This window comes from Rana temporaria, chromosome 7 (assembly GCF_905171775.1).
Source record: "Rana temporaria chromosome 7, aRanTem1.1, whole genome shotgun sequence".
In the NCBI taxonomy this organism is placed as follows: Eukaryota; Metazoa; Chordata; class Amphibia; order Anura; family Ranidae; genus Rana; species Rana temporaria.
In genome coordinates, this window is record NC_053495.1 from 210,448,201 (window position 1) to 210,520,289 (window position 72,089).

Genomic DNA, 72,089 nt, shown 5'->3' on the forward strand with positions numbered 1-72,089 from the left:
TCAGTGAGAAGAATGTCCCTTACATTGGTGATCAGTGAGAAGAATGTCCCTTACATTGGTGATCAGTGAGAAGAATGTTCCTTACATTGGTGATCAGTGGGAAGAATGTCCCTTACATTGGTGATCAGTGAGAAGAATGTCCCTTACATTGGTGATCAGTGAGAAGAATGTCCCTTACATTGGTGATCAGTGAGAAGAATGTCCCTTACATTGGTGATCGGTGGGAAGAATGTCCCTTACATTGGTGATCAGTGAGAAGAATGTTCCTTACATTGGTGATCAGTGAGAAGAATGTCCCTTACATTGGTGATCAGTGAGAAGAATGTCCCTTACATTGGTGATCAGTGGGAATAATGTCCTTTACATTGGTGGTCAGCTTCGGGTGACATTGAACGCCGTTCTCCTCCCTCTCGTATCACACATCGCACACTGGAGGAGTCTGGGCAGGTAAAGTGTACCGGTCACATAACAGAAGACGATCGTCTCACACACACACACACACACACACACACACACAACCCTGAACGTCTCCATTCCAAGTTCAGAGGAGCGCCGGCAGCCCAGTCATTGCCGCTCGGTGAAGGACACGGCCAGTGGAAAACTACAGACCGGCTGCACCAAAACGATACCAAGAAAAAACGTCCGACTCGGCAATATTTACTACAGAATGAGAGAGAAGAGATAACAGGGGGGGGTGCAGAGCGAGGACAAGAAGGGAAATTATAATCTCATCGGCCATTTATAAAACACACCGCCGATAAGACGTGTTATCAATAATCCCCACATGGCAGTATAAACACCGAGCTCCGGGACACACAGGTCACTGCGCATGCAAAAAACGGGCAGTTTCTGGCTTGAATTGGCCCTTAAAAAGCGGAACCCTCCAGCCTGGCTACTGCCGCTGGTCAGTGGGTCATTTTGGGGGGGCGAAAGCCGTACCAACAACCCCCCCCCCCCCACTGGTCGGTTGGGTGGATCTGGTGCACTTACACCCCCCCCCCCCCATCTATGGTGGGCAGCGCTCCTCCCAGGCTTCCTTTGCTCGTGGACACAGCATGGGGGGGCGGCGGAGGCCGTGGACACAGCGTGGGGGGGGGTGGCGGCGACCGTAGACACAGCGTGGGTGGCGGCGACCGTAGACACAGCGTGGGGGGGGGGGGCGCCCGTGGACAGTGTGGGGGGGGCGGCGGCGGCCGTGGACACAGCGTGGGGGGGGCGGCGGGCGCCATGGACACAGCGTGGGGGGGGGCGGCGGGCGCCATGGACACAGCGTGGGGGGGGCGGCGGGCGCCATGGACACAGCGTGGGGGGGGCGGCGGGCGCCATGGACACAGCGTGGGGGGGGCGGCGGGCGCCATGGACACAGCGTGGGGGGGGCGGCGGGCGCCATGGACACAGCGTGGGGGGGGCGGCGGGCGCCATGGACACAGCGTGGGGGGGGCGGCGGGCGCCATGGACACAGCGTGGGGGGGCGGCGGGCGCCATGGACAGCGTGGGGGGGCGGCGGGCGCCATGGACACAGCGTGGGGGGGGGGGCGGCGGCCATGGACAAAGCATGGGGGGGCGGCGGCCATGGATAAAGCAGGGGGGGGGGGCGGCCATGGATAAAGCATGGGGGGGGGCGGCAGCCATGGATAAAGCGTGGGGGGGGGCGGCAGCCATGGATAAAGTGTGGGGGGGGGGCGGCAGCCATGGATAAAGCGTGGGGGGGGCGGCAGCCATGGATAAAGCATGGGGGGGGGCGTGGATAGAGGGGGTGAAGCTCCGGGGCCCCTAATGAACGGACCACCACTGCTGCCCGGTCAGTGGGTAATTTTGGGGGGGCGAAAGCCGTACCAACAACCCCCCCCCCCCACTGGTCGGTTGGGTGGATCTGGTGCACTTACACCCCCCCCCCATCTATGGTGGGCAGCGCTCCTCCCAGGCTTCCTTTGCTCGTGGACACAGCATGGGGGGGCGGCGGAGGCCGTGGACACAGCGTGGGGGGGCGGCGGAGGCCGTGGACACAGCGTGGGGGGGGTGGCGGCGACCGTAGACACAGCGTGGGTGGCGGCGACCGTAGACACAGCGTGGGGGGGGGGCGGCCGTGGACAGTGTGGGGGGGCGGCGGTGGCCGTGGACACAGCGTGGGGGGGGGGCGGCGGGCGCCATGGACACAGCGTGGGGGGGGCGGCGGGCGCCATGGACACAGCGTGGGGGGGGCGGCGGGCGCCATGGACACAGCGTGGGGGGGGGGGCGGCGGGCGCCATGGACACAGCGGGGGGGGGGGGCGGCGGCCATGGATAAAGCATGGGGGGGCGGCGGCCATGGATAAAGCATGGGGGGGCGGCGGCCATGGATAAAGCATGGGGGGGCGGCGGCCATGGATAAAGCATGGGGGGGCGGCGGCCATGGATAAAGCATGGGGGGGCGGCGGCCATGGATAAAGCATGGGGGGGCGGCGGCCATGGATAAAGCATGGGGGGGGGCGGCGGCCATGGATAAAGCATGGGGGGGGCGGCAGCCATGGATAAAGCATGGGGGGGGCGGCAGCCATGGATAAAGCATGGGGGGGGGCGGCAGCCATGGATAAAGCATGGGGGGGGCGGCAGCCATGGATAAAGCATGGGGGGGGGCGGCAACCATGGATAAAGCGTGGGGGGGGCGGCAGCCATGGATAAAGCGTGGGGGGGGGGCGGCAGCCATGGATAAAGCGTGGGGGGGGGCGTGGATAGAGGGGGTGAAGCTCCGGGGCCCCTAATGAACGGACCACCACTGCTGCCCGGCGCTTCCATCATCTCCCGGTCCTTCATCCAGGTTTGCACGCCGTTTAAATGGCCAGGCCCCGATGACGTCACTCTCATGCTTGCACACGGCAGTCATCATGGCGGCACTCATCGCACATCCAGCGTGCTTGGAATGCAAAGCGTCACTGTGTAAGCATCTCCTATATATCATCTTCTAAACACCACAGGGTCAGTAGACATTCAGCGCACCTAGGGGTAAAACTTCCAACAAGCTGACCCCCGGGGGGTACAAATTGTAAATCAGAGTTTATTGCGGCTTTCAGAAAGGAGCCTGGAAAGCATCGCACCTGTGATCAGCGGACGGCGGTGCGATGCACAACCTCCGGCAAACATTCTGCAGCTGCTGGTCTGTCCCTCGCTTAGAGAAGTCTCAATGGATTACAGGTGAAGAGACGTCACCACGCTTGTGCGATATAAAGGACGCGGATGTGTGTGGCTCTGCTCAAATTTTAAATCTGACACGAGCCAATAGGAAGAAGAACCACGACAGGAGGGGGAGGGGGGGGGGGGTCTGCTGACTGATCACACTTCATATTACATGGTAAATATTGGTGTAACACGGAGCGGACCTTTAATGTGAAATACATGTGCGTACAGAGCCATTAAAAAAAAACAAAAAAAAACACAAACACCACCCTGGCAGTAGAGGGTGCCAAGTGTAAGCTCTGCTCTCATCACATGACCTGGAAAGGGGTCCATACGTGGCAGAACCAGCTGAAACCCTTTATTGCCAGAAGCAACAATAGCGGTGCCGCTCCCTCCGCGCACAGGCCCACGGCAACCACACTCCCTCCATGCACAGGCCCACGGCAACCACACTCCCTCCGCAACACAGGCCCACGGCAACCACACTCCCTCCGCAACACAGGCCCACGGCAACCACACTCCCTCCGCACACAGGCCCACGGCAACCACACTCCCTCCGCACACAGGCCCACGGCAACCACACTCCCTCCGCAACACAGGCCCACGGCAACCACACTCCCTCCGCGCACAGGCCCACGGCAACCACACTCCCTCCGCACACAGGCCCACGGCAACCACACTCCCTCCGCGCACAGGCCCACGGCAACCACACTCCCTCCGCACACAGGCCCACGGCAACCACACTCCCTCCGCACACAGGCCCACGGCAACCACACTCCCTCCGCACACAGGCCCACGGCAACCACACTCCCTCCGCACACAGGCCCACGGCAACCACACTCCCTCCGCACACAGGCCCACGGCAACCACACTCCCTCCGCACACAGGCCCACGGCAACCACACTCCCTCCGCACACAGGCCCACGGCAACCACACTCCCTCCGCACACAGGCCCACGGCAACCACACTCCCTCCGCACACAGGCCCACGGCAACCACACTCCCTCCGCACACAGGCCCACGGCAACCACACTCCCTCCGCACACAGGCCCACGGCAACCACACTCCCTCCGCACACAGGCCCACGGCAACCACACTCCCTCCGCACACAGGCCCACGGCAACCTACCACACTCTCTCCATGCACAGGCCCACGGCAACCACACTCCTTCCACACAGGCCACCGGCAACCAACCACACTGCCGCCACACAAGGACACAGCAACCAACTACACTCCCTCCGCACACAGGCCCACGGCAACCACACTTTCTCCGCACACAGGCCCACGGCAACCAACCACACTTTCTCCGCACACAGGCACACGGCAACCAACCACACTGCCGCCACACAGGCACACGGCAACCAACCACACTGCCGCCACACGGCAACCAACCACACTGCCGCCACACGGCAACCAACCACACTGCCGCCACACGGCAACCAACCACACTGCCTCTGCACACAGACCCACGGCAACCAACCACACTGCCTCTGCACACAGACCCACTGCAAACAACCACACTGCCTCTGCACAGGCCCATGGCAACCACACTTTCTCCACGCACAGGCCCACGGCAACCACACTCCCTGTGCAACCTACCACACTCCCTCCATGCACAGGCCCACGGCAACCACACTCCCTGTGCAACCTACCACACTCCCTCCATGCACAGGCCCACAGCAACCACACTTTCTCCGCGCACAGGCCCACGGCAACCTACCACATTCCCTCCATGCACAGGCCCACGGCAACCACACTCCTTACATGCACAGGCCCACGGCAACCAACCACAACTCCGCACACAGGCCCACAGCAACCACACTCCCTCCATGCACAGACCTGCGGCAACTTACCACACTCCCCTCCGCGCACAGGCTCACGGCAACCAACCACAACTCCGCTCACGGCAACCAACCACACTGCTGCAGTACAGGCCCACGGCAACCAACCACACACCCCTCCGCACACAGGCCCACGGCAACAACAATCCCTCCACACAGGCACATTGGCCCATGTATGCCAAAAAGGCTGACCAGAACCCCTGGTCTCCAATGATGAGACCCCCCAGGATACCGTCCATGGGTCAGTGACAGTGGGTGACGCAATCACTTCCAGGCCATCACCAGGCACTCATTTCTCTTTTCTAGAGGGAACGATTGGCTCACATTCACCGACAAGAACAGAATTTCTGCATTTCCTGTCTTCTCCCTGCAGCCGCTCTGATCGATGGAAACCAGCGCTCTGCGTTCTTCCTTCCTCCATTGAGGCTCGTGTACCGAGGAGTAACGCTCTGCATTCTTCCTTCCTCCATCCGTCATAGAGTCTTGTGTCTACCGAGGAGCAACGCTCTGCATTCTTCTTTCCTCCATCGAGGCTTGTGTCTACCGAGGAGCAACGCTCTGCATTCTTCTTTCCTCCATCCATCATAAAGTCTTGTGTTTACACGAGTATCAGTCGCGATCCCAGGCATTTACACGAGTATCAGTCGCGATCCCAGGCATTTACACAAGTATCAGTCGCGATCCCAGGCATTTACACAAGTCTCAGTCGCGATCCCAGGCATTTACACGAGTATCAGTCGCGATCCCAGGCATTTACACGAGTATCAGTCGCGATCCCAGGCATTTACACGAGTATCAGTCCCGATCCCAGGCATTTACACGGGTCTCAGTCCCGATCCCAGGCATTTACACGAGTATCAGTCCCGATCCCAGGCATTTACACGAGTCTCAGTCGCGATCCCAGGCATTTACACGAGTCTCAGTCGCGATCCCAGGCATTTACACGAGTCTCAGTTGCGATCCCAGGCATTTACACGAGTATTAGTCCCGATCCCAGGCATTTACACGAGTATCAGTCCCGATCCCAGGCATTTACACGAGTATCAGTATTGATCCCAGGCATTTACACGGGTATCAGTCACGATCCCAGGCATTTACACGGGTATCAGTCACGATCCCAGGCATTTACACGGGTCTCAGTCCCGATCCCAGGCATTTACACGAGTCTCAGTCCCGATCCCAGGCATTTACACGAGTCTCAGTCCCGATCCCAGGCATTTACACGAGTCTCAGTCCCGATCCCAGGCATTTACACGAGTCTCAGTCCCGATCCCAGGCATTTACACGAGTCTCAGTCCCGATCCCAGGCATTTACACGAGTCTCAGTCCCGATCCCAGGCATTTACACGAGTCTCAGTCCCGATCCCAGGCATTTACACGAGTCTCAGTCCCGATCCCAGGCATTTACACGAGTCTCAGTCCCGATCCCAGGCATTTACACGAGTATCAGTCCCGATCCCAGGCATTTACACGAGTCTCAGTCGCGATCCCAGGCATTTACACGAGTCTCAGTCGCGATCCCAGGCATTTACACGAGTCTCAGTTGCGATCCCAGGCATTTACACGAGTATTAGTCCCGATCCCAGGCATTTACACGAGTATCAGTCCCGATCCCAGGCATTTACACGAGTATCAGTATTGATCCCAGGCATTTACACGGGTATCAGTCACGATCCCAGGCATTTACACGGGTATCAGTCACGATCCCAGGCATTTACACGGGTCTCAGTCCCGATCCCAGGCATTTACACGAGTCTCAGTCCCGATCCCAGGCATTTACACGAGTCTCAGTCCCGATCCCAGGCATTTACACGAGTCTCAGTCCCGATCCCAGGCATTTACACGAGTCTCAGTCCCGATCCCAGGCATTTACACGAGTCTCAGTCCCGATCCCAGGCATTTACACGAGTCTCAGTCCCGATCCCAGGCATTTACACGAGTCTCAGTCCCGATCCCAGGCATTTACACGAGTCTCAGTCCCGATCCCAGGCATTTACACGAGTCTCAGTCCCGATCCCAGCCATTTACATGAGTATCAGTACCGGTACCAGGCATTTACACGAGTATCGGGACTCGTACAAATGCTCCAATACCCATTGTATCAGACCAGGCGTCCTCAAGCTCAGCAGGGGGGGGCGGGGAGCCTCATAGGCGATCGAAACGGCGGCGGAAGACATGGCACCGATCTCACTAAATCTTTCATTTATCTAGCAAAAAAATAAAAACCCAGCGATGATTAACCACTTCCGTTCCGGGCACGTAAAACCCCCCCCCCCCAGACCAATTTTCAGCGCTCTCACTCTTTGAATGACAATTACGCGGTCATGTGACACTGTACCCAAGATATTTTTATCATTTTTTCCCACAAATAGAGCTTTCTTGTGTGGCATTTGATCACCTCTGCGGTTTTTATTTAAAAAAAACGAAAAAAAAAAAAAAATACAAAACCGTTTTATATTTTGTTATAATTTTGCAAACGGATAATTTTTAATTGATGTATGCCGGTAAGGCACCGCTGGAGGGCACCAGTAGGACACCGCTGGAGGGCACCGGTAAGGCACCGCTGGAGGGCACCAGTAGGACACCGCTGGAGGGCACCAGTAGGACACCGCTGGAGGGCACCAGTAGGACACCGCTGGAGGGCACCAGTAGGACACCGCTGGAGGGCACCAGTAGGACACCGCTGGAGGGCACCAGTAGGACACCGCTGGAGGGCACCGGTAAGGCACCGCTGGAGGGCACCAGTAGGACACCGCTGGAGGGCACCAGTAGGACACCGCTGGAGGGCACCAGTAGGACACCGCTGGAGGGCACCAGTAGGACACCGCTGGAGGGCACCAGTAGGACACCGCTGGAGGGCACCAGTAGGACACCGCTGGAGGGCACCAGTAGGACACCGCTGGAGGGCACCAGTAGGACACCGCTGGAGGGCACCGATAAGGCGGAACCAGTGGGCACCGATAAGGCGGAACCAGTGGGCACCGATAAGGCGGAACCAGTGGGCACCGATAAGGCGGAACCAGTGATCAGCACTGGTAGGCGTCACTGATATGCAGCACTGTTAGGTGGCACCACTGGTGGGCATTGATAGGTGGCACCGTTTTGCACTGGTGGGCACTGGCAGGTGGCACTGGTGAGGCGGATGTGCCTCTTCCCCTTCGGGGACCGATGTCCCTTGCACAAAAGCCGCTGATCGATTACCGAGCTTTCGTTTACATCACGTGATCAGCCGTCGTTGGCTGACAGCTGATCACGTGACAAAGGGCCGGGACCGGTCCCTTACTCGGATCTGCGATCACCCGAGTCTCAGTGACTTGGTGATCACAACACGCACCCTGCGGGGAGCGGGCGAGGTGGAGGACGTCCATCGACGGCCCCCCGGCAAAGTAGATCCGCGCTGTAGCAGTCTTTCGGCTGTATAGTGGATGGGAAGAGGTTAAATAACACCAAAAGAAAAGCTCCGTCTGTCTCACAAAAAGAAAACAATGATACAAATATGTCACATGTGTAGAGTGTTACATGACTGAGTAATTGTCATTCAAAGAGCGACAGCGCTGAAAGCTGAATATTGGCCTGGGCAGGAAGGGGGTGAAAGTGTACAATATTGAAGGGGTTAACAAACAAAACATAGCGGCACCTCTGTAAAGATACACATCAGGGCTACATGAGGGGAGGGGTTTTGTCATTGTAAATAAAGCTTTGTTATAAATAATTGGTTCCTAACTTTTTTTTTTTTTTTAGTTGGCTCTTGGATTCAAAACATATTTGTAAAGCTCTAAGAACGCACAGCAAATCACATGATGTGACGCACGTCCGCGGAACGCAGACACGCGACTGCAGCCTTAAACAGGAAGTGCGTCACTGGCGGGATCTGCAGGTGAAAATAAAAGGAAAGAAGAAAACGAATGCAGCCGTCACCTAGGAGGATTGTAAGCTGCAGTGTGAGGCGATTTGCAGACGTGTGCGGCGGCGGCGGAGAGGACGGCACAGAGGACTCCGGGGACCAATCAGGAGCGTCACCATCTCCTGCAATGTGCGCAGACGGCAGGAAGATGGCAGCCGCTCGGCGCGGTTTCCTCCCGAGGATTTATTATCAGAAAAAAAGGTCACATGGGAGGCTGCGCTCTCCTCCCCGCTCGTCTCTCTGGCGGTTCCTCCAGAACAGAACGTCTCCCCGTCAAGTAAACAATTGGCCACAAAAACCTTCAGATTCCACAACACGACCTTCAAGTGAACCGCAAACCAAGATGGATCTCTGCGGAGGAGGAGGGGACCGCGCCAATCCCAGAGGCTCCGCTCAGGTCAGCGTGTCCCCAAAGTCGCACAACTTCGATCGGACTTCACATGCTCTAGAGCAGGAGGGTCTCAGGACCCACCAAAGCCCCTTTCACACGGGTGCGACTTGTCCTGCGACTCTATATTGGCCCGAGGGGGGGAGATCAGGGGACAGGGGAGCCGGGGAAAGATCGGTGGACAGAGCCGGGGGAGAACGGGGGACAGAGCCGAGGGAAGGCCCGAGGGGGGAGATCGGGGACAGGGGGAGCCGGGGGAAGGACTGAGGGAGGAGATCGGGGACAGGGGAGCCGGGGAAAGGCCCCGAGGGGAGATCGGGGGACAGAGCCGGGGGGGGGGGGGGGGGAGGGGGGAGATCGGGGGACAGAGCCGAGGGAAGGCCCAGAGGGGAGATCGGGGACAGGGGGAGCCGGGAAAGGCCCGAGGGGGGAAGATCGGGGGACAGGGGGAGCCGGGGAAGGCCCGAGGGGGGAAGATCGGGGGACAGGGGGAGCCGGGGAAGGCCCAAGGGGGGAAGATCGGGGGACAGGGGGAGCCGGGGAAGGCCCGAGGAGGGAAGATCGGGGACAGGGGAGATTGAGGGACAGAGCTGTGGGGAAGGCGAGGGCGGGGACAGAGCAGAGGGAAGGCCCGAGGGGGGAAGATCAGGGACAGGGGGAGCCGGGGAAGGCCCGAGGGGGGGAGATCGGGGGACAGAGCTGGGGAAAGGGGGAGATCGGGGACAGGCCTCCAGCTGTTGCAGAACTACAAGTCCCATGAGGCATTGCAAGACTCTGACAGCCACAAGCATGACACCCAGAGGCAGAGGCATGATGGGACTTGTAGTTTTGCAACAGCTGGAGGTCCGCTAATTGCATATCCCTGGTCTAGACCAAAGTAGTGCCGGCACCTGTTCAAAGTCGCTGCAACTTTATTCCACTTAGCCGTCCGCAATAACCTGCGGGGGGAGGGGGGGTCTGCTGTCGGAAAAGCGGCGTACCGGTACATCGCAGCACACTTCCGGGTTTAGGAGGGCGTGTGCATCTCGTTCGGCTCCTGCTGCGATTGTACCCGGCGGGAGTCTGTCAGTAAGTCCCGGCCAATGATTCATGACCGGGACCCGCCGTGTCCAATCACAGCCCGGAGCTCAGCGTTGGTACAGAGGGAGCGATCCGTCAGTTTCTCATCCCTGCAAAGCCGGGATAAGAAACAAAGATCTTTAGTAATAGCAGTGCATGCCTCACACAGTTAACCCTCTGAGCGCCCCCTAGATGTGAACCCCTTCCCAGCCAGTGTCAGTCGTACAGCGACAGTATATAGTATGACCACTGGTGATGTCAGTGGCAGTCAGTCCGTTCCCACTCAATGTCAGTTAGTGTCAGATTGTCCGCCACACTACGGCCCCAATCACACGTCATGCAACTTTGGACCCCAAAGGAGGGGGAAGGGTCGGGCAGTAACTCCAATCCCTTGATCGGGGATCAGGGAATGAAGAACGATTCGGGGGACTGAACGATCAAAAACAAACACAGAATTGGAAGACATTGGAGCGTTTTAAGTTTCTTCGAGAAGCTGCCGACGGAAGCTGAGCAACGCTCAAGACAGACCAGCGGGAAGTCAGGTTACCTGATACAGACGGCGTGTGTGTGTGAGCTACAACATGTTCAGCTTCAGCCTTTATAGACCGGCAGCTCTCGTTCTTCTCACCCCCGGGGACCCCGCAATGTGGGCCACTTCCTGTTCTAGGGTGACAACGCTCTGTTACTGTCTCCCAATTGTGTCTCTGTGTTGTCACCCAGTCACACTGGCTTCTAACAGAGACTACAAGGGGCCGAGTAAACACATAATAGACCCAACATGTCACCCTGCGAGAGACGCCCTCCCTGGACTCGGCACTCACCACCACATTTCTTACAATTGTCACAGGCAGAGATACCGAGTCACACCGACACCCGGCAGAAGGGTGATGGGAAGATCCCAATGGGAAACTCCTCTTCCCTGACACAGTTAAAGCATCTGCTGGCACCTTTGTCTACTCGCACATCTGGCCCCCTGGTCATGGTCTCCGGAAGGGACAGGGGGAGATCGGGGATGAGGGAGCCGGGAAAGGGGGAGGGGAGATCGGGGACGGGCCCGAGGGCTAGATCTGGGAAGGGGGGGTGAGATCGGGGACGGGGGCCCGAGGGCGAAAAATCGGGGACGGGCCCCCCCCCCCCTCGAGGGCGAAAATCGGGGACGGGGGCCCCCCCGAGGGGGAGATCGGGGACGGGGGCCCCCCGAGGGGGAGATCGGGGACGTGGCTGCCAGGGAAGGCGAGGGGGGGGATCGGGGGACAGAGACGGAGGAAGGCGAGGGGGGGGATCGGGGGACATCGGGGCCGAGAGGACATCGGGGACAGGGGGAGCCGGGGAAGGGGCTGCCAGGTAAGGCGAGAGGGAGATCGGGGGACAGGGGGAGCCGGGGAAGGGGCTGCCAGGTAAGGCGAGAGGGAGATCGGGGGACAGGGGGGCGAGCTGGGGAAGGCAAGAGGGAGATTGGGGGACAGAGCCGGGGGGGGGGGGGGGGGGGGGGAGGGAGGGGACAAAGCCAAGAGGAGATCGGGGACAGGGGGGAGCCGGGGAAGGCGAGAGGGAGATTGGGGGACAGAGCCGGGGGGGGAAGGGAGGGGACAAAGCCAAGAGGAGATCGGGGACAGGGGGGAGCCGGGGAAGGCGAGAGGGAGATTGGGGGACAGAGCCGGGGGGGGGAAGGGAGGGGACAAAGCCAAGAGGAGATCGGGGACAGGGGGGAGCCGGGGAAGGCAAGAGGGAGATCGGGGGACAGAGCCGAGGGAAAGCGAGGGGACGGGGACCGAGAGCAGATCAGGGACAGGGGGGAGCCGGGGGAAGGCAAGAGGGAGATCGGGGGACAGAGCAGGGGGAAAGTGAGGGTACGGGGCCGAGAGGGGGACGGGGCCGAGAGGGGGACGGGAAAGATCGGGGACAGAGCCGGGGGAAGGCAAGAGGGAGATCGGGGGACAGAGCAGGGGGAAAGTGAGGGTACGGGGCCGAGAGGGGGACGGGAAAGATCGGGGACAGAGCCGGGGGAAGGCAAGAGGGAGATCGGGGGACAGAGCAGGGGGAAAGTGAGGGTACGGGGCCGAGAGGGGGACGGGGCCGAGAGGGGGACGGGGAAGATCGGGGACAGAGCCGGGGGAAATCGGGGGACAGGGCCGGGGGAAAGTGAGGGGACAGGGGGGAACTGGGGAAGGCAAGACGGAGATCGGGACACAGATCCGGGGGAAATCGGGGACGGGGCAGAGAGGAAATCGGGGACGGGGCAGAGAGGGGGACGGGGCAGAGAGGAAATCGGGGATGGGGCAGAGAGGAAATCGGGGACGGGGCAGAGAGGAAATCGGGGACGGGGCAGAGAGGAAATCGGGGACGGGGCAGAGAGGAAATCGGGGACGGGGCAGAGAGGAAATCGGGGACGATCGGGGACAGAGACGGGGGAAGGCCAGGGGAAGGCCAGGGGGAGATCGGGGACAGGGCCGGAGGAAGGCCAGGGGGAGATCGGGGGACAGGGCCGGGGGAAAGTGAGGGGACAGGGGGGAGCTGGGGAAGGCAAGAGGAAGATCGGGACACAGATCCGGGGGAAAGCGAGGGGACGGGGCAGAGAGGAAATCGGGGACGGGGCAGAGAGGAAATCGGGGACGGGGCAGAGAGGAAATCGGGGACGGGGCAGAGAGGAAATCGGGGACGGGGCAGAGAGGAAATCGGGGACGGGGCAGAGAGGAAATCGGGGACGGGGCAGAGAGGGGGACGGGGGAGAGAGGGGGACGGGGCAGAGAGGAAATCGGGGACGGGGCAGAGAGGAAACCGGGGACGGGGCAGAGAGGAAACCGGGGACGGGGCAGAGAGGAAACCGGGGACGGGGCAGAGAGGAAACCGGGGACGGGGCAGAGAGGAAACCGGGGACGGGGCAGAGAGGAAATCGGGGACGGGGCAGAGAGGAAACCGGGGACGGGGCAGAGAGGAAATCGGGGACGATCGGGGACAGAGCCGGGGGAGATCGGGGGACAGGGCCAGGGGAAGGCCAGGGGGAGATCGGGGGACAGGGCCGGGGGAAAGTGAGGGGACAGGGGGGAGCTGGGGAAGGCAAGAGGAAGATCGGGACACAGATCCGGGGGAAAGCGAGGGGACGGGGCAGAGAGGAAATCGGGGACGGGGCAGAGAGGAAATCGGGGACGATCGGGGACAGAGCCGGGGGAGATCGGGGGACAGGGCCAGGGGGAGATCGGGGGACAGGGCCGGAGGAAGGCGAGGGGGAGATCTGCAGGGATCGGCGCAGCAGATGGGTCGGTATTACACGGTCGGCAATCATTCAGGAACAGATGTCGTATTACAGACTTCACATCCCACCGAGAGAACAATTCATATGTGAGGAATCATACACAGAAGATTGCGAGCTCTGGGGACGAGGACACAACACAATTGGGAAACAGAAATAAAAATAGGGGAGATAAAAGTCCCCATATTACTGATATACAGGGATGGAGTGCAGACACCGCACAGGAGGGGGGGGGGGGTACATATGGAGACGGACACAGGAGCTGACAATCTATTGGGAGGCAGGCTGTTACTGACCCAGAGACAAGGGCGGAAATGTCAGCTCTTGGGGTGAGGGGAAATAGTGAGGTGACGGTGCTCTGGGCTCAGACACGCATCTGGAGGGGCTTCCACAATCTCTCCTCACCTATGGGGCCACCTACACCCAGATACAGGGAGTTCCTGCACTCTGATCACCTGTGAGGGGGTCCTGCGGTCACCTGGGGGGGGTCCTGCAATCACCCATGTGGGGGGGGGGGGGGTCCTGCACTCTGCAATCACCTATGTGGGGGGGTCCTGCGCTCTGCAATCACCTATGTGGGGGTGGGGGGTCCTGCGATCACCTATGTAGGGGGGGTCGTGCGCTCTGCGATTACCTATGTGGTGGGGGGTCCTGCGTTCACCTATGTGGGGGGGGGTCCTGCGCTCTGCGATCACCTATGTGGGGGGAGTCCTGTGCTCTGCGATCACCTATGTGGGGGGGGGGGGGGTCCTGCGCTCTGCGATCACCTATGTGGGGGGGTCCTGCGCTCTGCGCTCACCTATGTGGGGGGGGGGGGGTCCTGCGCTCTGCGATCACCTATGTGTCGGGGTCCTGCGCTCACCTATGTGGGGGGTCCTGCGCTCTGCGATCACCTATGTGTCGGGGTCCTGCGCTCACCTATGTGGGGGGTCCAGCGCTCTGCGATCACCTATGTGGGGGGGGTCCTGCGATCACCTATGTGGGAGGGGGGGTCCTGCGCTTTGCGATCACCTATGTGGGGGGGTCCTGCGATCACCTATGTGGGAGGGGGGGTCCTGCGCTTTGCGATCACCTATGTGGGGGGGTCCTGCGATCACCTATGTGGGGGGGGGGTCCTGCGCTCTGCGATCACCTATGGTGGGGGGGGGGGTCCTGCGCTCTGCGATCACCTATGGTGGGGGGGGGGGGGTCCTGCGCTCTGCGATCACCTATGTGGGGGGGGGGGGGTCCTGCGCTCTGCGATCACCTATGTGGGGGGGTCCTGCGCTCTGCGCTCACCTATGTGGGGGGGGGGGTCCTGCGCTCTGCGATCACCTATGTGTCGGGGTCCTGCGCTCACCTATGTGGGGGGTCCAGCGCTCTGCGATCACCTATGTGGGGGGGGTCCTGCGATCACCTATGTGGGAGGGGGGGTCCTGCGCTTTGCGATCACCTATGTGGGGGGGTCCTGCGATCACCTATGTGGGAGGGGGGGTCCTGCGCTTTGCGATCACCTATGTGGGGGGGTCCTGCGATCACCTATGTGGGGGGGGGGGTCCTGCGCTCTGCGATCACCTATGGTGGGGGGGGGGGGTCCTGCGCTCTGCGATCACCTATGGGGGGGGGGGGGGGGTCCTGCGCTCTGCGATCACCTATGTGGGGGGGGGGGGGGTCCTGCGCTCTGCGATCACCTATGTGGGGGGGTCCTGCGCTCTGCGCTCACCTATGTGGGGGGGGGGGGTCCTGCGCTCTGCGATCACCTATGTGTCGGGGTCCTGCGCTCACCTATGTGGGGGGTCCAGCGCTCTGCGATCACCTATGTGTCGGGGTCCTGCGCTCACCTATGTGGGGGTCCAGCGCTCTGCGATCACCTATGTGGGGGGGGTCCTGCGATCACCTATGTGGGAGGGGGGGTCCTGCGCTTTGCGATCACCTATGTGGGGGGGTCCTGCGATCACCTATGTGGGGGGGGGTCCTGCGCTCTGCGATCACCTATGTGGGGGGGGGGGTCCTGCGATCACCTATGTGGGAGGGGGGGTCCTGCGCTTTGCGATCACCTATGTGGGGGGGTCCTGCGATCACCTATGTGGGGGGGGGGTCCTGCGCTCTGCGATCACCTATGGTGGGGGGGGGGGTCCTGCGCTTTGCGATCACCTATGGTGGGGGGGGGGGGTCCTGCGCTCTGCGATCACCTATGGTGGGGGGGGGGTCCTGCGATCACCTATGTGGGAGGGGGGGTCCTGCGCTTTGCGATCACCTATGTGGGGGGGTCCTGTGCTCTGCGATCACCTATGTGGGGGGGTCCTGCGATCACCTATGTGGGGGGGGGGGGTCCTGCGCTCTGCGATCACCTATGTGGGGGGGTCCTGCGATCACCTATGTGGGGGGGGGTCCTGCGCTCTGCGATCACCTATGGTGGGGGGGGGGGGGTCCTGCGCTCTGCGATCACCTATGTGGGGGGGTCCTGCGATCACCTATGTGGGGGGGGGGGGTCCTGCGCTCTGCGATCACCTATGGTGGGGGGGGGTCCTGCGCTCTGCGATCACCTATGTGGGGGGGTCCTGCGATCACCTATGTGGGGGGAGGGTCCTGCGCTCTGCGATCACCTATGGTGGGGGGGGGGGTCCTGCGCTCTGCGATCACCTATGGTGGGGGGGGGGGTCCTGCGCTCTGCGATCACCTATGCGGTCCTGCGGTCACCTATACACATATATTGGGGGGGTCCTGTAATTACATATGGTGGGGGTCACCTATATAAATATAATGGGGGGGAGGGGTGTATTGGGGGTCCTCTCCTCTGCTATGATGGGGGAGGGGTGCTGCCCTCACATTTGGGGTGACCGTTGCCCCCCCGGGAATATATATAATTGGGGGGTTTTCTGACATTTTCGAGGGTCTCACCTGCTCCCCGTGGGTCCTATCGTCGCTCCTCCGGGGCTCCCCTCCTTGCCCCGCCTTCTCGGGGGTGAGCCGGGATCTCCTCATGTCTCCTCACCCGGCGGGCACCATCCTCTCCGCACTGCGATCCCTCCGCCCGCCGGAACTACTTCCCGTCCTGTCAGCGCCGCTATGGGGAGGAGCCAGAAACGTGCGGAGAGGGCGGGACTGTGCGCCTAGCAACAAATCCCGGGCCCTGCTCTGATTGGCTGCTGCTGCTACTGGAGACACAGCCCCGCCCTCAGGAGAGGTGTGTGAGGTACAATTGGGGGGTATGAGGGGTGATAGGAGCACAGAGCTTCCTACTGTCCCCTCCGTCCCCTATATGTCCCTCTGTCCCCCTATGTCCCTCTGTCCTCTCTGTCCCCATGGTCCCTCTGTCCTCTCTGTCCCCTCTGTCCTCTCTGTCCCCTATGTCCCTCTGTCCTCTCTGTCCCCTATGTCCCCTCCGTCCCTATGTCCCCTCCGTCCCTCTGTCCCCTCCGTCCCTCTGTCCCCTCCGTCCCTCTGTCCCCTCCGTCCCTCTGTCCCCTCTGTCCTCTCTGTCCCCTATGTCCCTCTGTCCCCTCCGTCCCTCTGTCCCCTCTGTCCTCTCTGTCCCCTATGTCCCTCTGTCCCCTCCGTCCCTCTGTCCCCTCTGTCCTCTCTGTCCCCTATGTCCCTCTGTCCCCTCTGTCCTCTCCGTCCCCTATGTCCCTCTGTCCTCTCTGTCCCCTATGTCCCTCTGTCCCCTCCGTCCCTATGTCCCTCTGTCCCCTATGTCTCTCTGTCACCTCTGTCCCCTCCGTCCCTCTGTCCCCTCCGTCCCTCTGTCCCCTCCGTCCCTATGTCCCTCTGTCACCTCTGTTCCCTCTGTCCCCTCCGTCCTCTGTCCCTTCTGTCCTATCCGTCCCCTATTTCCCTCTGTCCCCTATGTCCCTCTGTCCCCTCCGTCCCTCTGTCCCCTCCGTCCCTATGTCCCTCTGTCCCCTATGTCCCTCTGTCCCCTCCGTCCCTCTGTCCCCTCCGTCCCTCTGTCCCCTCCGTCCCTCTGTCCCCTCCGTCCCTATGTCCCTCTGTCCCCTATGTCTCTCTGTCACCTCTTTCCCTCTGTCCCCTCCGTCCCTATGTCCCTCTGTCCCCTATGTCCCTCTGTCCCCTCCGTCCCTCTGTCCCCTCCGTCCCTCTGTCCCCTCCGTCCCTATGTCCCCCTGTCCCCTCATTTGTCCCTCATGTTGCTATGATCCATATATTTGTATATAAAATGCATTTTTTATCTTTCAATAAGTGTTTCCAGTGATAAACCTTTCATCTGATTTCTAAATTGCTTCATTTGTAAAATTCCAAAAGCCAAAATAAAGGAATATTAGTGATAAAAAAAAAGCACTTGTGAGTTTAACCAATCTTGTTTCTTTTTTTTTGTACAATTCTCCTTTAAGGGGGCGTGGCAAGGGGTGTGTCCTATACCTGCATACATTTGCTGAAAGGTGTCCCTCATTTTGGGAGGTATGTAGGAGGGGTAGGGGTGATAGAATGGGGGGTATAGGAGGGGTAGAGGTGATAGGAGGGGTAGGGGTGATAGGAGGGGGGTATAGGAGGGGTTGGCGTGATAGGACGGGGGTATATGAGGAGTAGAGGTGATAGGAGGGGTGAGGTGATCGGACGGGGGGGTAGAGGTGATAGGATGGGGGGGTATAGGATGGGTAGGGGTGATAGGAGGGGGGGGTATAGCAGGGGTAGAGGTGATAGGATGGGGGGTATATAAGGGGTAGAGGTGATGGAACAGGGGGTATAGGAGGGGTAGAGGTGATAGGACGGGGGTATAGGAGGGGTAGAGGTGATAGGAGGGGGGTATATGAGGGGTAGTGGTGATAGGAGGGGGGTATATGAGGGGTAGAGCTGATAGGAGGGGGGTATATGAGGGGTAGAGGTGATAGGACGGGGGTATAGGAGGGGTAGAGCTGATAGGAGGGGGGTATATGAGGGGTAGTGGTGATAGGACTGGCGGGTATATGAGGGGTAGAGGTGATAGGAGGGGTATAGGAGGGGTAGAGGTGATAGGAGGGGGGTATAGGAGGGGTAGAGGTGATAGGACGGGGGTATAGGAGGGGTAGAGCTGATAGGAGGGGGGTATATGAGGGGTAGTGGTGATAGGACTGGCGGGTATATGAGGGGTAGGGGTGATAGGAGGGGGGGAAGGGGAGGGGTAGAGGTGATAGGACGGGGGGAAGGGGAGGGGTAGAGATGATAGGACAGGGGTATAGGAGGGGTAGAGGTGATAGGACTGGGAGGTATAGGATGGGTAGAGGTGATAGGACGGGGGGTAGGGGTGATAGGACGGAGTGTATAGGAGGGGTAGAGGTGATAGGAGGGGTAGGGGTGATAGGATGGGGGGTATATGAGGGGTAGAGGTGATAGGAGGGGGGTATATGAGGGGTAGAGGTGATAGGAGGGGGGTATATGAGGGGTAGAGGTGATAGGAGGGGGGTATATGAGGGGTAGAGGTGATAGGAGGGGGGTATATGAGGGGTAGAGGTGATAGGAGGGGGGGTATATCAGGGGTAGAGGTGATAGGACGGGGGGTATAGGGTGGGTAGAGGTGATAGGATGGGGGGGTATAGGAGGGGTAGAGGTGATAGGAGGGGGTATAGGAGGGGTAGGGGTGTTAGGAGGGGGGGGCTCCCATAATTCCCTGTTCTAGAAGCCACAGACGTGACTCCGCCCCTCATGCAGCAGCCTCATTGGCTCATTACATATGCAGGCTGGAGGCGGGGTTTCTGGAAATAAAATGAAGGCGCGCTTCAACCAACCAAATCTTGTGCTGGCAGACATCATCCTGTTGTCATTTCCCTCACACCTGATTGGGTATTGGAAATGCCTTCTCTGCTCCTCCCCCGATCTCTGCCCACAATTCCTAATAAGCTGAATGGACAATCCTGTGTGAAATATGGGACAGCAAAACTCATCCCTGACAGATAGTCACCCTCTTAATGTCCCGGACAGATCTCCTGACACATCGCTGTGTAATCTGCTGATGGCGAGTGACTAACCGCTCCTCTGCAGCAGTCGGAGGATGTAGAGTAGCCGGGACGATTGAAGGACATCTGTAAAGTGATATTACCCCCCCTCCCCCCCATGACCTGTGAAGAGGGGGGGGGGCCCCGGCACTGTCAGTGAAATGAGGGGGACCCCCCCCGGCACTGTCAGTGAAATGAGGGGGCCCCCCCCCCCCCCCGGCACTGTCAGAGAAATGAGGCCGGTCTTTGTGCACAGAGGAGCTGGGCCGGCATTGACGTGTTGATTACACGCGTTGCGTCTGCCGAGACACAAAAGACAAACGTTCCTTTTTTTTTCACTCTAATTAAAATCTACAGAAAGTGTTCTCGGCGGACGGCGTCTCCTCTGTGTGCCGGGAACCCCGCCAGACATTTGTCTCCGCGCCCGTCACAGCGAATTAATGAGCCCGACGCCGCCCCCCGCGCTGATCTGTCACAATGTAATATCACCGCTGTATTCCGCACAGAGGAGGGGAATGAAAGCTTCGGAATGTCCTCCAAAAATCTATCATTCCGGGGGGTGCGATTCTAAATCCCGGGATCCGGGGGGGTGCGATTCTAAATCCCGGGATCCGGGGGGGTGCGATTCTAAATCCCGGGATCCGGGGGGTGCGATTTCTAAATCCCGGGATCCGGGGGGTGCGATTCTAAATCCTGGGATCCGGAGGGGTGCGATTCTAAATCCCGGGATCCAGGGCGTGCGATTCTAAATCCCGGGATCCGGGGCGTGCGATTCTAAATCCCGGGATCCGGGAAAGTGCGATTCTAAATCCCGGGATCCGGGGGGGTGCGATTTCTAAATCCCGGTATCCGGGAAAGTGCGATTCTAATTCCCGGGATCCGGGGGGTGCGATTCTAAATCCCGGGATCCGGGGGGTGCGATTCTAAATCCCGGGATCCGAGGGGTGCGATTCTAAATCCCAGGATCCGGGGGTGCGTTTCTAAATCCCGGGATCCGGGGGGGTGCGTTTCTAAATCCCGGGATCCGGGGGGTGCGATTTCTAAATCCCGGGATCCGGGGGGTGCGATTCTAAATCCTGGGATCCGGAGGGGTGCGATTCTAAATCCCGGGATCCAGGGCGTGCGATTCTAAATCCCGGGATCCGGGGCGTGCGATTCTAAATCCCGGGATCCGGGGGGTGCGATTTCTAAATCCCGGGATCCGGGGGGTGCGATTCTAAATCCCGGGATCCGGGGGGTGCGATTCTAAATCCTGGGATCCGGAGGGGTGCGATTCTAAATCCCGGGATCCAGGGCGTGCGATTCTAAATCCCGGGATCCGGGGCGTGCGATTCTAAATCCCGGGATCCGGGGGGTGCGATTTCTAAATCCCGGTATCCGGGAAAGTGCGATTCTAATTCCCGGGATCCGGGGGGTGCGATTCTAAATCCCGGGATCCGGAGGGGTGCGATTCTAAATCCCGGGATCCGGAGGGGTGCGATTCTAAATCCCGGGATCCGGGGGGTGCGATTCTAAATCCCGGGATCCGGAGGGGTGCGATTCTAAATCCCGGGATCCAGGGCGTGCGATTCTAAATCCCGGGATCCGGGGCGTGCGATTCTAAATCCCGGGATCCGGGGGGGTGCGATTTCTAAATCCCGGTATCCGGGAAAGTGCGATTCTAATTCCCGGGATCCGGGGGGTGCGATTCTAAATCCCGGGATCCGGGGGGTGCGATTCTAAATCCCGGGATCCGAGGGGTGCGATTCTAAATCCCAGGATCCGGGGGTGCGTTTCTAAATCCCGGGATCCGGGGGGGTGCGTTTCTAAATCCCGGGATCCGGGGGGGTGCGATTCTAAATCCCGGGATCCGGGGGGTGCGATTCTAAATCCCGGGATCCGGGGGGGTGCGATTCTAGATTCGGGGGTGCGATTATAAATCCCGGGATCCGGGGGGTGCGATTTCTAAATCCCGGGATCCGGGAAAGTGCGATTTCTAATTCCCGGGATCCGGGGGGTGCGATTCTAAATCCCGGGATCCGGGGGGTGCGATTCTAAATCCCGGGGTGCGATTCTAAATCCCGGGATCCGGGGGTGCGATTCTAAATCCCGGGATCCGGGGGGGTGCGTTTCTAAATCCCGGGATCCGGGGGGTGCGATTTCTAAATCCCGGGATCCGGGGGGTGCGATTCTAAATCCGGGATCCGGGGGGTGCGATTCTTAATCCCGGGATCCGGGGGGTGCGATTCTAAATCCTGGGATCCGGAGGGGTGCGATTCTAAATCCCGGGATCCAGGGCGTGCGATTCTAAATCCCGGGATCCGGGGCGTGCGATTCTAAATCCCGGGATCCGGGGGGTGCGATTTCTAAATCCCGGTATCCGGGAAAGTGCGATTCTAATTCCCGGGATCCGGGGGGTGCGATTCTAAATCCCGGGATCCGGGGGGGTGCGATTCTAAATCCTGGGATCCGGAGGGGTGCGATTCTAAATCCCGGGATCCGGGGGGTGCGATTCTAAATCCTGGGATCCGGAGGGGTGCGATTCTAAATCCCGGGATCCAGGGCGTGCGATTCTAAATCCCGGGATCCGGGGGGTGCGATTCTAAATCCCGGGATCCGGGGGGGGGCGATTTCTAAATCCCGGTATCCGGGAAAGTGCGATTCTAATTCCCGGGATCCGGGGGGTGCGATTCTAAATCCCGGGATCCGGGGGGTGCGATTCTAAATCCCGGGATCCGAGGGGTGCGATTCTAAATCCCAGGATCCGGGGGTGCGTTTCTAAATCCCGGGATCCGGGGGGGTGCGTTTCTAAATCCCGGGATCCGGGGGGGTGCGATTCTAAATCCCGGGATCCGGGGGGTGCGATTCTAAATCCCGGGATCCGGGGGGGTGCGATTCTAGATTCGGGGGTGCGATTATAAATCCCGGGATCCGGGGGGTGCGATTTCTAAATCCCGGGATCCGGGAAAGTGCGATTTCTAATTCCCGGGATCCGGGGGGTGCGATTTCTAAATCCCGGGATCCGGGGGGTGCGATTCTAAATCCCGGGATCCGGGGGGTGCGATTCTAAATCCCGGGATCCGGGGGGTGCGATTCTAAATCCTGGGATCCGGAGGGGTGCGATTCTAAATCCCGGGATCCAGGGCGTGCGATTCTAAATCCCGGGATCCGGGGCGTGCGATTCTAAATCCCGGGATCCGGGGGGTGCGATTTCTAAATCCCGGTATCCGGGAAAGTGCGATTCTAATTCCCGGGATCCGGGGGGTGCGATTCTAAATCCCGGGATCCGGAGGGGTGCGATTCTAAATCCTGGGATCCGGAGGGGTGCGATTCTAAATCCCGGGATCCGGGGGGTGCGATTCTAAATCCCGGGATCCGGAGGGGTGCGATTCTAAATCCCGGGATCCAGGGCGTGCGATTCTAAATCCCGGGATCCGGGGCGTGCGATTCTAAATCCCGGGATCCGGGGGGGTGCGATTTCTAAATCCCGGTATCCGGGAAAGTGCGATTCTAATTCCCGGGATCCGGGGGGTGCGATTCTAAATCCCGGGATCCGGGGGGTGCGATTCTAAATCCCGGGATCCGGGGGGTGCGATTCTAAATCCCGGGATCCGGGGGGGTGCGATTCTAAATTCGGGGGTGCGATTATAAATCCCGGGATCCGGGGGGTGCGATTTCTAAATCCCGGGATCCGGGAAAGTGCGATTTCTAATTCCCGGGATCCGGGGGGTGCGATTCTAAATCCCGGGATCCGGGGGGTGCGATTCTAAATCCCGGGGTGCGATTCTAAATCCCGGGATCCGGGGGTGCGATTCTAAATCCCGGGATCCGGGGGGGTGCGTTTCTAAATCCCGGGATCCGGGGGGTGCGATTTCTAAATCCCGGGATCCGGGGGGTGCGATTCTAAATCCCGGGATCCGGGGGGTGCGATTCTAAATCCCGGGATCCGGGGGGTGCGATTCTAAATCCTGGGATCCGGAGGGGTGCGATTCTAAATCCCGGGATCCAGGGCGTGCGATTCTAAATCCCGGGATCCGGGGCGTGCGATTCTAAATCCCGGGATCCGGGGGGTGCGATTTCTAAATCCCGGTATCCGGGAAAGTGCGATTCTAATTCCCGGGATCCGGGGGGTGCGATTCTAAATCCCGGGATCCGGAGGGGTGCGATTCTAAATCCTGGGATCCGGAGGGGTGCGATTCTAAATCCCGGGATCCGGGGGGTGCGATTCTAAATCCTGGGATCCGGAGGGGTGCGATTCTAAATCCCGGGATCCAGGGCGTGCGATTCTAAATCCCGGGATCCGGGGCGTGCGATTCTAAATCCCGGGATCCGGGGGGGTGCGATTTCTAAATCCCGGTATCCGGGAAAGTGCGATTCTAATTCCCGGGATCCGGGGGGTGCGATTTTAAATCCCGGGATCCGGGGGGTGCGATTCTAAATCCCGGGATCCGAGGGGTGCGATTCTAAATCCCAGGATCCGGGGGTGCGTTTCTAAATCCCGGGATCCGGGGGGGTGCGTTTCTAAATCCCGGGATCCGGGGGGGGTGCGATTCTAAATCCCGGGATCCGGGGGGTGCGATTCTAAATCCCGGGATCCGGGGGGGTGCGATTCTAGATTCGGGGGTGCGATTATAAATCCCGGGATCCGGGGGGTGCGATTTCTAAATCCCGGGATCCGGGAAAGTGCGATTTCTAATTCCCGGGATCCGGGGGGTGCGATTCTAAATCCCGGGATCCGGGGGGTGCGATTCTAAATCCCGGGGTGCGATTCTAAATCCCGGGATCCGGGGGTGCGATTCTAAATCCCGGGATCCGGGGGGGTGCGTTTCTAAATCCCGGGATCCGGGGGGGTGCGATTCTAAATCCTGGGATCCGGGGGGGGGGCGGTTCTAAATCCCGAGATCCGGGAAAGTGCGATTCTAAATCCCGGGATCCGGGGGGTGCGATTCTAAATCCAGGGATCCGGGGGGTGCGATTCTAAATCCTGGGATCCGGGGGGTGCGATTCTAAATCCCGGGGTGCGATTCTAAATCCTGGGATCCGGGGGGTGCGATTCTAAATCCCGGGATCCGGGAGGGTGCGATTCTAAATCCCGGAATCCGGGAGGGTGCGATTCTAAATCCCGGAATCCGGGAGAGTGCGATTCTAAATCCCGGGATCCGGGGGGTGCGATTTTAAATCCCGGGATCCGGGAGGGTGCGATTCTAAATCCCGGAATCCGGGAGGGTGCGATTCTAAATCCCGGGATCCGGGGGGTGCGATTTTAAATCCCGGGATCCGGGGGGTGCGATTCTAAATCCCGGGATCCGGGAGGGTGCGATTCTAAATCCCGGGATCCGGGGGGTGCGATTCTAAATCCCGGGATCCGGGAGGGTGCGATTCTAAATCCCGGAATCCGGGAGGGTGCGATTCTAAATCCCGGAATCCGGGAGAGTGCGATTCTAAATCCCGGGATCCGGGGGGTGCGATTTTAAATCCCGGGATCCGGGAGGGTGCGATTCTAAATCCCGGAATCCGGGAGGGTGCGATTCTAAATCCCGGGATCCGGGGGGTGCGATTTTAAATCCCGGGATCCGGGAGGGTGCGATTCTAAATCCCGGGATCCGGGGGGTGCGATTCTAAATCCCGGAATCCGGGAGGGTGCGATTCTAAATCCCGGAATCCGGGGGGTGCGATTCTAAATCCTGGGATCCGGAGGGGTGCGATTCTAAATCCCGGGATCCAGGGCGTGCGATTCTAAATCCCGGGATCCGGGGCGTGCGATTCTAAATCCCGGGATCCGGGGCGTGCGATTCTAAATCCCGGGATCCGGGGGGTGCGATTTCTAAATCCCGGTATCCGGGAAAGTGCGATTCTAATTCCCGGGATCCGGGGGGTGCGATTCTAAATCCCGGGATCCGGGGGGGGTGCGATTTCTAAATCCCGGTATCCGGGAAAGTGCGATTCTAATTCCCGGGATCCGGGGGGTGCGATTCTAAATCCCGGGATCCGGGGGGTGCGATTCTAAATCCCGGGATCCGAGGGGTGCGATTCTAAATCCCAGGATCCGGGGGTGCGTTTCTAAATCCCGGGATCCGGGGGGGTGCGTTTCTAAATCCCGGGATCTGGGGGGGTGCGATTCTAAATCCCGGGATCCGGGGGGGTGCGATTCTAAATCCCGGGATCCGGGGGGTGCGATTCTAAATCCCGGGATCCGGGGGGTGCGATTTCTAAATCCCGGGATCCGGGGGGTGCGATTTCTAAATCCCGGGATCCGGGGGGTGCGATTCTAAATCCTGGGATCCGGAGGGGTGCGATTCTAAATCCCGGGATCCAGGGCGTGCGATTCTAAATCCCGGGATCCGGGGCGTGCGATTCTAAATCCCGGGATCCGGGGCGTGCGATTCTAAATCCCGGGATCCGGGGGGGTGCGATTTCTAAATCCCGGTATCCGGGAAAGTGCGATTCTAATTCCCGGGATCCCGGGGGGTGCGATTCTAAATCCCGGGATCCGGGGGGTGCGATTCTAAATCCCGGGATCCGAGGGGTGCGATTCTAAATCCCAGGATCCGGGGGGGTGCGTTTCTAAATCCCGGGATCCGGGGGGGTGCGATTCTAAATCCCGGGATCCGGGGGGGTGCGATTCTAGATTCGGGGGTGCGATTATAAATCCCGGGATCCGGGGGGTGCGATTTCTAAATCCCGGGATCCGGGAAAGTGCGATTCTAATTCCCGGGATCCGGGGGGTGCGATTCTAAATCCCGGGATCCGGGGGGTGCGATTCTAAATCCCGGGGTGCGATTCTAAATCCCGGGATCCGGGGGTGCGATTCTAAATCCCGGGATCCGGGGGGGTGCGATTCTAAATCCTGGGATCCGGGGGGGGGGCGGTTCTAAATCCCGAGATCCGGGAAAGTGCGATTCTAAATCCCGGGATCCGGGGGGTGCGATTCTAAATCCAGGGATCCGGGGGGTGCGATTCTAAATCCTGGGATCCGGGGGGTGCGATTCTAAATCCCGGGATCCGGGGGTGCGATTCTAAATCCTGGGATCCGGGGGGTGCGATTCTAAATCCCGGGATCCGGGAGGGTGCGATTCTAAATCCCGGAATCCGGGAGGGTGCGATTCTAAATCCCGGAATCCGGGAGAGTGCGATTCTAAATCCCGGGATCCGGGGGGTGCGATTCTAAATCCTGGGATCCGGGGCGTGCGGTTCTAAATCCCGAGATCCGGGAAAGTGCGATTCTAAATCCCGGTATCCGGGGGTGCGATTCTAAATCCCGGAATCCGGGAGAGTGCGATTCTAAATCCCGGGATCCGGGGGGTGCGATTCTAAATCCTGGGATCCAGGGCGTGCGGTTCTAAATCCCGAGATCCGGGAAAGTGCGATTCTAAATCCCGGTATCCGGGGGTGCGATTCTAAATCCTGGGATCCGGGGGGTGCGATTCTAAATCCCGGAATCCGGGAGGGTGCGATTCTAAATCCCGGAATCCGGGGGGTGCGATTTTAAATCCCGGGATCCGGGAGGGTGCGATTCTAAATCCCGGAATCCGGGAGGGTGCGATTCTAAATCCCGGGATCCGGGGGGTGCGATTTTAAATCCTGGGATCCGGGGGGTGCGATTTTAAATCCTGGGATCCGGGGGGTGCGATTTTAAATCCCAGGATCCAGGAAAGTGCAATTTTATCTCTTACGTCGCCAAGTAATCAGCAGTGGAAAACCAGCTTTTTTGACTCTGATAGAGAATTCCGCGGCGCTGTGCGTCTAGCGCGCCCTGCCGAAAAATGTGTTTGTTTTCGTATCATTCGGGGTTTTTTTTTTTCGCTTTTCAGGTCATTCGTTATGATAGAAAAAAATTGGAGAATTCGTAACTTCGAAAATTTAGAAATTCGAAAATAAGAAAGAAAATCCGAAAAGTTCTAAAGAACAAAAAATCTGAAAATTTTAAATAGTAACTAACTATTAAATTCTAGGAATTGGAATTTTCTTTTCAAACTTGGCTGCGAACGTAACGAATGCGAATTTATCCGAAATAACAAATTGCCGCATCTCAACAAATGGAATAGAATGAATTCATAATAATAATAATAATAATAATAATAAAATGTTTTTGTTATTATTGTTATTATTATTAATTTGTTACGTTCCATTCGTTTAGATGCGGCATTTCGTTATTCCGGATTATTTGTAACTTTCTAACAGCCAATTTTGAAAGGAATTTCCAATACCTAGAATTTCATTCGTTAGTAAAAGTCAAGTTATTATTAGTTGGTTATTATTTCAGATTTTAGAATTTTCAGATTTTCGTTCTTATTTTCAAATTTCCGAAATATTGAATTTTCTAATTTTCAAAATTTGAATTTACAAATATTCAAATTTACGAATATTCAAATTCTCGGATTTATGAATTTTCGAATATTTGAATTTGCAAATTTACAAATTTTAGAGTTTACTAATTTTTGAATATTTGAATTCACACATTTTCAAATTTACAAATTTTCAAATATTCAAATTTACGAATTATCGAATATTAGAATTTATGAATTTTGAAATATACAAATATTCAAATTTATTTGAATTTACGAATTTTCAAATTCACTAATATTTGCATTTTTGAATTTTCGAATATTCAAATTTACAAATTATTTTTGAATTTATTAATTTACGAATATTCAAATTTACGAATTATCGAATATTAGAATTTATGAATATTAGAATTTATGAATTTTGAAATATACGAATAGTCAAATTTACAAATATTATAATTTTTGAATTTCGGAATTTACAAATTTTTGAATATTAGAATTGACGAATTTTTGAATATTCAAATTTACTAATTATTTTTTAATTTATTAATTTACAAATATTCACATTTTTTTTAAATGCACACTGGCAGCAATTGATGGGCACAGTAGCAGCAATTGATGGGCACAGTAGCAGCAATTGATGGGCACACTGGCAGCAATTGATGGGCACACTGGCAGCAAATGATGGGCACACTGGCAGCAAGTGATGGGCACACTGGCAGCAAGTGATGGGCACAGTGTCAGCAAATTATGGGCACAGTAGCGGCAAATGATGGGCACAGTGGCAGCAAATGATGGGCACAGTGGCAGCAATTAATGGGCACAGTAGCGGCAATTGATGGGCACGCTGGCAGCAATTGATGGGCACGGTAGCGACAATTGATGAGCACAGTGTCAGCAAATGATGGGCACACTGGCAGCAAATGATGGGCACACTGGCAGCAAATGATGGGCACACTGGCGGCAATTGATGGGCACACTGGCAGCAAATGATGGGCACAGTGGCAGCAAATGATGGGCACAGTGGCAGCAATTGATGGGCACAGTAGCAGCAATTGATGAGGACACTGGCAGCAATTAATGGGCACAGTAGCAGCAATTGATGGGCACGCTGGCAGCAATTGATGGGCACAGTAGCGACAATTGATGAGCACAGTGTCAGCAATTGATGGGCACACTGGCAGCAAATGATGGGCACAGTGTCAGCAAATGATGGGCACAGTAGCAGCAATTGATGGAACAGTAGCTGTGTTGATGGGCACAGTGGCTGCAATTGATGTTACAGTGGCTGCAATTGATGGGCACCAGTGGCGGTGCATCTATAGAGGGTGCCGTAGCGCTGCCCCCTCTGGCTCTCACACCGTCAATGATTACAATAACATAGATTCGTGCATTGCATGAATCTATGTTATTGTTGCCGCTGCTGCCCACTATTCAGATGACCGGACGGTGAGCGCCGACCACCTGAATAACGGCAGCTGGTTGGCTTTGCGGAAGTGCCTATCAGAGCCAGCGGCTCTCCAAGTACAGCCCTGGGCTCCCGTAAACTTATCCAAGGGACGTACGAGGGGTGCGATCCTTAGATAAGACTGACAGGCGTCTCAGCCAATCAGGTTCACCGGTTCTGATTGGCTGAAGCGTCATCGAGGGTGGGAGAAGACATCGAGGGACGTGGAAGGAGGATGGCCGACCCCCAGAAAGGTAAGTGCCGGGCGGGGGGAGGGGCATTTTACAGGGCACAGTGACGACAATGGGCACAGTGACGAAAATGGTCACAGTGGTGACAAAGGGCACAGTGGCTGTGTTTGATGGCATGGCACAGTGGTGACAATTGATGGTACAGTGGCTGCATTTGATGGGCACAGTGAGGTTTCAATTGATGTTTTTTTTTTTTCAGTTTGTTTGCCCCCCCGCCCCCCAAACATTTGAGCGCCAGCCGCCCCCCCCCCCCCCCCCCCCAGCCGCCCCTGGGGTACAACACACATAATAGGCAGATGAGGGCGATTTGTAGACCTACAGAAGACTGAGGTCACAGAGACATCAAATAACATGAAAATCTGGACAAGTTCCAATCGGATTGCCCTGAGGTCCAGGGGGCGGGGCCCTGGACTGGAGACAGGTGAAGTGAGACCACCCAGACAGCCTTGGATGAGGTCAGGATGATAAGGAGAGCAAACACCCCGAGAGATATAAATACCGAGAGGAGCCGGAGAGCGGACACTCGGCACGTGAGCGGCAAAGGTAAGAGACTCCATACATAGAGAAGTCCGTCCATAGAGAGGGGCTCATTCACCGGGAAGACCAACGCCTTCCAAAGCGGCCAATCCCGTTCCTCCTCTCTTTGGGCCTTACCGGTCTGAAATAAGAACTGTCTGTGTTGCCAAAAATTAAACAGCCAGATACAGATCCTCATCTCTCTGTTTAGGATTTATCATTTTTGGTATTTTTTCATTGTGTTTTTGGTTTATATTTTTATGCGTTTTCCGTTTTAGTCCATTTTTTTATATCTTATGTGGAGTTTTGAGGCTCTGCGCTGATAGGGGGATTCAGGTAGAAAGGACGCCGGGGGTTGGGAGGCTCCAGCGAGGTCCATACCGAGGTGACCAGATTTTTTAAATGAAATCCGGGGACATTTTTTTTTTTTATTGGCAAATGGTGAAATATTTTATACGCATCTTTTCCTCAAATTATATACCTGTGTGCAGTCCGTTGTGTAGTGTGGGGCTGTCAGCACCCGGGACAAAAAAAAGTGCCCCCCCCCCCCGCCAGACTTTTAGCACTCCGAGTCCCTTTCACTAGTACAGTGGTACTGACCTACCTGATCCCTACACTGACCTACCTGATCCCTACACTGACCTACCTGATCCCTACACTGACCACTACACTGACCTACCTGATCCCTACACTGACCTACCTGATCCCTACACTGACCTACCTGGTCCCTACACTGACCTACCTGATCCCTACACTGACCTACCTGATCCCTACACTGCCCACTACACTGACCTACCTGATCCCTACACTGACCTACTTGATTCCTACACTGACCTACCTGATTCCTACACTGACCACTACACTGACCTACCTGATCCCTACACTGACCTACCTGATCCCTACACTGACCTACCTGATCCCTACACTGACCTACCTGATCCCTACACTGACCTACCTGGTCCCTACACTGACCTACCTGATTCCTACACTGACCTACCTGATCCCTACACTGCCCACTACACTGACCTACCTGATCCCTACACTGACCTACCTGATTCCTACACTGACCTACCTGATTCCTACACTGACCACTACACTGACCTACCTGATTCCTACACTGATCACTACACTGACCTACCTGATCCCTACACTGACCTACCTGATTCCTACACTGACCACTACACTGACCTACCTGATTCCTACACTGACCACTACACTGACCTACCTGATTCCTACACTGACCACTACACTGACCTACCTGATCCCTACGCTGACCTACCTGATTCCTACGCTGACCTACCTGATCCCTACACTGACCTACCTGATTCCTACACTGATCACTACACTGACCTACCTGATCCCTACACTGACCGCCCCTCCCCTGCCCCGTTCTCACGCACGGGCTGCCTGCATCAGAGGGATCATGGGGGACAGGCTGGACCACAGGAGTCCCGGGGGCGGGGGGGAAACACAGCACACTTGGGGGGGGGGGCGCACAGTAATGATTTTGCGCCCCTCCCTAAATGTTGCACCCGGGGCGAGAGTACCAGATGCCCCCCCCCCACCCATGCCACTGCATTCCGGGGACAGTGTCCTCAATCCGGGGACTGTCCCCGGTAACCGGGGATGTCTGGTCAACCTAGTCCATTGGAGGGGTATCACATTGGGGGGTATCACATTGGGGGGTATCACATTGGGGGGTATCACATTGGAGGGGTATCACATTGGAGGGGTATCACATTGGGGGGGATCACATTGGGGGTATCATATTGTGGGGGGATCACATTGGGGGGGATGACATTGGGGGGGTATCATATTGTGGGGGGATCACATTGGGGGGATCACATTGGGGGGATCGTATTGTGGGGGATCACATTGGGGGGATCACATTGGGGGTATCATATTGTGAGGGGATCACATTGGGGGGTATCATATTGTGGGGGATCACATTGGGGGGTATCATATTGTGGGGGATCACATTGGGGGGTATCATATTGTGGGGTATCACATTGGAGGGGTATCACATTGGGGGGGATCACATTGGGGGGATCATATTGTGGGGGGATCACATTGGGGGTATCATATTGTGGGGGGATCACATTGGGGGGGATCACATTGGAGGGGATCACATTGGAGGGGTATCACATTGGGGGGTATCATATTTTGGGGGGATCACATTGGGGGGTATCACATTGGGGGGATCACATTTGGGGGATCATATTGTGGGGGATGACCCAGTGAACGGCTCGCAGTAGTCTCTGGTATCGGCGTGTACCCCTGGGTATAGGAGGAGAAATCCGAATCGATCAGATTCCTTCTATTCGGATGTTTAGCGTGTGGGGAGGGGGAGGGGGGACTCTACGAATATTCGGGATTGTGATGATCGTATACTATAGTGATCGCCTGTCTTTAGTAAATCAGTATAATACAGTGTCTGTATATAGTTCACCATTAGTCTCCTCCCCCTGCGCAGCCCTGAGCTCCAATCAGGAGGGAGCAGTGATGTCATGAAGAGAGAAGCTCCCCCCCATTGTGTGACTTATTTTGTACCCCCCCAGGTAGAAGAAGAAGAAGATGAGGTCTCTGGTGGTCTGGCTGTCTCTGGCCCTCCTGTCTGCTGTATACTGCAAGCATGCCTGCCTGCGGGGGGCCCATCACAAGGCGGCCCCGGGCCCCGAGACCGGCATGCAGGAGTGTCACCTCTACTCCAACTGTAAGTAGAATTGGGGAAGAGATAATGATGAGATAGAGATGTCCTAGCTGAGTACAGAGGTGACCCCCCTATTGGTGCATAAAGAGGGGGGCGGGGAGGTGACAACAGGAAGCTCTGAATTGTGGTGTCACCCTCCCGGCATGCAGTGTGGCATTTTGTGAATCACAAAATTGCCTGAACAGAATCCGGAAATACGGGGGCCGGAGTTTTATTATAAAAGCAGAGCGTAGATCATGCAGCTCTGTCACAGTCCCACCCCTGAGGATCTTTTCACTGGAGGGGGGGCGGCACCTTGATATCACCTCCTGCGAGGAACTGCACACTCACTCTGCAGACAGCTCCTCCCATTTATTGGAACCTATTGCATCCAGAATTTAAAAATAAATAAAAAAAAAACATTCTGACTGATAATTATACTTTGTAAAGTCTAAAAAATCACACAAGGATACAAGTAGACATGAGCACTCCCAACAAAAGAAAACACAAGGGGGTGGGACTTTATATGAAGTCATAGGTGTGCGCAGCCCAAAGTTCAAATACACATGTGCAGTAGAGCAGTGGATTGTGCTAATAGGGATGAGATTGGTGTCAGTGGCCCGGATTCAGAGAGCAATTGCGCCTGCGTAACCATAGTTACGCAGCACAATTGCTTGCGCCGGCGTTACGAATGCTCCTGATTCAGGAACATCGTAATGCCAACTGCAGCCTAAAATCTGCGTGGCATAAGGCTCTTTTTAGGCTGCATTCTTGCGTTGACCGCTAGGGGGCGTTCCCATTGTGCTCAGTGTTTAGTATGCAAATTGCATACTAACACCGATTCACAATGTTGCGCGGGCCCTGCGTACACAAGTTACGTCTTTTCCGTACGTCGTGTTTAGCGTAAGGCTGCCCCTTCTAATAGTAGGGGCAGCCAATGCTAAAGTATACCCGCCGTTCCCGCGTCGCGAAATTTGAATTTCACGTTGTTTGCGTAAGTGATTCGTGAATGGCGCTGGACGCCATTCACGTTCACTTTGAAGTTGAAAGTTTCCCGACGGCGCATGCGCTTTACGATCGGCGCGGGAACGCGCCTAATTTAAATGATTCCCGCCCCCTGCAGGATCATTTAAATTGCGCGCGCTTACGGCGGGCAATTTTGCCGGCGCGCCCTCGCAATTTACGGAGCTACTGCTCCGTGAATCGAGGGCAGCGGCGCAAATTTGCAGGGGCGCAGGGCAAAATCGTTGCCCTGTGCCTCCGTAATTTATGCGCAAATCTTACTGAATCTGGGCCAGTAGTTTTTTGTTTTTATAATTTTATTTTGTTCGTTAATCATATTTTTTTTTTTTTTTTAATTGTAAAAAAATAACAAAATAAAATAATAAAAAACAAAAATATTATAATTTTTTTAAATTGTAAAAAGTAACAAAATAAAAAAATTAAAACAATCTAATGATTTGTTCACATCCCCTGCGTAGGATTATTATAATCGTTTTCTAATTTCTTAAAAAAATTCAATAAAAACGATTGTACCAAAAAAAAAATATTATGATTTTTTTTTTTAAATTGTAAAAAATAATAAAATAAAAAACAAAAAATATGTTTTTTTTTTAAATGATTAGGAATATAAAGACCATAGACTGTGCAGATGTTACCCTTTCTATTGGTTTTAAATACTGGTGGACCCCTTAATTGTATCATGTGACTAATGTTCACCGATTTATAGCGATCGATCTGCACGTAAAATATCGTCCTATAGGATCCATTCCTTATATCTGCTGTCATGGTCTGTACCGTGTATGGTGACCTCTCTTCTCTCCTCCTGCAGCCTCCTGCTGTCACGCCAACGTCACCGAGAAGATCTCTCCGTCTCCGCTCATCCAAGTGGATAATTTCTACTGGAACAGATGTGGGAACCTCAGCAAACCGTGAGTACAGTCTGTGCCGATCCCTCCACTGGTCTCCATTCAGTGTCCTCCACCCCTCTCTACCAATCCCTCCACTGGCCTCCATTCAGTGTCCTCCACCCCTCTCTACCAATCCCTCCACTGGTCTCCATTCAGTGTCTTCCACCCCCCTCTGCCAATCCCCCCACTGACCTCCATTCAGTGTCTTCCACCCCTCTCTACCAATCCTTCCACTGGTCTCCATTCAGTGTCCTCCACCCCCCTCTGCCAATCCCCCCACTGACCTCCATTCAGTGTCTTCCACCCCTCTCTACCAATCCCTCCACTGGCCTCCATTCAGTGTCCTCCACCCCTCTCTACCAATCCCTCCACTGGTCTCCATTCAGTGTCTTCCACCCCCCTCTGCCAATCCCCCCACTGACCTCCATTCAGTGTCCTCCACCCCTCTCTACCAATCCCTCCACTGGCCTCCATTCAGTGTCCTCCACCCCTCTCTACCAATCCCCCCACTGACCTCCATTCAGTGTCTTCCACCGCTCTCTACCAATCCCTCCACTGACCTCCATTCAGTGTCCTCCACCCCTCTCTACCAATCCCTCCACTGACCTCCATTCAGTGTCCTCCACCCCTCTCTACCAATCCCTCCACTGGCCTCCATTCAGTGTCCTCCACCCCTCTCTACCAATCCCTCCACTGGCCTCCATTCAGTGTCCTCCACCCCTCTCTACCAATCCTCCACTGGTCTCCATTCAGTGTCCTCCACCCCTCTCTACCAATCCCTCCACTGGTCTCCATTCAGTGTCCTCCACCCCTCTCTACCAATCCCTCCACTGGTCTCCATTCAGTGTCCTCCACCCCTCTCTACCAATCCCTCCACTGACCTCCATTCAGTGTCCTCCACCCCTCTCTACTAATCCCTCCACTGGTCTCCATTCAGTGTCTTCCACCCCCCTCTGCCAATCCCCCCACTGACCTCCATTCAGTGTCTTCCACCCCTCTCTACCAATCCTTCCACTGGTCTCCATTCAGTGTCCTCCACCCCCCTCTGCCAATCCCCCCACTGACCTCCATTCAGTGTCTTCCACCCCTCTCTACCAATCCCTCCACTGGCCTCCATTCAGTGTCCTCCACCCCTCTCTACCAATCCCTCCACTGGTCTCCATTCAGTGTCTTCCACCCCCCTCTGCCAATCCCCCCACTGACCTCCATTCAGTGTCCTCCACCCCTCTCTACCAATCCCTCCACTGGCCTCCATTCAGTGTCCTCCACCCCTCTCTACCAATCCCCCCACTGACCTCCATTCAGTGTCTTCCACCGCTCTCTACCAATCCCTCCACTGACCTCCATTCAGTGTCCTCCACCCCTCTCTACCAATCCCTCCACTGACCTCCATTCAGTGTCCTCCACCCCTCTCTACCAATCCCTCCACTGGCCTCCATTCAGTGTCCTCCACCCCTCTCTACCAATCCCTCCACTGGCCTCCATTCAGTGTCCTCCACCCCTCTCTACCAATCCCTCCACTGACCTCCATTCAGTGTCCTCCACCCCTCTCTACCAATCCTCCACTGGTCTCCATTCAGTGTCCTCCACCCCTCTCTACCAATCCCTCCACTGGTCTCCATTCAGTGTCCTCCACCCCTCTCTACCAATCCCTCCACTGGTCTCCATTCAGTGTCTTCCACCCCTCTCTACCGATCCCTCCACTGACCTCCATTCAGTGCCCTCCACCCCTCTTTACCGATCCCTCCACCGACCTCCATTCAGTGTCTTCCACCCCTCTCTACCGATCCCTCCACTGACCTCCATTCAGTGCCCTCCACCCCTCTCTACCAATCCCTCCACTGACCTCCATTCAGTGTCCTCCGCCCCTCTCTACCAATCCCTCCACTGACCTCCATTCAGTGTCCTCCACCCCTCTCCACCAATCCCTCCACTGGCCTCCATTCTTTGTCCTCCACTCCTCCCTACCAATCCCTCCACTGACCTCCATTCAGTGTCCTCCACCCCTCTCTACCAATCCTTCCACTGACCTCCATTCAGTGTCCTCCACCCCTCTCTACCAATCCTTCCACTGGCCTCCATTCAGTGTCATCCACCCCTCTCCACCAATCCCTCCACTGACCTCCATTCAGTGTCCTCCACCCCTCTCTACCAATCCATCCACTGGTCTCCATTCGGCCCCCAGCAACATCACTAGCCTAGTCTCAAAACCAAGTCCCAACCTAATGGTCCTCTTCGTTCCTCCCAAGATCTTCGGCTCTCTAGCTCCCTTGTCATCCCCTCCCATACCCTCCTCCAGGACTTTTCCCTGAGCCTATCCTATGGAACTCCCTACCCCAGTCTGTCCGACTATCTCCTACGCTTTCCACTTTAGACGTTCCCTGAAAACGTTTCTCTTCAGAGAAGCCAATCCCATCTCCACCCAAACGACATGGAGCCGGGGGTTGGATTGCTGTGTGTATGGGCAGCTCACAGACGGGTGGATCTGATTGTTAGCTCCTGGGGATCCCCCCCCAGTCACAGGGCTTTGTAGTATCTGGCAGCGGTTGGGTTAATGGTGTTTCTGCAGGCGCGGCGGGATAATCTCTCCCATCAGATATTAATGAAGTGTATCCGGGCGACACAATCTCTCTCCCAGCATCCCCCCCCCCGGCCTGGATCTGGAAGACATAAATATTGTGCAGAGCAGGAGGACCGGATGAACAATGACAGAGCTGGATGGACGGGGTCCCCAGAGCGAGATACAACACCCCGGCCTGTGTGCAAAGGCCCTCGAGCAGCTGCCAATCCAAACATCCCAATTCCATGGATAGATTTTACGCCTGTCTTGTGAATGGACAGCCAGGTGCAGAATGGGGCCCCAGGCAGGGTAGTAGCTGTTATGCCTAGTACACACGAGAGGATCAATCCGCGGAAACGGTCCAGAGGTCCGTTTCCGCGGATAAATCCTCTGGCGGATTTTGATCTCATGGTTGTACTAACCATGAGATCAAAATCCGCGCGGAATTCCCTCCGCGGTGACGTGTCGCGCCGTCGCCGCGATGATGACGCGGCGACGTGCGCGACGCTGTGATATAAGGACTTCCACGCATGCGTCGAATCATTACGACGCATGCGAGGGATGGATTCGGACGGATTGATCCGGTGAGTCTGTACAGACCAGCGGATCAATCCGTTGGACTGGATTCCAGCGGATCGATTTCTTAGCAAGTTAGGAAATTTTGATCCGCTGGAAATCCATCGGCCCGAAAAATATCCGCGGATAAATATCCGCTGGATCGTACACACCAGGGGATCTATCCGCTGAAACCGATCCGCGGATCAATTCCAGCGGATAGATCCTCTCGTGTGTACGGGGCCTTAGACATGTGCACTGCCGAAAAATTTGTTCATTTTCGTTTTTTTATTTATTCATTTTTTAGCTTTTTTTTGGAAATTCAGGAAATTCGAAAATTTGGAATTCGGAAATTCAGAAATTCGGAAATCCAAACATTCAGTATTCGGAAATTCGAACATTCGTAATTTGGAAATTTGGAAATGTGAAAAATTTGGAAATTCGGAATTCAGAAATTCGAAAATTCTGAATTTTGCAATTTCCGATTTTTGAATTTTCGAATTTCCAATTTACGAATTCTTAGCCAGATTCAGAGTGACTTAGGCTGGCGTATCTACTGATAGGCCAGCCTAAGTCAGAATTTACGTCGGCGCTAATTTAAGCGCATTCTGGTAACCGGATACGCTTAAATTAGGCTCAGATACGAGCGGCGTAAGTGTCTTACACCCTCGTATCCTAAAGTGTCATTTTTAGGCTGACCGCTAGGTGGCGCTTCCATTGCGGTCGGCGTAGAATATGGAAATCAGTAGATACGCCTATTCACGAACGTACGCCCGGCCGACGCAATACAGATACGCCGTTTACGTAATGCATTAGCGGCCTAAAGTTATTCCATCAAATAGATGGAATAGTAATGTTAAGTATGGCCGCCGTTCCCGCGTCGAAATTCGAAATTTTTTACGTCGTTTGCGTAAGTCGTCCGTGAATAGGGATTTACGTTGTTTACGTCCACGTCGAAATCAATAGGCCCGTGCGGCGTACTTAGCCGCAATGCGCGCTGGGAAATGTAGGCGCATGCGCATTTCGGAAAAAAAAGTCAATCACGTCGGGTCAAGCCTCATTATCATACAATACGCCCTCTCAGAGAAATTTGAATTTGGCGCCCTTACGCCCGCCCGCTTTAGGCTACGCCACCGTAACTTAGCAGGCAAGTACATTGTGAATCATGTACTTGCCTCGCTAACTTACGGCGGCGTAGCTTAAATGCCTTAAGCTACTCCGCCGCAAGTATGCGCTCGCCATCCTGAATCTAGCTATCTGAATTTTCGGATTCAGAATTTTCGAATTTCCGATTTTTTGGAATTTCCAAAATTCGGAAATTCGAGATTCAAAAATTTGGAATTTAGAAATTTCGGATATCCGAAAATTCGGCAATTTCAGAAATAACGAATTTGTCAAAATTTGTAAAAAAAAACGAATTCGGAACTAAACTAATTGCACATGTCTAGTAGCTGTGGCCCTCCGTCCTTCGACTGACATTGATAAGGAATGCCATAGCCACCCCCCCTCATGTCTGTACTGGACCTATCAGACACAGCCTGCCTACAACACACTCTACAGCAGCATGACGGTTGTAGCTGGGGCCCCTGGACATTCTTCGGGCCCCTAGGCTCCCCGTCTAGCACACTTCGATCGGGCTCTACTTGTATTAGAGAAAAGTCTATTCAGATGCAGAGAGGGGAAGAATATGAAGGCCGATCTCTGCCTGAAAATGCTGCATATCTGGCTGTAGTTTTCCTCTGCCTTTAATACAGCAGAGTTCTCACTGGGCCGGGAATAAGAGGGAAGCCGCTCCATGGGGGTCAGCCCGCTGGAAGGTTGCTGCAGATTTGGCTCTTAGTGCTGGACACACAGCAGAGCCCTTCTTGCTTTTATTGGAAGACAGAGACAGGAAATGACATCATAACCATGTAGTTCCACTAGAAGGAACAATACATTATGGGGCAGATTCATCAATAGATTCCTCCGCATAGATCTCCCTTAGATCCGACTGGTGTAAGTGACTTACACCAGTCGAATCTTAGGCTGTAATCTCCCGCCGGCCGCTAGGTGTCGTCGCTATTTTTTACACGTCGCATATGCAAATGAGGAGAACCGCCGATTCACGTCCGTACGCCCGCCCGTTGCTCTTTTTCTACGTCGTTTGCGTTCGGCTTTTTCCGGCGGATGGCTACCCCTGCTAATATGAGGGGTAGCTAATGTTAAGTATGGCCGCCGTTCCCGCGCCGAGATTCAAAATTTTTACGTCGTTTGCGTAAGTCCGTCGGGAATACGGATGGCCGCAATTGACGTACCCGCCGCTAACAATGACGTCCTAGCGACGTCATTTGGAGCATGCGCACTGGGCTTTTTCGCAGGGGCGCATGCGCAGTTAAAACGGCGCGGGAACGCGCCTGATTTAAATTGTACACTCCCCCTAGCCGCGGAATTTGCATTCCGCCGGGGGGAGTTAGGATCCGACGGTGCAATTTGCGAGGTAAGTGCTTGGTGAATCATGCACTAGCCTCGCTAAATTGCACCGGCGGATCGTAAACCAGGTAGATCTAGCGGATCTAAAGATCCGCAGATCTACATGAATCCGGCCAAATGTATTCATTAAATGTAATACCACCACCTAGTGGCAGAATTAGTAATCACAGTGTAATATATGACAATGGTTGTTGCACCTTTGTCTGTATAAACAGCATGCTAACACCAGTAGTGATGGAGTAGTGATGGAGCACTCCGGGTCTAGGGGTGTAGCTTAGCCCAGCAGAGTTCTCACAGGGCCGGGAATAACAGGGAAGCCGCTCCATGGGGTCAGCCCGCTGGAAGGTTGTTGCAGATTTGACTCTTAGTGCTGGACACACAGCAGAGCCCTTCTTGCTTTATTGGAAGACAGAGACAGGAAATGACATCATAACCATGTAGTTCCACTAGAACAGGGGTGGCCAACCAGTGACCTGGGGGCCACATGTGGCCCGCGGAGCCCTCTGATGTGGCCCGCGACCTCCTGCTCTGGAATGGTGGGTTGGCAAGCCCAGATTGCAGGTTGCCCGCCCGCCATACCACAGCATGTGTTTTGTAAATGAAGCTAGTGGTAGAGGAAGAAAGCGGCTGTGGAGCAGAGCCCCATAAGCCGATGCTTCCTCTACAGTGCCGGCTTTTGCCACAGGCTATGGTAAAGTTCGGCTAACCCGCAGGATAGACACAGGTGCCCTACGCTGCACCCATGGTGTGGGTAAACTGCAGCACATCAGTCTTGGGCCCTTTTCACACGATCAGCCCGACCAAATGGGACCCTCAATTTACCTCTAAGGGAATTTGTCCCCTTCCATCTGAGCAGATTTGAGGGCCTATAGAGTAGCCGTGACCTGTCATCCCTCCGCTCTACTCATTGTGGCCCACGACTTGTTGCCAAGTTGCTTTAGTGGTCCTCGCTCTTCAAAAGGTTGGGCACCCCTGCACTAGAAGGAACATTACATTATGTAAGCTTTAAAATGTAATACCACCACCTAGTGGCAGAATGAGTAATCACAGTGTAATATATGACAATGGTTGTTGCACCTTTGTCTGTATAAACAGCATGCTAACACCAGTAGTAATGGAGCACTCCGGGTCTAGGGGCCCCAAGGTGGAGGGTATGTATCGGCACTGCTACCCCCTTCATACCACAATGTCTGGGGACAGGTCCTCTTCCATGATGTGGACAGGGATGATCGAAGTCCGTTGCCTGTTTTTGTTGGTATTTGGTGGATGGTTTTTGACCTTTGCTTCGTCCTCTGGATTTTGTTTGCTCTCCGGTGCTGGCGCCCCCCCCCCCCCCCCGGGGGCCGGACTCTGGACTGTGCTGCAAGCTCCGATTGAAGCTTTGTCCTCCTCTATCCTTGCTCCTGTCCGATTCCAGATTACCAACTTGTTTGTCTTTCCACATCGATAACAAACCATTACTCCATATTCCATTCTTTCCACACCAAACATTTCCCATCGACATGGAGAGCCACTGACCATCAGACATTTCCATCACCAGTATCAACCTCAGGGGGTCTCAAACTGGCGGAACTACAAGTCCCACGAGGCAATGCAAGACTGACAGTTACAAGCATGACTCTCACAGGCAGAGGGATGATGGGACTTGTAGTTCCGCAACAGCTAGAGGGCCGCCAGTTTGAGACCCCTGATTCAACGTGCAGGTGGGATCAGCCAGTTCCTGGGGACACTGATGGTGAGATCTCGGTATCCACAGTCAGATGCTGTGCCTCTTATACATCATCCACTGTACTGGATGTATTACATTATGGAGAATGCAGCTGGAGAAGTGAGACTCCAGGTGCAGCAGACCTGAGCATTGGGGGGGGGGGGGAGCTCTAGTGGAGGGGATCTCAGCACTAGAACCCCCTCAGAGACAGGGGGGGGGGGGTACTAAATATAGTCACTCAGAAGCTGAACTAATCTTGTGGCCCTTTAAGGGGGATGTCAGATGGGGATCAGACCTGCATAGTGTGATCTCCCCGCCACCGCTGTTTGTTTAATGAAGAAGAGCGCCCCCTTTCCTTCATTTCCGGGGGGGGGGGGGGTAATATCTCTACTTTCCCTCTGTTATTGTGTATTTCACATGTTTTATAACATGCTGCAGATAAATTTATGTTTTATTTATTTATTATTAATTATTATATATTATTATTATTTATGTATTTATATATTTATATATGTTTTTTACACAGTATTCGTGTTTCATTTATTTATTATTAATTATTATATATTATATGTATTGCAGATTGATTTATTTTTTATTAATTATTATATATTATTATTATTAATGTATTTATTTATATAATATATATAATATTTTTTTAGTTTTTACACAGTATTCATTTTTATTTATTTATTATGAATTATTATATATTATGTGTATTGCAGATTTATTTATTTTTTATTTATTATTAATTATCATATATTATTTATGTATTTATTATAATAATAATAATAATAATAAATAAATAAGAAATCAATCTGCAATACATATATAATAATTAAAAGTAAATAAATAAAGCATGAATACTGTGTAAAAAACTATATATATATATATACATACATACATACATACATACATACATAATAATATATAATAAATAAATAAAACATGAATACTGTGTGTGTGTCGGTGTGTGTGTGTGTATATATATATATTGTTTTTTACACAGTATTTGTGCTTTATTTATTTATTTACTTTTAATTATTATATATGTATTGCAGATTGATTTCTTATTTATTATTATTATTATTATTATTATAAATACATAAACAATATATGATAATTAATAAATAAAAAATAAATAAATCTGCAATACACATAATATATAATAATTCATAATAAATATATATATATATATATATATATATATGTATGTATTGTTTGTTTGTTTTTTACACAGTATTCATGCTTTTTTTTTATTTACTTTATTTACTTTTAATTATTTATATATTAAATGATTTCTTATTTATTTATTTATTTATTATTATTATTATTTATTTTTATATATATATATTTGTTTTTTACACAATATTCATGTTTTATTTATTATTATTATTATTATTATTATTATTATTATTATTATTTATTTTTATATATATATTTGTTTTTTACACAATATTCATGTTTTATTTATTATTATTATTATTATTATTATTATTTATTTTTATATATATATTTGTTTTTTACACAGTATTCATGTTTTATTAATTATTATATATTGTTATTATATTTTTTATATATATATATATTGGTTTCATATTACAGCTGTGAGGATTATATGAAGAAGATCGAATGCTTCTATCAGTGCTCCCCGCTGACCGCACACTGGGGTCACCCCAACATCTCCGTCGCCATCCAGAGAGTGCCGCTGTGCCAGACCTTCTGTGACGGCTGGTGAGTCCACACCGGAAAAACCTGCAAAGGGCGAGAGACCAACTTCTGAAAATGTTTTTTATTGCTGCCAGTAACTTCCTGTCCTGGTGACAACCCCCCCCCCCCCCCCCCATTCTGTTATGGTTGTCACAAGGACAGGAAGTAAGGGAAAATCTCTTCAATGGGGGTCACAGAGAGAAATAAAAACCTGACAGAGGTGTTTCCTCTTCTTATCACTCAGGTTTGAAGCTTGCCGGTCAGATCTGGTCTGTGCGCACAACTTCCTCACCGATTGGACGTATGACGAGAGCGGAAACCATTGTAAGAATGACTGCGTCCCCTACGACAAGGTACCACGAGAGATGGGGGGAGACTGCGTATACTGTGTGACTGTGGGGGAGGGGACATTAGAGTGTAAGCTCCTCTGTACAGAGACTGATGTGACTGTGGGGGGGAGGGGACATTAGAGTGTAAGCTCCTCTGTACAGAGACTGTGTGACTGTGGGGGGGAGGGGACATTAGAGTGTAAGCTCCTCTGTACAGACACTGATGTGATGTGTGGGGGAGGGGGCATTAGAGTGTAAGCTCCTCTGTACAGAGACTGATGTGATGTGGGGGGGAGGGGACATTAGAGTGTAAGCTCCTCTGTACAGAGACTGATGTGACTGTGGGGGGGAGGGGACATTAGAGTGTAAGCTCCTCTGTACAGAGACTGATGTGACTGTGGGGGGGAGGGGACATTAGAGTGTAAGCTCCTCTGTACAGAGACTGATGTGATGTGGGGGGGGGGGACATTAGAGTGTAAGCTCCTCTGTACAGAGACTGATGTGATGTGTGGGGGAGGGGACATTAGAGTGTAAGCTCCTCTGTACAGAGACTGATGTGACTGTGGGGGAGGGGACATTAGAGTGTAAGCTCCTCTGTACAGAGACTGATGTGACTGTGGGGGGAGGGGACATTAGAGTGTAAGCTCCTCTGTACAGAGACTGATGTGACTGTGGGGGGGGGGCATTAGAGTGTAAGCTCCTCTGTACAGAGACTGATGTGACTGTGGGGGGGGGGGGGGGAGGGGACATTAGAGTGTAAGCTCCTCTGTACAGAGACTGATGTGACTGCCTCAGTGTTCTCTGTACAGCGCTGCGGTATATGTTGGCACTATACATAGGAGGTAATAACATAGACCCCATAAATTGGCGCGCCCCCCCCCCCCCCTTTCTTGGATACATTGTTTTGTGTGGATTCGGATCTCCGGGATCCTCGGGAACTCTTGGGGTTGTTCTGTAGATATCGGTGACCTCATATCTTCCGCTCTCAGACCGGCACATCTGGGGTTGTCACTCTGCCGTAGTGAATCATTCCTGAGACTCCATAATGACTAAAATACAAAGTGCCCCCCCCCCCCCCTCCCCGGTGTGAACATCTGAAGACATCATAGTAAATATATCCGGCCGGGTTAGCGGCGCCATGTACGGCTCTGGTGGGTCTGTCCTCATTGGGACGTTCTAGGTGCTGAGAATGATCTGATCTTTGCTCTAGAGGTGACCATTCACTATACAATCTGATTGTACAATCTCCTTTAGATCCATTATCATCTACAGTGTGTAGTGTTGGGTCCTCCCTGATTGTATTGTAGAAGATTGCGCTTTCTATTGAACATGTATACGTTATGATGACAGCGCAGCGATGTGATTGGGCGATGAGTCCGGCTGTAACCTGGATCAGAATTTTATATTTATCACATGACATCATAAGAGAAGATTGGTCGGTGGGTGGGCTGGTCTCAGCTGTGAGATTTGGCGCGCAGATCATCGGACGGTCCTGGCATTTCTCATCATATACAGAGGACGGCTTCGTCCTTATGGGGAGTCTTCTGTCCCCGCCGGGAATAGCAGAGCCCTGACTCAGCCACGGCGTATGGGAGTGCCATCCTGAGTCAGGGGCTCAGTACTGCTATACATGGCGGAGAGCGCCCCTCACTGTGTGATCACCGCTTACATACTGACATACTGACATACTGACATACTGACACACTGACACACTGACATACTGCTATGTGTGGGGATAGAGGGGCTCAGTACTGCTATACATGGCGGAGAGCGCCCCTCACTGTGTGATCACCGCTTACATACTGACATACTGACATACTGACATACTGACATACTGACACACTGACACACTGACATACTGCTATGTGTGGGGATAGAGGGGCTCAGTACTGCTATACATGGCGGAGAGCGTCCCTCACTGTGTGATCCCCGCTTACACACTGACACACTGCTATGTGTGGGGGAAGAGGGGCTCAGTATCTATACAGGAGGCACCACTGCTCCGCAGTTGTTGGGTAGATGCTGGGCAGTTGTTTGTTAGGTACTGGGCAGTTGTCTAGTAGATAATGGGCAGTTGTTGGGTAGGTGTTGGGCAGTTGTTGGGTAGATGCTGGGCTGTCATTGGGTAGATGCTGGGCTGTCATTGGGTAGCTGCTGGGCTGTCATTGGGTAGCTGCTGGGCTGTCATTGGGTAGCTGCTGGACAGCCATTGGGTAGGTGCTAGGCAGTCGTTGGGTAGGTGCATGGGCGTCCGCTGAACTTTTTCCAGGGGGGGGCATCATTTTACGGTCACCTATGCTCCGCTTCTTTGACAATGTCATGAAGGGGCGGGGCTTAGTCATTATCCCATAAAGCGCAGACATGTGCCCATGATATGCAGCCTCACTGTGCTGATCAAATGTACAATACAGAGGGTGTACAGTATGTGTATATTGAAGGGGTGGATGGTATTGGTATATAGCGGAAGGAAGGTGGGTATATACAGCTCTATATACAGGACAGATGATGTATATCTGCAGTCAGTGATGATGGAGGAATACAGGGAGGAAGATGGGTGTATATAGCTGTATACAGAACAGGACAGGTGATATGATCTTTCCCAGTGGCGGTTCGTCCATAGAGGGCGCTGGAGCGCCGCCCCCTCTGGCTCTCACCGCCACTGAGTCAAATAACATAGATTCATGCATTGCACAAATCTATGTTATTTTCGCCGCTGCCGCTGTTATTCAGATGGTCGGCGCTCAATGTCCGGCCATCTGAATAACGCCAGCTGGTTGGCTGTACGGAAATGTCTATCAAAGCCAACAGCTCTGATAGGCTTTCCCAATACAGCCCTCGGGTCCCGGAAGCTTATTCTCGGAGCGCACAGACTGTACGCCCCTTGAATAAGATGACAGGCATCTGAGCCAATCAGGTTGGCCGGTTCTGGCTACCAGTAACCTGATTGGCTGAGACGCCTGTCAGTCATCGAGGGCGGGAGAAGAAGACATCGTGGGACGTGGATGCCTAAAACCAGTAAAGGTAAGTGCCGGGCGGGGGAGAAAGCAATTTACAGGGCACAGTGGGGACAATTGGCACAGCGGCGACCATTAAAGGGCACAGTGGCTGCGTTTAATGGCATGGCACAGTGGTGACAATGTATGGCACAGTGGTGACAATGTGTGGCTGCGTTTAATGGCATGGCACAGTGGTGACAATGGATGGCACAGTGGCTGTGTTTAATGGCATGGCACAGTGGTGACAATGGATGGCACAGTGGTGACAATGGATGGCACAGTGGCTGTGTTTAATGGCATGGCACAGTGGTGACAATGGATGGCACAGTGGTGACAATGGATGGCACAGTGGCTGCGTTTAATGGCATGGCACAGTGGTGACAATGTATGGCACAGTGGCTGCGTTTAATGGCATGGCACAGTGGTGTCAATGGATGGCACAGTGACTGCGTTTAATGGCATGGCACAGTGGTGACAATGTATGGCACAATGGCTGCGTTTAATGGCATGGCACAGTGGTGACAATGTATGGCACAGTGGCTGTGTTTAATGGCATGGCACAGTGGTGACAATGTATGGCACAGTGGTGACAATGGATGGCACAGTGGCTGCGTTTAATGGCATGGCACAGTGGTGACAATGTATGGCACAGTGGCTGTGTTTAATGGCATGGCACAGTGGTGACAATGGATGGCACAGTGACTGCGTTTAATGGCATGGCACAGTGGTGACAATGTATGGCACAGTGGCTGCGTTTAATGGCATGGCACAGTGGTGACAATGGATGGCACAGTGACTGCGTTTAATGGCATGGCACAGTGGTGCAAATTGATGGCACAGTGACTGCATTTGATGGCATGGCACAGTGGTGCGAATTGATGGCACAGTGACTGCATTTGATGGCATGGCACCGTGACTGCGTTTAATGGCATGGCACAGTGGTGCGAATTGATGGCACAGTGGCTGCATTTGATGGCATGGCACAGTGGTGCAAATTGATGGCACAGTGGCTGCGTTTGATGGCATGTAACAGTGGCTGCGTTTGATGGCATGTAACAGTGGCTGCGTTTGATGGCACAGTGGCTGCGTTTGATGGCATGTAACAGTGGCTGCGTTTGATGGCATGTAACAGTGGCTGCGTTTGATGGCATGTAACAGTGGCTGCGTTTGATGGCATGTAACAGTGGCTGCGTTTGGGCACAGTGAGACTGCACATTTTTTTTTTCCCTTTGCGCCCCCCCCAAAAATTTTGAGCACCAGCCGCCACTGATCTTTCCTATATCTGGCACCCCCCTTCACTGATCATACCTGTATGCACTCAGCTGCCCCCCTCATCTGTATATATGTCAGCCCCCCCCTGTACACAAACAGCCTTCTCCCTCCACTTGTACTCACAGCCCCCACTTGTAAGGTCACGGTGGTCTTCCTTCTCCCAAGTCCTGTTTCCACATGTCCCTTTGAAAATACATTACAGGCAGCAAACAAACATGAGGGTGCACATACAGGAAGCAGCCAGAGGTGGCAGTAAAGAGCTCTGTAAGCTCCGTGTGGAGCCGACTCACACAAACACAGAGTCAGCACACAGCTACAGATGCAAGCATGGCAGACCCTTGCTGATTCCAGGGGGGGTCACTTGCCCCCCCTTAACCCTATGAGCGGACGCCCATGGGTAGGTGCTAGGCAGTTGTTGAGTAGGTGTTAGGCAGTCATGGGGTAATTGCCAGGTAGGTGCTGGGAAGTTGTTGGGGAAGTGTTGGGCAGTCATAGGGTAATTGCCTTGTAGGTGCTGAGCAGTTGTTGTGTAGATGCTGGGCAGTCATGGGGTAATTGCCGGGAAGGTGCTGGGCAGTTGTTGGGCAGTCATTGGGTAATTGCCAGGTAGGTGCTGGGCAGTTGTTGGGTAGATGCTGGACAGTCATGGTGTAATTGCCGGGTAGGTGCTGGGCAGTTGTTGGGTAAGTGCTGGGCATTTGTTGGGTCGGTGTTCGGCAGTTGTTGGATAGGTGCTGGGCAGTTGTTGGGTAGGTGTTGGGTAATTGCCGGGTAGCTGCTGGGCAGTTGTTGGGTAGGTGTTAAGCAGTTGTTGGGACGATGCTGGGCAGTCATTGGGTAATTGCCGGGTAGGTGCTGGGCAGTTGTTTGGTAGGTGTTGGACAGTTGCTGGGCAGTTGTTGGGCAGTTGCTGGGCAGTTGTTGGGTAGGTGTTGGGCAGTTGTTGGGTAGGTGTTGGGCAGTTGTTGGATAGGTGTTGGGCAGTTGTTGGGTAGGTGTTGGGCAGTTGCTGGGTAGGTGTTGGGCAGTTTCTGGGTAGTTGTTTGGTAGGTGTTGGGCAGTTGCTGGGCAGTTGCTAGGCAGTTGTTTGGTAGGTGTTGGGCAGTTATTGGGTAATTGCCGGGTAAGTACTGGATACTGGTAGGACTGTACTGGGTCGGAGTTGGCAGTGGGTTCTCCAGGTGACAGCTGACTACATTGGAACATTCCGGGTCTCCGGAGAAACGTGTTCCTGGGATTGCCGGATCGGCACTGCGTGTGTTAAATTCATTCAATTAACTTGTAGAGATGATTAGAGTCTTAGTGGAAATCTGAAGTGCAGCCAAGTAGGTGTTAGCTGCTAATTAAGAGATTTGGTGATTCCGTGTCACCGGCGCTCGTTACTTTGGAAGTGATGCGGCGATTTGTGTAAGAAAAGACGCCGGAAACAGAACCACCGATATCCAACCGAATGGAAGTCCGGCCCCATTATAGGGAAGTGTCCTTTTTATATGGCAGGGAAGTATATAGAATGTATATGGGGAGAGCCGGGAGAAGAGATCATCTATATAATGATCATTGTGACTTCTTCTCTATTCTGCAATTTACTGATCTGCACTTTAGGAAAGACAAAGAGAACTAAAAGAGGAGGAACAACCCGAGAATGGAGCATTCCACATCACAGGATGGAGAGGAGAGGAGATATGATGGGAGAGAAGATGAGAGGAGAGGAGATATGATGGGAGAGAAGAGGAGAGGAGATATGATGGGAGAGGATGGAGAGGATATATGATGGGAGAGGAGAGGATAGATGATGGGAGAGGAGAGGAAAGGATATATGATGGGAGAGGAGGGAGATGAGAGGATAGATGATGGGAGAGGAGAGGATAGATGATGGGAGAGGAGAGGATAGATGATGGGAGAGGAGAGGATATATGATGGGAGAGGAGAGGATAGATGATGGGAGAGGAGAGGATAGATGATGGGAGAAGAGAGGATAGATGAGAGGAGGGAGAGGAGAGGATATATGATGGGAGAGGATATATGATGGGAGAGGAGAGGATAGATGTTGGGAGAGGAGAGAATAGATGATGGGAGAGGAGGGGGAGGAGAGGATAGATGATGGGAGAGGAGAGGATAGATGATGGGAGAGGAGGGATAGGATAGATGATGGGAGAGTAGAGGAGAGGATATATGATGGGAGAGGAGGGAGATGAGAGGATAGATGATGGGAGAGGAGAGGATAGATGATGGGAGAGTAGAGGATAGATGATGGGAGAGAAGAGTATAGATGATGGGAGAGGAGAGTATATATGATGGGAGAGGAGGGAGGGAGGGAGAGGATATATGATGGGAGAAGATAGATGATGGGAGAGGAGAGGATAGATGATGGGAGAGGAGAGTATATATGATGGGAGAGGAGGGAGGGAGGGAGAGTATATATGATGGGAGAGGAGAGTATATATGATGGGAGAGGAGGGAGAGGAGAGGATAGATGATGGGAGAGGAGAGGATATATGATGGGAGAGGAGAGGATAGATGATGGGAGAGGAGAGGATAGATGATGGGAGAAGAGAGGATAGATGATGGGAGAGGAGAGGATATATGATGGGAGAGGATATATGATGGGAGAGGAGAGGATAGATGTTGGGAGAGGAGAGGATAGATGATGGGAGAGGAGGGGGAGGAGAGGATAGATGATGGGAGAGGAGGGAGGGAGAGGATAGATGATGGGAGAGGAGAGGATAGATGTTGGGAGAGGAGAGGATAGATGTTGGGAGAGGAAAGGATAGATGTTGGGAGAGAAGAGGATAGATGATGGGAGAGGAGAGGATATAGGATGGGAGAGGAGAGGAGATATGATGGGAGAGAAGAGGAGAGGAGAGGAGAGGAGATATGATATGATGGGAGAGGAGATATGATGGGAGAGAAGAGGAGAGGAGATATGATGGGAGAGGATGGAGAGGATATATGATGGGAGAGGAGAGGATAGATGATGGGAGAGGAGAGGAAAGGATATATGATGGGAGAGGAGGGAGATGAGAGGATAGATGATGGGAGAGGAGAGGATAGATGATGGGAGAGGAGAGGATAGATGATGGGAGAGGAGAGGATATATGATGGGAGAGGAGAGGATAGATGATGGGAGAGGAGAGGATAGATGATGGGAGAAGAGAGGATAGATGAGAGGAGGGAGAGGAGAGGATATATGATGGGAGAGGATATATGATGGGAGAGGAGAGGATAGATGTTGGGAGAGGAGAGAATAGATGCTGGGAGAGGAGGGGGAGGAGAGGATAGATGATGGGAGAGGAGAGGATAGATGATGGGAGAGGAGGGATAGGATAGATGATGGGAGAGTAGAGGAGAGGATATATGATGGGAAAGGAGGGAGATGAGAGGATAGATGATGGGAGAGGAGAGGATAGATGATGGGAGAGTAGAGGATAGATGATGGGAGAGGAGAGTATAGATGATGGGAGAGGAGAGGATAGATGATGGGAGAGGAGAGGATAGATGATGGGAGAGGAGAGTATATATGATGGGAGAGGAGGGAGAGGAGAGGATAGATGATGGGAGAGGAGAGGATATATGATGGGAGAGGAGAGGATAGATGATGGGAGAGGAGAGGATAGATGATGGGAGAAGAGAGGATAGATGATGGGAGAGGAGAGGATATATGATGGGAGAGGAGAGGATAGATGTTGGGAGAGGAGAGGATAGATGATGGGAGAGGAGGGGGAGGAGAGGATAGATGATGGGAGAGGAGGGAGGGAGAGGATAGATGATGGGAGAGGAGAGGATAGATGTTGGGAGAGGAGAGGATAGATGTTGGGAGAGGAAAGGATAGATGTTGGGAGAGAAGAGGATAGATGATGGGAGAGGAGAGGATATAGGATGGGAGAGGAGAGGATATATGATGGGAGAGGCGAGGAGCAGGGTGTGGATATAACAGAGAGGAAACGGTTTGTGATATTTGGCAGACCTCGGGGCCCAGAATAACACATGCGGAGGCCAGCTCGGCGGTGTGCGGTGAAGAGACTCGGGGAGAAAAGGACGCACGCTCCTAGTTTAGAGTTTAATATGCGCTCTCGTGTTTATTCTTATCCTCTGCGGTTCGGGGGTCACTTCCTCAGCCACGTGTCTCTGCTGTAGGTGGCCACGCCGCTGCCCGAGGCTTAAAGTGTGTCTCCGGCCAAAAGTATTTTTTTTAGCTGTAGATGGATCAGGGAAGGACTGGAACTCCATGTCGGGTTTTTATTGGTAAAGTGGAACTATTTAGCTTTTCTGCCCAAAACTGCTGGCAGGTAGGATGACTCCATAAGACGCCGTGTGACTCCGTACGACACTGTGTGACTCCGTACGACACTGTGTGACTCCGTACGACCCTTTGTGACTCCATACGACGCTGTGTGACTCCGTACGACCCTTTGTGACTCCATACGACGCTGTGTGACTCCATACGAGTCTGTGTGACTCCATACGAGTCTGTGTGACGCCATACGAAGATATGTGACTCCGTACGATGCTGTGTGACTCCGTACAAGTCTGTGTGACTCCATACGAAGATATGTGACTCCGTACAACGCTGTGTGACTTTATGTGATGCTGTGTGACTCCGTACGAGTCTGTGTGACTTCATATGATGCTGTGTGACTCCATATGACGCTGTGTGACTCCGTACGACGCTGTGTGACTCCGTACGATTCTGTGTGAATCCGTACGATGCTGTGTGACTCCATACAAGTCTGTGTGACTCCATACGATGCTGTGTGACGCCATACGAAGATATGTGACTCCGTACAACGCTGTGTGACTTTATGTGATGCTGTGTGACTCCATATGACGCTGTGTGACTCCGTACGACGCTGTGTGACTCCGTACGATTCTGTGTGAATCCGTACGATGCTGTGTGACTCCGTACGATGCTGTGTGACTCCATACGATTCTGTGTGACTCCGTACGACGCTGTGTGACTCCGTACGATTCTGTGTGAATCCGTACGATGCTGTGTGACTCCGTACGATGCTGTGTGACTCCGTACGATTCTGTGTGAATCCGTACGATGCTGTGTGACTCCGTACGGCGCTGTGTGACTCCGTACGGCGCTGTGTGACTCCGTACGGCGCTGTGTGACTCCGTACGGCGCTGTGTGACTCCGTACGGCGCTGTGTGACTCCGTACGATGCTGTGTGACTCCATACGACGATATGTGACTCTGTACAATGATGTGTGACTCCGCGCGACGCTCTGTGACTCCGCACGACGCTCTGTGACTCCGCACGACGCTCTGTGACATAAAAAAAACTGCTGTGTCCAGGGCAGCGGCCCCCTCCTGCCCACTCCTTGTCCAGGCCCGGCCTGTGATCTTGAACAAAGTAGAGATTTGGAGAAAGGTTGTCAGAAGCCGCGATGCTGACTGGTTGGTCCAACAACAAGATTTTCCAGCAGCGGTCACATGACCAAATGCCTCGGCACAGATCACCTGACTGAGTACAGGATTCCAGGGACATAAAAACGATTCATCCTTGAGGCTATGAACACCTAATAGTAAAATGAAGCTGTATGAAGAGTAGAGGTCCAACACATAGATATTTGACGGGGATATCTCTGACAACTTTTCTTGGAGATGAAATAATAATATTATATAGAGTTCTGGTTGTCAGCCGTTGTAATTTCCTCTCTTGTTCCCTCCAGATGTTCGGGAACGGGACAGATCTGTGTGAAAACTCCTGGGGGTCCTCGTTCGCGGTCAGCACCTCTCCGTGTCGATGTCTGGACATGACGGAGATAGACGCCAAGGTCATCACATACATACTGGAGGGCGAGCACTCAGAGGAGAGTGGGGAGGAGCAGGCCTGTAAGCCCCGCCTACAGCAACCCTCTGGCAAGAAGGGGCCCGACGGGGATGATGAAGATGACTGAGTGCCTCATAGGGCCATTGTGGTGTATTTCCATTTATAGTGATAGTGAATGTGGATACTCCCAGCTCGGCAATGTACACCCAGACTGTGACAGGCGGTGGGGAAATGATTGTACACCCGCCGTTGTTAATATTGCACGTCTTGCTCCCCCTGGTGGTCCCTGGGTTTACTCCGCTCCTCTGAAGGCCCTTCGCTGACCTTCTCTATGGCCGAATGAACCTGGAAGAGCTCTGAGCACAGAAGAGCAGACTGAGGGCTCCGTGTCCCCAATCTGCACTAGAAGCCGAGAAGGGATCATCAGTCTAATGTCTGCATAAAAAATACCTGTCACTGCTATCACATAGGAGACCTGTCAATAAAAATGTTAAAAATGAATAAAAATATATATATATCATTCGGTATAACAAGACAAGATTATGAGGGGTTCCCACCACCCCTGTGCTGAGTTCCTAGGTCTGTACACCCGCTGTGCCCCATTATGAGGGGTTCCCACCATCCCTGTGCTGAGTTCCCGGGTCTGTACACCCGCTGTGCCCATTATGAGGGGTTCCCACCATCCCTGTGCTGAGTTCCCGGGTCTGTACACCCGCTGTGCCCCATTATGAGGGGTTCCCACCATCCCTGTGCTGAGTTCCCAGGTCTGTACACCCGCTGTGCCCATTATGAGGGGTTCCCACCATCCCTGTGCTGAGTTCCCGGGTCTGTACACCCGCTGTGCCCATTATGAGGGGTTCCCACCATCCCTGTGCTGAGTTCCCGGGTCTGTACATCCGCTGTGCCCCATTATGAGGGGTTCCCACCATCCCTGTGCTGAGTTCCCGGGTCTGTACACCCGCTGTGCCCCATTATGAGGGGTTCCCACCATCCCTGTGCTGAGTTCCCGGGTCTGTACACCCGCTGTGCCCCATTATGAGGGGTTCCCATCATCCCTGTGCTGAGTTCCCGGGTCTGTACACCCGCTGTGCCCATTATGAGGGGTTCTCACCATCCCTGTGCTGAGTTCCTGGGTCTGTACCCCCGCTGTGCCCATTATGAGGGGTTCTCACCATCCCTGTGCTGAGTTCCTGGGTCTGTACACCCGCTGTGCCCATTATGAGGGGTTCCCACCATCCCTGTGCTGAGTTCCCGGGTCTGTACACCCGCTGTGCCCATTATGAGGGGTTCTCACCATCCCTGTGCTGAGTTCCTGGGTCTGTACACCCGCTGTGCCCATTATGAGGGGTTCCCACCATCCCTGTGCTGAGTTCCCGGGTCTGTACACCCGCTGTGCCCATTATGAGGGGTTCTCACCATCCCTGTGCTGAGTTCCTGGGTCTGTACACCCGCTGTGCCCATTATGAGGGGTTCCCACCATCCCTGTGCTGAGTTCCCGGGTCTGTACACCCGCTGTGCCCATTATGAGGGGTTAATTTTGTTTATTGAAAAAATCTTACAAACAACAACTTATATCCAATAAAACCATAATAAATAAAACATATTTACAAAACAATTGAATATGACTATACAAAACAGAAACAAACACAAGAACATAATAAACGGTGCAAACCAAATTGCGCACAACATAATCCCTACGGGAGAGCCAGACTATAGAACATCACCGTGCATGTCACCTTTTATATAAAGTGAGTGGGAACTGCCATTAAGGTGGCTGAGGCTGTTTCCCAGCCTGGCTACTCCCTCTCCCTGGAGAACCAGCGCGCTTCGTTGCACCCTGGCACTCTTCATCCATAGAGGATGCAGAACTGAACGAGTCCCATTCATAGTCATCCTCAGACAGTACCGTAAATTTATTCGCCAAAGGCAAAACCTCAGGACTTAAGGTAACTGTACCTCCTTTTTTCCCCTTCTTTTTGCCTCTCCTCCTTTTATCCTCCAACCACTCCATATCATCCTTGGACAACCCGGAGTCAGCAGCCTCCCCACACCCTTCACCCCCCTCCCCCCCATACTCCCTTCCCTTATCTACCCCCAGGCCAGCCTCTTCACCATCCTCCCCACTCCTCTGCACCCCACCATCCTTAACAGGAACCCTGCAGCATCGAGGGAGGGGGACTGGCACCGCACCTGATGCACCAGCACCTCTTGCTGCCTCTGCAATTTTAGAAGACACAGAAGGATTGGACACATTCTCTGCAACTGACACCTTACCTACAGACTGGGAAGACACTGACACATTGGGTGTTGGCACAGTCTGGGGCACCACGGACACATTGGGAATTGGCACAGTCTGGGGCACCACGGACACATTGGGAATTGGCACAGACTCAGATGGACTCACAGGCCCTCCAGCTGTTGAGCTCCGAGCATCCTCCATGTCCAGGCGGAAGAACTCTCTCATGAGCTCAGGCTTATTGTGCATTGCCTCAGGACACTGGCTATAAGGATGCCCCACCGCATTGCACAGATTGCACCTTATGATGTTACAATCCTTAGCCAGATGTCCTATACCCTGGCACAGAGAGCACTTCATCACTGGACAGGAGGACGCAAGGTGACTCTTGTCTCCACATTTATTGCAGAGCTTTGGTTGGCCCGGATAAAATATGGTCAGCCTGTCCCTCCTGTTGTGCTTTCTTAAGGTCATATTAACCCGCACAGTAATTTACTTTGAATTCTTTTATAACGAAGATGCTTTTAAATACAAGACAATCTATATGCCATAGTCTATAATATGAAACGTATTCACGGAGACGTATGATCATACAAAATAGCTAATTTATTGGTAGACAAAATATGAATATTTACATGAAATTAAAATACCAGTTGCGTCACATTAACGACTTGAACATCAATAAAATACCCCCAAAATGGGCATGCAATACCTTTGATCTGAGTCATGGTAGGTTCTCAAGATAACTTTTATGTAAATGACAATGACACAAAAACGTCTATTTCACACGTCTAATCGTTACTTTACTGCAGGTAAGTAAAAGATCAAATAATGTGAAATATATTGGACGTTAGTTTTGTCAATAGAATTGAGACTATGTAAAAATAAAAATATAATAAAAATTGTGCTCTTAAGGAAAAGTGACAAGTTATTGATATGAGAACAAACCAGAACTACAGGATATTCAATACTTCAATACTTCAAAATTTCTAGGGAACAACAATATATTTGAGATAAAATCAAAACGACATAATTACCAATTCCCAAGGTGGCTATTTCCTATTGGCAAGTGACCCGAGCTAAAATCGTTGCAGTCTTCATGCATAGTGCAAGCATGCTCTCATGGGGCGCTCCTATTGATGGGGTCCTCTTCTCATCCTCCCATTGAGCTCAAGATTAAGATTTTAGATCTTAGATTGGATCCTCTCTTTTTGCCCCCCCCTATCTCATGGGTTTCCCTCTTTATTTTGAATAAAACAATAGGACTATAAAGATTATACCCAGTCCTGCCCCTCTGACAGCTGTCCTTAAATCATAGGCCTGTGGCACATATGGGCATTCCTGCCAAGACGTGTTTGGTTTCTATTGGCTGACAGTTTAATAATTGACTTGTTCTCTGGGCTTGGAGAACCTCGAGTAATATTACTTCCAGCCACTAGGTGTCTCACCTTTATTGTGAGATAATCTATACGTTGGATATCTATATTTTAGGTTTAGACTATCGACATATATCTATCCATATATATATATATACCTCTATGTATGACTCTGGTATCTTTATATTATATAAAATACAATTAGTATTCTGTTGATTTCAATACAATATGTTCTTATATTCCATTATAAATGTTTTTCAAACAGTCTTTGCAATCAATGCATAGGTTACATCTCTCAATCAAATGCAAAATAATTATTAATGTAGATGCATGAATTATTTTGATATATGCTTGATGGATATTTGTTACATTTCATATTTTTATAATCACAATGTGATATCTTTCATAATGTCAATTACGGTAGCTTATCTAAGCACTTCTATTTATAAAACAAATTTCTCATATATTTCTTTCCTCGAACAAAGCTCTAACCTAATGGATCTGTTTCCCTTGGTCCTAATTCATCGATTATCTAAACATTACTTATTTCATTTCGATATATATTCTTCCAATACAATGCATTATAAAATATCTCTGACTTGTATCAGATTTGTCCATCTCATAGATAGAGGCATGTCTTGTCCTTGGTGTGAGATATGACTTGTATTTCTCTGCCATTGTCTAAGTCACAGCTGAGACAATACTGCCTGTTTACCTTAGAGCAACCTTATTCTGTGATACAATGGGAGTTATTCTACTCCAATGTGATAGTAGCCCAGTTAGGTATCTGTGAAAGCTCTCCCTATGGCAGGATAGTTGACCAGTGGTGATGATACACCTCTTCTTGTTTATACACCAAAGCTGGGTCAACACTTCTTTTGTTCTGTGAGAAGAGCTTCATTGTTTCAACTTTCACCCAAGCTCGTAAAAAGTCATAAAATAGCTAATGTATTGGGAACTTGGTCATCTGAGTCAAATGTTTCTTCTTCACCAACTGAATGGCCTTCATATGTAATCGTTATGATCAGATTTGAGACCTAATGGCCTTTTCATATTTTTGATGAATAATATTGAATATATTATCATTTCTTCATACAAAACTTACAACATAACCCCCCCCTTGAAGTCTTCAAATGCCGGAAGTCGTTTGAAAGGCTTCAAGACGCACACTGTTGAAGAAATCTGGCTTCATTGGCCTGGTATTGTATCCGGATCGTGGATACTGAATATATCATTTAAGGGGTGTTGACACCTGCAGATGGGTGTAATTCCTTGAGGAAAGGAATTGGGTTCTTGATTGACACGTGTATCGCAGGGTTGGTTAGCCGTTGGTTATCGGGAACTGGATCACCCGGGTGCCTTGGTGCTTGGCCGTCCTGGTGGGTTCTGTTCGTGCAGATTAGCCATCAGCGGTGTCTTTGATTCCCCCAGACGGTTCTTCCTCTGGATGATTCACACGTGTTGGACTCTCGGTTCTGTAGACCGGCTCCTGGACATATTTAGTCCTGTAAAGTAAAACGGATTCCATGAGAAAAAGACAATATATGTTTTTTTTTTTTTTTACATGACCTGCATTTTGAGATCTGTCAGTCGATATGCTGGCTTCCTCAGAGCCCCCCCCCCCCTATTGGCTTATTGTGTCATCAGTCCTTTAACTAAGCACTCTGGCTATCAAGACAATGACTGGATATTTGCTATGGGAGACAAAGCTCTAGGGCTCATTAACATGAGGACATTTATTTATAGCTGAGGATACCATATATTAATAACTGATATCCTTCAGAATCATTTTTTTTTGTTTTAGCTTAATTGTAGCGGTTCTGGGATAATAAAATGTAATAATATTTTATTTGACATGTGACACTTACTGTCAGCAACAAAATATCTGATACGATAGTCAACCTTCTACTTGGGAGGAATAAAACAAATAAAACCTTCCCCCTTTGGGGTGTCAATAAAACTCATTTTAGGCAATCACACTACCTTCTGCGGGTGACTTATCTGTTACCAGAATATCAAACCATTTTAGGTCTTCTGATATTAATTTCTTTAGGATTCGGTCATCCTTTGTAATTATCGTCTTCTGCGACTTCTTGAAATTAAGCTGTTTGGAGCGACCTGTTTATGTCGGAGGAATGAAGTGACCACTGAAAAATAGGATAACAGTTAATTTCCAACGACCAAAATCCCTGTTAGGGATTTCAGGATCCTTACAACTGTAACCTGGAGAAAATATGGTGTTAGAACCTCTGTCTCCTATGCCTTTTCAGTGCATTCCTCTGATTTACTTTAACATAGGCGCTTCAAAGGCTCTGTGGCCCTTGGCTGGCCCCAGTATTTGTCCCTTAAAGAAATGTGATTCACACTTCGTACAGCAGTGAAACCGTGTAACATATCCATAATTTGTTTTATTTTGGTTTCTGTATTGCTTACAGGCTGATCAGAATAGGGTTCTGTGACCCAGTTTCTGTACTTTCTGGGGACCACTGGCTCAGTTTTATCAGACATATCCCCTTCAGCAACACTGTTCTGATTCTGGGATATTTGTCTGGGCCTTAATTTCTCCCTATTTTTCTGGGGATTCTGGGGTGTCTTACCCTGCGGCTGCTCCCTATTTACCTGTGTTGGTCCCCGGGGCGAGTTGGACCGGTAATAGTATGGGTTTCTACCTTTGGGTTTAAATTTGACCCGTTGGAGGTACACCCTATAGTTTCTCTTAAACCTTGCATCTGGTTCCCTAGGATGGTACCCCTGAGATGGTCTTTGTTCCCTTCCTCTAAAGGGTGTTTTCTGTCCCCCCCTCCTAATTGGTGGGGTACGCGGTCTCCCGCTGGGACGACTCTGTGGCATATCTCCTCTGACTATATCAGCACCCGTAATTTTCTGGGTATCAACCCGTAATAATTGAGGAGATGCATTAATTTCATCCACAATTTGAGTTATGAGTTGAGGCCTCCCATTGTATTCACCAGTTTGTTGGATAGAGTACAAATTGTTACTCTCTTTTACCACGGACTCCAGTGAGCACCCCCTTTCGTAGTCTTTTGCTAAACACACTTCTATGTGGGTAGGTAGGGCCTCAAAGAACGTGGATTCAAACTCGGTTTCATTGTGGTCTGGCTCATTTTCTGCTAAGTGGTAAGCACCTCTGAGCACAGGCAACACTTCTGTGGGGTTTTGATTACTGGCACATTTCAAATTTTGTATAGCCGCACTAGCCGCTGTAACATTTTTGTGCTGGCCAAATTTTAGATGACAGCGGTGTTTAATTTCTTGCAATGAAGTACCAGACAGATCTTTAAAAGATGCGCAGAAATTGCGGTGTCTGGTTTCAAATACCCACGGTAAGAAATCAATCCTTGACTGGTCATCATCTAGGCCTAAATCTGATAAGGTATTTTCATAGGCCTCAATGTGGTCTTTGACACACATGGATCCCTCTTCCTCAAATACTGGGAAAGTATCATTTAACATTTTTATTATTTCTGAGGCGTCCTGTTTAGGGGTGCCTGTCTTTTCCTCTGATCCCAGGGAAAACTGATTAGGCCTATTTTCATGGGGTGGTTCTCTTTTTACCCCCCTTTGCTCTACAGATGGCTTGGGATAGGATGAGGGTTCTTTTTCTGGTCCCTCTCCAATGTCTAACTCCCACATTTCAGTTTGAGAGTCAGATATTAGATTTTGGTCAGAATCTATACTTTCAGGGTTAGGCATTGGCACATCACCCTGAGGTACAAGCTTTACTTGCTCTTTTAACTCTCCTGATTGCTTAATCAGGGATTCCTGTTCTGACTTAAGCTGATTTGTTTCTTTTTCTAAATTTCCACTGCTCATTACTTGGCAACTTTTTAAATTCTCACTGCTCATTACTTGGCAACTTTCTAAATTTACACTGCTCATTACTTGGCAACTTTTTAAATTTTCACTGCTCATTACTCTGCAACTTTCGAAATTTTCACTGCTCATTACTTGGCAACTTTTGTCAGGAGATTCATTTCCCTGCAGAAAACTCTCCCACTCTTCTATTTGTTCCTGCATTCTTCTATTGTACTCTTGCAACGGTTTTATTTCATTTTGCACTGTCATTTTAGACCCGTGATAACGATCTGCCTTGTCATAGTCTCTACTTTTAGTGAGCTCACATTCCTTTTCTGTTAAATGTGGCTGGGATTCTGAGATATCTATCTCCGGTTGGGTATTTTGACATTTAAATATATCACCAATATACATCAGGATAATGCGTAATTCAAGCATAATGTCATCAAGCCTTTCTATTTTCTCTGTCTCAGATGAGCTGTTTTTCTGCGCAACAATTTGACTTTCCGAGTTCCTCACGTCTTTTAGTATATGACGGGCACGGTTTTTACAGTCTTTAATGAATGCTATATCAGTCTCATCATACAATTTTTTTCTGGCATGATCTGTCATTTCAGCTTTAGAAATTTTTTCCAACATTTCCTGTACCTGTATCGACTTTCTCTGAGTACTCATCTCACCACTAAGGGCTGACTCTTGATAATCCCTATCAACATACAATTCACTTTGACTAGACATTTTTAGGCCAAATTTTTTTTTCAAAAATTAATAATTAATAATTTCATGCAAAATATTATTTATGTCACCACCATAGCTATGATTGATCTTGTACAAAACATCGACATTATCTCAGCAGTGCCTCCATTTATATGTTGTGCTTTCTTAAGGTCATATTAACCCGCACAGTAATTTACTTTGAATTCTTTTATAACGAAGATGCTTTTAAATACAAGACAATCTATATGCCATAGTCTATAATATGAAACGTATTCACGGAGACGTATGATCATACAAAATAGCTAATTTATTGGTAGACAAAATATGAATATTTACATGAAATTAAAATACCAGTTGCGTCACATTAACGACTTGAACATCAATAAAATACCCCCAAAGTGGGCATGCAATACCTTTGATCTGAGTCATGGTAGGTTCTCAAGATAACTTTTATGTAAATGACAATGACACAAAAACGTCTATTTCACACGTCTAATCGTTACTTTACTGCAGGTAAGTAAAAGATCAAATAATGTGAAATATATTGGACGTTAGTTTTGTCAATAGAATTGAGACTATGTAAAAATAAAAATATAATAAAAATTGTGCTCTTAAGGAAAAGTGACAAGTTATTGATATGAGAACAAACCAGAACTACAGGATATTCAATACTTCAATACTTCAAAATTTCTAGGGAACAACAATATGTTTGAGATAAAATCAAAACGACATAATTACCAATTCCCAAGGTGGCTATTTCCTATTGGCAAGTGACCCGAGCTAAAATCGTTGCAGTCTTCATGCATAGTGCAAGCATGCTCTCATGGGGCGCTCCTATTGATGGGGTCCTCTTCTCATCCTCCCATTGAGCTCAAGATTAAGATTTTAGATCTTAGATTGGATCCTCTCTTTTTGCCCCCCCCTATCTCATGGGTTTCCCTCTTTATTTTGAATAAAACAATAGGACTATAAAGATTATACCCAGTCCTGCCCCTCTGACAGCTGTCCTTAAATCATAGGCCTGTGGCACATATGGGCATTCCTGCCAAGACGTGTTTGGTTTCTATTGGCTGACAGTTTAATAATTGACTTGTTCTCTGGGCTTGGAGAACCTCGAGTAATATTACTTCCAGCCACTAGGTGTCTCACCTTTATTGTGAGATAATCTATACGTTGGATATCTATATTTTAGGTTTAGACTATCGACATATATCTATCCATATATATATATATACCTCTATGTATGACTCTGGTATCTTTATATTATATAAAATACAATTAGTATTCTGTTGATTTCAATACAATATGTTCTTATATTCCATTATAAATGTTTTTCAAACAGTCTTTGCAATCAATGCATAGGTTACATCTCTCAATCAAATGCAAAATAATTATTAATGTAGATGCATGAATTATTTTGATATATGCTTGATGGATATGTGTTACATTTCATATTTTTATAATCACAATGTGATATCTTTCATAATGTCAATTACGGTAGCTTATCTAAGCACTTCTATTTATAAAACAAATTTCTCATATATTTCTTTCCTCGAACAAAGCTCTAACCTAATGGATCTGTTTCCCTTGGTCCTAATTCATCGATTATCTAAACATTACTTATTTCATTTCGATATATATTCTTCCAATACAATGCATTATAAAATATCTCTGACTTGTATCAGATTTGTCCATCTCATAGATAGAGGCATGTCTTGTCCTTGGTGTGAGATATGACTTGTATTTCTCTGCCATTGTCTAAGTCACAGCTGAGACAATACTGCCTGTTTACCTTAGAGCAACCTTATTCTGTGATACAATGGGAGTTATTCTACTCCAATGTGATAGTAGCCCAGTTAGGTATCTGTGAAAGCTCTCCCTATGGCAGGATAGTTGACCAGTGGTGATGATACACCTCTTCTTGTTTATACACCAAAGCTGGGTCAACACTTCTTTTGTTCTGTGAGAAGAGCTTCATTGTTTCAACTTTCACCCAAGCTCGTAAAAAGTCATAAAATAGCTAATGTATTGGGAACTTGGTCATCTGAGTCAAATGTTTCTTCTTCACCAACTGAATGGCCTTCATATGTAATCGTTATGATCAGATTTGAGACCTAATGGCCTTTTCATATTTTTGATGAATAATATTGAATATATTATCATTTCTTCATACAAAACTTACAACACTCCCCAGGAAAGCTGAGGATGGCAGATGCTGGACGACATGGTCAATGACTTTTAGTTTCAACTGAGCAGACCATCCCCCCGTCCATATTCCCCGGTCATCCAGAATCTTCTTTAGGGGGCCCAGGACGTCTCCATACCTCCTCAGCCATATACATAGATCCCCCGGTGGTATGGACTCATTGCGGACCAGAATCGTGACCACTTTAATGAGTGGCTGGCGGGAGACAAGTTTGGGCATGAGCCCCTTCCAGTCCGGCAGGCCCCTACACACATGTTCATATTTCTCCCAAAATATGTCCAAAGACTCCGGGCGGAGAAAGGACAAATCATACTCATAGGAACCTGCCGGACTGATCAGGGCAGGGCTGGACTGGGACAAAAATTTGGCCCTGGACTTCATCCAGACCGGCCCACTTTAATTCAATAAAATGCTGCCCCCACCCCCCCGAAAAATCACGCCCACCAAAAGGCCCCTACATCCATTATTGTATATCATGAGAGGGTGAGAGAGAGGGGAATGAGAGAGATAGGGAGGAGGGAAAGGGGGTGAGAGGGGGTGGGTGAGAGAGGGGGGTGAGTTTAAGAAAAAGAGAATGAGTGTAAAAGAGAGGGGGTGAGTGTAGGACCCCTTTTTACACTGAGGCATTTTTTAGGCGCTTTTGGGCGCCTGTAAAGCGACTGAAAAACGCTTCCGCTGCAGTACCAGTGTAAAAGCCTGAGTGCTTTCACACTGGGGCGCTGCCAGGACGTTAAAAAAAAGTCCTCTAAGCAGCATCTCTGTTTTAAAAAACGGCCCACTGAGCCATCGGCCCACCGGGAAACTCCCTGTAGTCCCTATGGCCAGTCCATCCCTGGATCAGGGCGAAGATATCTGCGGGCGTGAACCCCATCTGTAGAATCTTATCCACCACCGCCCTCCTATGTGGGGGGATTCCACCGCCTTCCCACCTCAGCTGCACAACATTCCTCCTTTTAAACAGGGAGGAAGACAACCCATTCCCATGCTCCTTCCCTGCTTGTTCCCCCTTCCCAGATCCTGCAGCAGCAACACCAGCATAGGATTTCCTTCCACCCCCAGTACTTGCAGTCCTGTCCTTAGACACAGTCACACCTGCCGGCAAAGCGTCTGATTCAGCTGGGATCGTATTAGCAGAGGCAGGACCCACCCCCTCCCCCCGCTCTGTACACACAGCTCCAGTCCTGTCCAATGCAGACTTCTGCAGAGTTGTGGCACTACTGCACCCAGCATCTCCTCCATTATTCACAGGTACAGCCGCTGTGCCTGGTCCAGGCATAGTCACTGTATTGTCCATGGACCTTTCTGCAGACTGGCAGTTATCAGGTGTACGCTGTACATTGTCTATGGGCTGACTGCCTGCAGCACTACAACCCTCAGCAAGCTTATTGTCATTAATAAAGTTCCCACCACCATCCTGCACACACACTGTACCTGCTTGCTGGGTTGTCACCTGTGCGATTTTATGGCTGGGATCAGAGCTTCCCTCAGCTGCTGCAGACTCCATGGTGGATCTTGCTCTCTCCACAGGATTGGAAACGGCGTCCATCTTGACATCACCATCTGGGGAAGCCGCATCTGGAGGGGATTCCAACTTGGTTATGAAATCCAGCATGGCAGGACCTTCACCCTCCTGAGACATTCCACATTGCTGGGGTGTGAAGGGGGCAGAGGGCTCAGCGAATGTCAGAGGTGCCTGCACCTGCATCTCCTCGCTGGCTTCCCCATCCTCCATGCATGAAGCGGCTCCTCTTCTCATGCGATTAAATCGCTCCTCATTCTTATATATTTTTTTAAATATTCCGCTCTTCTCCTTCAGAGAATACAGCAAATCCTTCTGTTTCCTCACAGCTTGTTCCAGGTCCTTCAGCTCAGGCCTCAGAGCCGGTCTTTTCTTACTGTATACTTTAGCACAGATCTGTTTTTTCTTTCTGAACTCGGCCATCAAAACCATCAATTTCTCCTCCTCCTTCTCAATCCGCTTCAACTTACTGACAGTCCTCTGTCTGAAGGCTGACAGGGACTCATCTTTCCTTTGGGTAGGCCCAGAATCTTCCACAGGCCTATCCAGGGGGGGCCCCGCCCGGCTCTTCCCCAGGATCCAGCATCCCTCCTGGGGCAGAGAAGCCACTCTAGCCCCTGGTCTCTGGAGCACAGGAGCAAAGGAATTAGCAACCACACCCTTCACTGACAAGGAGTGGAATGGCAGTTTCCCACCATCCCTGTGCTGAGTTCCCGGGTCTGTACACCCGCTGTGCCCGATATGAGGGGTTCCCACCATCCCTGTGCTGAGTTCCTGGGTCTGTACCCCCCGCTGTGCCCATTATGAGGGGTTCCCACCATCCCTGTGCTGAGTTCCCGGGTCTGTACACCCCGCTGTGCCCATTATGAGGGGTTCCCACCATCCCTGTGCTGAGTTCCCGGGTCTGTACACCCGCTGTGCCCATTATGAGGGGTTAATTTTGTTTATTGAAAAAATCTTACAAACAACAACTTATATCCAATAAAACCATAATAAATAAAACATATTTACAAAACAATTGAATATGACTATACAAAACAGAAACAAACACAAGAACATAATAAACGGTGCAAACCAAATTGCGCACAACATAATCCCTACGGGATAGTCAGACTAAAGAGCATCACCATGCATGTCACCTTTTATATAAAGTGAGTGGAAACCGCCATTAAGGTGGCTGAGGCTGTTTCCCAGCCTGGCTACTCCCTCTCCCTGGAGAACCAGCGCGCTTCGTTGCACCCTGGCACTCATCATCCATAGAGGATGCAGAACTGAACGAGTCCCATTCATAGTCATCCTCAGACAGTACCGTAAATTTATTCGCCAAAGGCAAAACCTCAGGACTTAAGGTAACTGTACCTCCTTTTTTCCCCTTCTTTTTGCCTCTCCTCCTTTTATCCTCCAACCACTCCATATCATCCTTGGACAACCCGGAGTCAGCAGCCTCCCCACACCTATCCTCCCCCCCATACTCCCTTCCCTTATCTACCCCCAGGCCAGCCTCTTCACCATCCTCCCCACTCCTCTGCACCCCACCATCCTTAACAGGAACCCTGCAGCATCGAGGGAGGGGGACTGGCACCGCACCTGATGCACCAGCACCTCTTGCTGCCTCTGCAATTTTAGAAGACACAGAAGGATTGGACACATTCTCTGCAACTGACACCTTACTTACAGACTGGGAAGACACTGACACATTGGGAATTGGCACAGTCTGGGGCACCACGGACACATTGGGAATTGGCACAGTCTGGGGCACCACGGACACATTGGGAATTGGCACAGACTCAGATGGACTCACAGGCCCTCCAGCTGTTGAGCTCCGAGCATCCTCCATGTCCAGGCGGAAGAACTCCCTCATGAGCTCAGGCTTATTGTGCATTGCCTCAGGACACTGACTGTAAGGATGTCCCACTGCATTGCACAGATTGCACCTTATGAGGTTACAATCCTTAGCCAGATGTCCTATACCCTGGCACAGAGAGCACTTCATCACTGGACAGGAGGATGCAAGGTGACTCTTGTCTCCACATTTATTGCAGAGCTTTGGCTGGCCCGGATAGAAGATGGTCAGCCTGTCCCTCCCCAGGAAAGCTGAGGATGGCAGATGCTGGACGACATGGTCAATGACTTTTAGTTTCAACTGTACAGACCATCCCCCCGTCCATATTCCCCGGTCATCCAGAATCTTCTTTAGGGGGCCCAGGACGTCTCCATACCTCCTCAGCCATATACATAGATCCCCCGGTGGTATGGACTCATTGCGGACCAGAATCGTGACCACTTTAATGAGTGGCTGGCGGGAGACAAGTTTGGGCATGAGCCCCTTCCAGTCCGGCAGGCCCCTACACACGTGTTCATATTTCTCCCAAAATATGTCCAAAGACTCCGGGCGGAGAAAGGACAAATCATACTCATAGGAACCTGCCGGACTGATCAGGGCGAAGATATCTGCGGGCGTGAACCCCATCTGTAGAATCTTATCCACCACCGCCCTCCTATGTGGGGGGATTCCACCGCCTTCCCACCTCAGCTGCACAACATTCCTCCTTTTAAACAGGGAGGAAGACAACCCATTCCCATGCTCCTTCCCTGCTTGTTCCCCCTTCCCAGATCCTGCAGCAGCAACACCAGCATAGGATTTCCTTCCACCCCCAGTACTTGCAGTCCTGTCCTTAGACACAGTCACACCTGCCGGCAAAGCGTCTGATTCAGCTGGGATTGTATTAGCAGAGGCAGGACCCACCCCCTCCCCCCGCTCTGTACACACAGCTCCAGTCCTGTCCAATGCAGACTTCTGCTGAGTTGTGGCACTACTGCACCCAGCATCTCCTCCATCATTCGCAGGTACAGCCGCTGTGCCTGGTCCAGGCAAAGTCACTGTATTGTCCATGGACCTCTCCGCAGACTGGCAGTTTTTATCAGGTGTAGGCTGTACATTGTCCATGGGCTGACTGCCTGCAGCACTACAACCCTCAGCAAGCTTATTGTCATTAATAAAGTTCCCACCACCATCCTGCACACACACTGTACCTGCTTGCTGGGTTGTCACCTGTGCGATTTTATGGCTGGGACCAGAGCTTCCCTCAGCTGCTGCAGACTCCATGGTGGATCTTGCTCTCTCCACAGGACTAGAAACGGCGTCCATCTTGACATCACCATCCGGGGAAACCGCATCTGGAGGGGATTCCAACTTGGTTATGAAATCCAGCATGGCAGGACCTTCACCCTCCTGAGACATTCCACATTGCTGGGGTGTGAAGGGGGCAGAGGGCTCAGCGAATGTCAGAGGTGCCTGCACCTGCATCTCCTCGCTGGCTTCCCCATCCTCCATGCATGAAGCGGCTCCTCTTCTCATGCGATTAAATCGCTCCTCATTCTTATATATTTTTTTAAATATTCCGCTCTTCTCCTTCAGAGAATACAGCAAATCCTTCTGTTTCCTCACAGCTTGTTCCAGGTCCTTCAGCTCAGGCCTCAGAGCTGGTCTTTTCTTACTGTATACTTTAGCACAGATCTGTTTTTTCTTTCTGAACTCGGCCATCAAAACCATCAATTTCTCCTCCTCCTTCTCAATCCGCTTCAACTTACTGACAGTCCTCTGTCTGAAGGCTGACAGGGACTCATCTTTCCTTTGGGTAGGCCCAGAATCTTCCACAGGCCTATCCAGGGGGGCCCCGCCCGGCTCTTCCCCAGGATCCAGCATCCCTCCTGGGGCAGAGAAGCCACTCTAGCCCCTGGTCTCTGGAGCACAGGAGCTAAGGAACCAGCAACCACACCCTTCACTGACAAGGAGTGGAATGGCAGTTTCCCACCATCCCTGTGCTGAGTTCCTGGGTCTGTACACCCGCTGTGCCCATTATGAGGGGTTCCCACCATCCCTGTGCTGAGTTCCTGGGTCTGTACACCTGCTGTGCCCATTATGAGGGGTTCCCACCATCCCTGTGCTGAGTTCCCGGGTCTGTGCCCCATTATGAGGGGTTCCCACCATCCCTGTGCTGAGTTCCCGGGTCTGAACACCCGCTGTGCCCATTATGAGGGGTTCCCACCAACCCTGTGCCGAGTTCCCAGGTATGTGCCCATTATGAGGGGTTCCCACCATCCCTGTGCTGATTTCCCAGGTCTGTACATCCGCTGTGCCCATTATGAGGGGTTCCCACCATCCCTGTGCTGAGTTCCCGGGTCTGTGCCCCATTATGAGGGGTTCCCACCATCCCTGTGCTGAGTTCCCGGGTCTGAACACCCGCTGTGCCCATTATGAGGGGTTCCCACCAACCCTGTGCCGAGTTCCCAGGTATGTGCCCATTATGAGGGGTCCCACCATCCCTGTGCTGAGTTCCCGGGTCTGTACACCCGCTGTGCCCATTATGAGGGGTTCCCACCATCCCTGCGCTGAGTTCCCGGGTGTGTACCCCTCACTGTGCCCATTATGAGGGGTTAATTTTGTTTATTGAAGATTCTTACAAACAACAACTTATATACAATAAAACCATAATAAATAAAACATATTTACAAAATAATTGGATAGGACTATACAGAAAAACACAAGAACATAATAAGCGGTGCAAACCAAATTGCGCACAACCTAATCCCTACGGGAGAGTCAGACTAAAGAGCATCACCATGCATGTCGCCTTTTATATAAAATGAGTGGGAACTGCCATGAGGGTAGTTGGGGGCGTTTCCTAGCCTGGCTCCTCCCCCTCCCTGGAGAACCAGCGCGCTTCGTTGCACCCTGGCACTCTTCATCCATAGAGGATGCTGAACTAAACGAGCCCCATTCATCATCATCATCATCATCAGACAGCACCTTAAATTTATTCGCCAAAGGCAAAACCTCAGGACTTAGGGTAACTGTACCTCCTTTTTTTCTCTTCCTTTTGCCCCTCCTCCTTTTATCCTCCAACCACTCCATATCATCCTTGGACAACCTGGAGTCAGCAGCCTCCCCACCCCTATCCTCCCCTTCACCCCCCTCCCCTGTCCACCACCAGGCCAGCCTCTTCACCATCCTCCCCACTCCTCTGCACCCCACCATCCTTAACAGGAACCCTGCAGCGTCGAGGGAGGGGGACTGGCACCGCACCTGATGCACCAGCCACCGCACCTCTTGCTGCCTCTGCAATTTTAGAAGACACAGAAGGATTGGACACATTCTCTGCAACCGACACCTTACCTACAGACTGGGGAGATACTGACACACTGGGTATTGGCATAGACTGGGGCACCACAGACTGGGGAGACACAGACACATTGGGTGTTGGCACAGACTGGGGCACCACAGACTGGCTAGACAAAGAAACATTGGGAATTGGCACAGACTGGGAAGACACAGACACATTGGGAATTGGCACAGACTGGGGCACCACGGACACATTGGGAATTGGCACAGACTGGGGCACCACTGACTGGGGAGACACAGACACATTGGGAATTGGCACAGACTGGGGAGACACAGACACATTGGGTGTTGGCACAGACTGGGACACCACAGACTGGGGAGACACGAACACATTGGGAATTGGCACAGACTGGGACACCACAGACTGGGGAGACACGGACACATTGGGAATTGGCACAGACTGGGGAGACACGGACACATTGGGAATTGGCACAGACTGGGGCACCACAGACTGGGGAGACACAGACACATTGGGAATTGGCACAGACTGGGACACCACAGACACATTGGGAATTGGCACAGACTGGGGCACCACGGACACATTGGGAATTGGCACAGACTGGGGAGACACAGACACATTGGGAATTGGCACAGACTGGGGCACCACAGACTGGGGAGACACATTGGGAATTGGCACAGACTGGGGCACCACGGACACATTGGGAATTGCCACAGACTGGGGAGACACAGACTGGGGAGACACGGACACATTGGGTGTTGGCACAGACTGGGGCACCACGGACACATTGGGAATTGCCACAGACTGGGGAGACACGGACACATTGGGAATTGCCACAGACTGGGGCACCACAGACTGGGGAGACACAGACACATTGGGAATTGACACAGACTGGGGAGACACAGACACATTGGGAATTGGCACAGACTGGGGCACCACAGACTGGGGAGACACAAACACATTGGGTGTTGGCACAGACTGGGGCACCACGGACACATTGGGAATTGCCACAGACTGGGGAGACACAGACTGGGGAGACACGAATACATTGGGTGTTGGCACAGACTGGGGCACCACGGACACATTGGGTGTTGGCACAGACTGGGGCACCACGGACACATT

At 52.0% G+C, this 72,089-nt stretch overlaps 3 protein-coding genes across 4 annotated transcripts in view; 1 reads left to right on the forward strand and 2 right to left on the reverse strand.

Annotated features, from left to right (window-relative positions):
• The window catches only part of MAST2 (microtubule associated serine/threonine kinase 2), a 189,405-nt gene extending 172,747 nt beyond the window's left edge, over positions 1 to 16,658 (reverse strand). The window contains exon 1 of the mRNA XM_040361097.1: positions 16,475 to 16,658. Coding sequence (XP_040217031.1) covers positions 16,475 to 16,558 — 84 coding nt within the window. The 5' untranslated portion in view covers positions 16,559 to 16,658. The remainder of the gene's footprint in view (positions 1 to 16,474) is intronic.
• Positions 16,659 to 29,922: 13,264 nt separating this feature from the next.
• LOC120946148 (riboflavin-binding protein-like) lies at positions 29,923 to 54,463 on the forward strand. Of its 2 annotated transcripts, none has more exons than XM_040360947.1 (6): positions 29,923 to 30,014; positions 32,543 to 32,697; positions 34,505 to 34,604; positions 43,478 to 43,606; positions 43,827 to 43,935; positions 53,856 to 54,463. In XM_040360947.1, exons 2-6 carry the CDS (start codon positions 32,559 to 32,561, stop codon positions 54,081 to 54,083), a joined length of 705 nt encoding a protein of 234 aa, XP_040216881.1. In that variant the 5' UTR covers positions 29,923 to 30,014; positions 32,543 to 32,558; the 3' UTR covers positions 54,084 to 54,463. The 2 variants fall into 2 exon arrangements, with proteins under 2 accessions (XP_040216881.1, XP_040216882.1); XM_040360948.1 differs by lacking the exon at positions 29,923 to 30,014 and adding an exon at positions 30,345 to 30,369.
• An 8,311-nt stretch (positions 54,464 to 62,774) lies between these two features.
• The window catches only part of LOC120946271 (flocculation protein FLO11-like), a 9,960-nt gene continuing 645 nt past the window's right edge, over positions 62,775 to 72,089 (reverse strand). The window contains exons 2-3 of the mRNA XM_040361098.1: positions 70,913 to 71,870; positions 62,775 to 62,791 (exon numbers count right to left, since the gene is read on the reverse strand). Of these exons, the coding sequence (XP_040217032.1) occupies positions 62,775 to 62,791; positions 70,913 to 71,870 (975 nt within the window). The remainder of the gene's footprint in view (positions 62,792 to 70,912; positions 71,871 to 72,089) is intronic.

Coding starts and splice junctions, on each gene's coding strand:
- LOC120946148 (XM_040360947.1), top strand. CDS start 32,559: ATGAGGTCTCTGGTGGTCTGGCTGTCTCTGGCCCTCCTGTCTGCTGTA. Junction 34,605..43,477: donor TGTGGGAACCTCAGCAAACC/GTGAGTACAGTC, acceptor TTCATATTACAG/CTGTGAGGATTATATGAAGA. Junction 43,936..53,855: donor ACTGCGTCCCCTACGACAAG/GTACCACGAGAG, acceptor TGTTCCCTCCAG/ATGTTCGGGAACGGGACAGA.